The sequence below is a fragment of the Rattus norvegicus genome, chromosome 8 (genome assembly GCF_036323735.1).
Source record: "Rattus norvegicus strain BN/NHsdMcwi chromosome 8, GRCr8, whole genome shotgun sequence".
NCBI lineage: Eukaryota > Metazoa > Chordata > Mammalia > Rodentia > Muridae > Rattus > Rattus norvegicus.
In genome coordinates, this window is record NC_086026.1 from 1,754,959 (window position 1) to 1,827,047 (window position 72,089).

Sequence of the window (72,089 nt, forward strand, 5' to 3'; positions counted from 1 at the left end):
TGGGAAACTACTGAATTAACCATGATACTTAGATTCCGTTCCTTAAAATGTTGGTATATATTGAAAAGCACACTCAGACAAGCACATCATATTGGGAATTCATGGAATTCGCCTAGAAATTTTGATTCCATTCGTGAAAATTTTTCTATATCCCGACCAGTCCACTTATTACTACTGCGGCCTCTTTGGAACTAACCGAATTCACCAAGTTACTGAGATTCGGCTCAGGAAATTTTGATAAATCTTTAAAAGGACACATATCACAAGAGCCTGCTACTGGGAACTAATTGAATTCACAAAGAAACAAGGTTTTAGTTCGTTAAAACCTTGCTCTATATAGATTAACAAGCTTATTACATGTGAATCCTATTGGGAACCTACTGAATTCACCATGATACTTAGATTCCGTTTCTAAAATTGTTGCTATATACGGAAAAGCACACTCATACAAGCATGTCCCATTGGGAACTCACTGAATTCGCCTAGAAATTTTGATTCCATTCGTTGAAATTTTTCTATACCCCCAAACAGTCCACTTATTACGACTGCGGCCTATTTGGAACTAACCGAATTCCCCATGTTACTCAGGTTCGGCTCAACAAATTTTGATAAATCTTTAAAAATACACATTTTACAAGAGCCTTCTACTAACAACTAACTGAATTCACACAGAAACAGTGTTTCAGTTCGTTAAAACGTTGCTCTATCTTGAACAACATGCTTATTACATGCGAATCCTATTGGGAACCTACTGAATTCACCATGATACTTAGATTCCGTTCCTTCAAATGTTGCTATATATTGAAAAGCACACTCCTACAACCATGTCCCATTGGGAAGTCACTGAATTCTCCTAGAAATTTTGATTCCATTCGTGCAAATTTTTCTATATCCCGACAGTCCAATTATTACTACTGCGGCCTATTGGGAACTAATCGAATTCACCAAGTTACTGAGATTCGGCTCACCAAATTTTGATAAATCTTTAAAAGTACACATATTAAAAGAGCCTGCTACTGGGAACTAACTGAATTCACAAAGAAACAGTGTTTCAGTTCGTTAAAACTTTGCTCTATCTTGAATAACAAGCCTATTACATGCGAATCCTATTGGGGACCTACTGAATTCACCCTGACACTTAGATTCCGTTTTTTAAAATGTTGCTTTATATTGAAATGCACACTCATACAAGCATGTCCCATTGGGAACTCTCCGAAATCATCTAGAAATTTTGACTCCATTCGTGAAAATTTTTCTATATCCCGAACAGACCACTTATTAATTCTGTGGCCTACTGGGAACTAACCGAATTAAACAAGTTACTGAGATTCGGCACAACAAATTTTGATAAATCTTTAAAAGTACACATATTACAAGAGCCTGCTACTGGGAAATAACTGAATTCACAAAGAAACAGTGTTTCAGTTCGTTAAAACGTTGCTCTATCTTGAATAACAAGCTTATTACATGCGAATCCTATTGGGAACCTACTGAATTCACCATGATACTTAGATTCCGTTCCTTAAAATGTTGTTATATATTGAAAAGCACACTCATTCATGCACGTCCCATTGGGAACTGACTGAATTCGCCAAGAAATTTTGATTCCATTCGTGAAAATTTTTCTATACCCCGAACAGTCCAATTATTACTACTGCGGCCTATTTGGAACTAACCGAATTCACCATGTTACTGAGATTCTGCACAACAAATTTTGATAAATCTTTAAAAGTACACATATTACAAGAGCCTGCTACTGGGAACTCACTGAAGTCACAAAGAAACAGTGTTTCAGTCGTTAAAACTTTGCTCTATCTTGAACAAAATTCTTATTATATGCGAATCCATTGGGAACCTACCGAATTCACCATGATACTTAGATTCCGTTCCTTAAAATGTTGCTAATACGGAAAAGCACTCTCATACAAGCATGTCCCATGGGAACTCACTGAATTCGCCTAGAAATTTTGATTCCATTCGTTAAAATTTTTCTATATCCCGAACACTCCACTTATTACTACTGAGGCCTATTTGGAACAAACCGAATTCCCCATGTTACTCAGATACGGCTCATCAAATTTTGATAAATCTTTAAAAGTACACATATTACAAGAGCCTGCTACTAGCAACTAACTGAATTCACAAAGAAACAGCGTTTCAGTCCGTTAAAACGTTGCTCTATCTTAAATAACAAGCTTATTACATGTGAATCCTAATGCGAACCTACTGAATTCACCATGATACTTAGATTCTGAACCTAAAATTTTGATATATATTGAAAAGCTCACGCATACAATCATGTCCCATTGGGAACTCACTGAATTCGCCTTGAAATTTTGATTCCATTCGTGAAAATTTTTCTATATCCCGAACACTCCACTTAATACTACTGCGGCCTATTGGGACCTAACCGAATTCACCAATTTTCTGAGATTCGGTCACCAAATTTTGATAAATCTTTAAAAGTACACATATCACAAGAGCCTGCTATTGGGAACTAACTGAATTCACAAAGAAACAGTGTTTCAGTTCGTTAAAACGTTGCTCTATCTTGAAAAACAAGCTTATTACATGCGAATCCTATTGGGAACCTACTGAATCACCATGATACTTAGATTCCGTTCCTTAAAATGTTGCTAATACGGAGGAGCACTCTCATACAAGCATGTCCCATGGGAACTCACTGAATTCGCCTAGAAATTTTGATTCCATTCGTTAAAATTTTTCTATATCCCGAACACTCCACTTAATACTACTGCGGCCTATTGGGACCTAACCGAATTCACCAATTTTCTGAGATTCGGTCACCAAATTTTGATAAATCTTTAAAAGTACACATATCACAAGAGCCTGCTATTGGGAACTAACTGAATTCACAAAGAAACAGTGTTTCAGTTCGTTAAAACGTTGCTCTATCTTGAAAAACAAGCTTATTACATGCGAATCGTATTGGGAACCTACTGAATCACAATGATACTTAGATTCCGTTCCTTAAAATGTTGCTATATATTGAAAAGCACTCTTATGCAAGCATGACCCATTGTGAACTCACTGAATTCGCCTAGAAATTTTGATTCCATTCGTGAAAATTTTTCTATATCCCGAATAGTCTATTTATTACTTCTGCGGCCTATTGGAAACTAACCGAATTCTCCACGTTATTCAGATTCGGCTCACCAAATTTTGATAAATCTTTAAAAGTACACATATTACAAGATCCTGCTACTGGGAACTAAATGAATTCACAAGGATACAGTGTTTCAGTCGTTAAAATGTTGCACTATCTTGAATAACAAGCTTATTACATGCGAATCCTATTGGGAACCTACTGAATTCACAATGATACTTAGATTCCGTTCCTTAAAATGTTGCTATATATTGAAAAGCACACTCATACAAGCATGTCCCATTGGGAACTCACTGAATTCGCCTAGAAATTTTGATTCCATTCGTGACAATTTTTCTATACCCTGAACAGTCCACTTATTACTACTGCGGTCTATTGGGAACTAACTGAATTCACCAAGTTACTGAGATTTGGGTCACCAAATTTTGATGAATCTTAAAAAGTACACATATTACAAGAGCCTGCTACTGGGAACTAATTGAATAAACAAATTTACCGTGTTTCAGTTCGTTAAAACGTTGCTCAATATTGACAACAATCTTATTACATGTGAATCCTATTGGGTACCTACTGAATTCACCATGATACTTAGATTCCGTTCCTGAAAATGTTGCTATATATTGAAAAGCAAACTCATACTAGCATGTCCCATTGGGAACTCACAGAATTCGCCTAGAAATACTGATTCCATTCGTGAAAATTTTTCTATATCCCGAACAGTCCACTTATTACTACTGCGGCCTACTGGGAACTAACCCAATACACCAAGTTACTCAGATTCGGCTCAGGATATTTTGATAAATCTTTAAAAGTACACATATTACAAGAGCCTGCTACTGGGAACTAATTGAATTCACAAAGAAACAGTGTTTCAGTTCTTTAAAACGTTGCTCTATCTTGAATAACAAGCTTCTTACATGCGAATCCTATTGGGAACCTACTGAATTCACCATGATACTTAGATTCCATTCCTTAAAATGTTGATATATACTGAAAAGCACACTCCTACAAGCATGTCCCATCGGGAACTCAATGAATTCGCCTAGAAATTTTGATTCCATTCTCGAAAATTTTTCTATATCCCGAATACTCCACATATTACTTCTGTGGCCTATTGGGAACTAATTGAATTCAGCAAGTTACTGAAATTCGGCTCACCAAATTTTGGTAAATCTTTAAAAGTACACATATTACAAGAGCCTGCTACTGGGAACTAACTGAATTCACAAAGAAACACTGTTTCAGTTCGTTAAAACTTTGCTCTATCTTGAATAACAAGCTTAATACATGTGAATCCTATTTGGAACCTATCGAATTCACGATGATACTTAGATTCCCTTCATTAAAATGTTGCTATATATTGAAAAGCACACCCATACAAGCATGTCCCATTGGGAACTCACTGAATTCACCTAGAAATTTTGATTCCATTCGTGAAAATTTTTCTATATCCCGAAAAGTCCTCTTATTACTACTGCGGCCTATTGGGAACCTACCGAATTCACCAAGTTACTGAGAATCGGCTCACCAAATTTTGATAAATCTTTAAAAGTACACACATTACAAGAGCCTGCTACTGGGAACTAATTGAATTCACAAAGAAACCGTGTTTCACTTCGTTAAAACGTTGCTCTATCTTGAATAACAAGCTTATTACATGCAAATCCTCTTTGGAACCTATTGATTTCACAATGATACTTAGATTCCGTTCCTTAAAATGTTGCTATATATTGAAAGCACACTCATTCAAGCATGTCCCATTTGGAACTCACTGAATTGGGCTAGAAATTTTGATTCCATTCGTGACAATTTTTCTATATCCCGAACAGTCCACTTATTACTACGGCGGCGTATTGGGAACTAACCGAATTCACCAATTACTGAGATTGGCTCATCAAAATTTGATAAATCTTTAAAAGTACACGTATTACAAGAGCCTGCTACTGGGAACTAACTGAATTCACAAAGAAACAGTGTTCCAGTTCGTTAAAACGTTGCTCTATCTTGAAAAACAAGCTTAATACATGCGAATCCTATTTGGAATCTATCGAAATCACGATGATTCTTAGATTCCCTTCCTTAAAATGTTGCTATATATTGAAAAGCACACTCATACAAGCATGACCCATTGGGAACTCACTTAATTCGCCTAGAAATTTTGATTCCATTAGTGAAAAATTTTCTATATCCCGAACAGTCCACTTATTACTACTGCGGCCTATTGGGAACTAACCGAATTCACCAATTTTCTGAGATTCGGTCACCAAATTTTGATAAATCTTTAAAAGTACACATATCACAAGAGCCTGCTACTGGGAACTAACTGAATTCACAAAGAAACAGTGTTTCAGTTCGTTAAAACGTTGCTCTATCTTGAACAACAAGCTTATTACATGCGAATCCTATTGGGACCTACTGAATTCAACATGATACTTTGATTCCGTTTCTTAAAATGTTGCCATATATTGAAAAGCAAACTCATAAAAGCATGTCCCATTGGGAACTCACTGAATTCTCCTAGAAATTTTGATTCCATTCGTGATAATTTGTCTATATCCCGAACAGTCCACTTATTGCTACTGCGGCCTATTGGGAACTAATTGAATTCACCAAGTTACTGAGATTCGGCTGACCAAATTTTGATAAATATTTAAAAGTACACATATTATAAGTGCCTGCTACTGGGAACTAACTGAATTCACAAAGAAACAGTGTTTCAGTTCGTTAAAACGATGCTCTATCTTGAATAACAAGCTTATTACATGCGAATCCTATTGGGGACCTACTGAATTCACAGTGATACTTAGATTCCGTTCTTTAAAATGTTGCTATATATTGAATGCACACTCATACAAGCATGTCCCATTGGGAACTCTCTGAAATAATCTAGAAATTTTGACTCCATTCGTGAAAATTTTTCTATATCCGGAACAGTCCACTTATTACTTCTGTGGCCTATTGGGAACTAACCGAATTCAACAAGTTACTGAGATTCGGATCACCAAATTTTGATAAATCTTTAAAAGTACACATATTACAAGAGCCTTCTACTTGCAACTAACTGAATTCACAAAGAAACAGTGTTTCAGTTCATTAAAACTTTGCTCTATCTTGAAAAACGAGTTTATTACATGCGAATCCTATTGGGAAACTACTGAATTAACCATGATACTTAGATTCCGTTCCTTAAAATGTTGGTATATATTGAAAAGCACACTCAGACAAGCACATCATATTGGGAATTCATGGAATTCGCCTAGAAATTTTGATTCCATTCGTGAAAATTTTTCTATATCCCGACCAGTCCACTTATTACTACTGCGGCCTCTTGGGAACTAACCGAATTCACCAAGTTACTGAGATTCGGCTCAGGAAATTTTGATAAATCTTTAAAAGGACACATATCACAAGAGCCTGCTACTGGGAACTAATTGAATTCACAAAGAAACAAGGTTTTAGTTCGTTAAAACCTTGCTCTATATAGATTAACAAGCTTATTACATGTGAATCCTATTGGGAACCTACTGAATTCACCATGATACTTAGATTCCGTTTCTAAAATTGTTGCTATATACGGAAAAGCACACTCATACAAGCATGTCCCATTGGGAACTCACTGAATTCGCCTAGAAATTTTGATTCCATTCGTTGAAATTTTTCTATACCCCCAAACAGTCCACTTATTACGACTGCGGCCTATTTGGAACTAACCGAATTCCCCATGTTACTCAGGTTCGGCTCAACAAATTTTGATAAATCTTTAAAAATACACATTTTACAAGAGCCTTCTACTAACAACTAACTGAATTCACACAGAAACAGTGTTTCAGTTCGTTAAAACGTTGCTCTATCTTGAACAACATGCTTATTACATGCGAATCCTATTGGGAACCTACTGAATTCACCATGATACTTAGATTCCGTTCCTTCAAATGTTGCTATATATTGAAAAGCACACTCCTACAAGCATGTCCCATTGGGAAGTCACTGAATTCTCCTAGAAATTTTGATTCCATTCGTGCAAATTTTTCTATATCCCGACAGTCCAATTATTACTACTGCGGCCTATTGGGAACTAATCGAATTCACCAAGTTACTGAGATTCGGCTCACCAAATTTTGATAAATCTTTAAAAGTACACATATTAAAAGAGCCTGCTACTGGGAACTAACTGAATTCACAAAGAAACAGTGTTTCAGTTCGTTAAAACTTTGCTCTATCTTGAATAACAAGCTTATTACATGCGAATCCTATTGGGGACCTACTGAATTCACCCTGACACTTAGATTCCGTTTTTTAAAATGTTGCTTTATATTGAAATGCACACTCATACAAGCATGTCCCATTGGGAACTCTCCGAAATCATCTAGAAATTTTGACTCCATTCGTGAAAATTTTTCTATATCCCGAACAGACCACTTATTAATTCTGTGGCCTACTGGGAACTAACCGAATTAAACAAGTTACTGAGATTCGGCACAACAAATTTTGATAAATCTTTAAAAGTACACATATTACAAGAGCCTGCTACTGGGAAATAACTGAATTCACAAAGAAACAGTGTTTCAGTTCGTTAAAACGTTGCTCTATCTTGAATAACAAGCTTATTACATGCGAATCCTATTGGGAACCTACTGAATTCACCATGATACTTAGATTCCGTTCCTTAAAATGTTGTTATATATTGAAAAGCACACTCATTCATGCACGTCCCATTGGGAACTGACTGAATTCGCCAAGAAATTTTGATTCCATTCGTGAAAATTTTTCTATACCCCGAACAGTCCAATTATTACTACTGCGGCCTATTTGGAACTAACCGAATTCACCATGTTACTGAGATTCTGCACAACAAATTTTGATAAATCTTTAAAAGTACACATATTACAAGAGCCTGCTACTGGGAACTCACTGAAGTCACAAAGAAACAGTGTTTCAGTCGTTAAAACTTTGCTCTATCTTGAACAAAATTCTTATTATATGCGAATCCATTGGGAACCTACCGAATTCACCATGATACTTAGATTCCGTTCCTTAAAATGTTGCTAATACGGAAAAGCACTCTCATACAAGCATGTCCCATGGGAACTCACTGAATTCGCCTAGAAATTTTGATTCCATTCGTTAAAATTTTTCTATATCCCGAACACTCCACTTATTACTACTGAGGCCTATTTGGAACAAACCGAATTCACCATGTTACTCAGATACGGCTCATCAAATTTTGATAAATCTTTAAAAGTACACATATTACAAGAGCCTGCTACTAGCAACTAACTGAATTCACAAAGAAACAGCGTTTCAGTCCGTTAAAACGTTGCTCTATCTTAAATAACAAGCTTATTACATGTGAATCCTAATGCGAACCTACTGAATTCACCATGATACTTAGATTCTGAACCTAAAATTTTGATATATATTGAAAAGCTCACACATACAATCATGTCCCATTGGGAACTCACTGAATTCGCCTTGAAATTTTGATTCCATTCGTGAAATTTTTTCTATATCCCGAACACTCCACTTAATACTACTGCGGCCTATTGGGACCTAACCGAATTCACCAATTTTCTGAGATTCGGTCACCAAATTTTGATAAATCTTTAAAAGTACACATATCACAAGAGCCTGCTATTGGGAACTAACTGAATTCACAAAGAAACAGTGTTTCAGTTCGTTAAAACGTTGCTTTATCTTGAAAAACAAGCTTATTACATGCGAATCCTATTGGGAACCTACTGAATCACCATGATACTTAGATTCCGTTCCTTAAAATGTTGCTATATATTGAAAAGCAAACTCATAAAAGCATGTCCCATTGGGAACTCACTGAATTCTCCTAGAAATTTTGATTCCATTCGTGATAATTTGTCTATATCCCGAACAGTCCACTTATTGCTACTGCGGCCTATTGGAAACTAATTGAATTCACCAAGTTACTGAGATTCGGCTCACCAAATTTTGATAAATCTTTAAAAGTACACATATTATAAGTGCCTGCTACTGGGAACTAACTGAATTCACAAGGATACAGTGTTTCAGTCGTTAAAACGTTGCTCTATCTTGAATAACAAGCTTATTACATGCGAATCCTATTGGGAACCTACTGAATTCACAATAATACTTAGATTCCGTTCCTTAAAATGTTGCTATATATTGAAAAGCACACTCATACAAGCATGTCCCATTGGGAACTCACTGAATTCGCCTAGAAATTTTGATTCCATTCGTGACAATTTTTCTATACCCTGAACAGTCCACTTATTACTACTGCGGTCTATTGGGAACTAACTGAATTCACCAAGTAACTGAGATTTGGGTCACCAAATTTTGATAAATCTTAAAAAGTACACATATTACAAGAGCCTGCTACTGGGAACTAATTGAATTCACAAAGAAACCGTGTTTCAGTCCGTTAAAACGTTGCTCTATCTTGAATAACAAGCTTATTACATGCAAATCCTCTTTGGAACCTATTGATTTCACAATGATACTTAGATTCCGTTCCTTAAAATGTTGCTATATATTGAAAGCACACTCATTCAAGCATGTCCCATTTGGAACTCACTGAATTGGGCTAGAAATTTTGATTCCATTCGTGACAATTTTTCTATATCCCGAACAGTCCACTTATTACTACGGCGGCGTATTGGGAACTAACCGAATTCACCAATTACTGAGATTGGCTCATCAAAATTTGATAAATCTTTAAAAGTACACGTATTACAAGAGCCTGCTACTGGGAACTAACTGAATTCACAAAGAAACAGTGTTCCAGTTCGTTAAAACGTTGCTCTATCTTGAAAAACAAGCTTAATACATGCGAATCCTATTTGGAATCTATCGAAATCACGATGATTCTTAGATTCCCTTCCTTAAAATGTTGCTATATATTGAAAAGCACACTCATACAAGCATGACCCATTGGGAACTCACTTAATTCGCCTAGAAATTTTGATTCCATTAGTGAAAAATTTTCTATATCCCGAACAGTCCACTTATTACTACTGCGGCCTATTGGGAACTAACCGAATTCACCAATTTTCTGAGATTCGGTCACCAAATTTTGATAAATCTTTAAAAGTACACATATCACAAGAGCCTGCTACTGGGAACTAACTGAATTCACAAAGAAACAGTGTTTCAGTTCGTTAAAACGTTGCTCTATCTTGAACAACAAGCTTATTACATGCGAATCCTATTGGGACCTACTGAATTCAACATGATACTTTGATTCCGTTTCTTAAAATGTTGCCATATATTGAAAAGCAAACTCATAAAAGCATGTCCCATTGGGAACTCACTGAATTCTCCTAGAAATTTTGATTCCATTCGTGATAATTTGTCTATATCCCGAACAGTCCACTTATTGCTACTGCGGCCTATTGGGAACTAATTGAATTCACCAAGTTACTGAGATTCGGCTGAACAAATTTTGATAAATATTTAAAAGTACACATATTATAAGTGCCTGCTACTGGGAACTAACTGAATTCACAAAGAAACAGTGTTTCAGTTCGTTAAAACGATGCTCTATCTTGAATAACAAGCTTATTACATGCGAATCCTATTGGGGACCTACTGAATTCACAGTGATACTTAGATTCCGTTCTTTAAAATGTTGCTATATATTGAATGCACACTCATACAAGCATGTCCCATTGGGAACTCTCTGAAATAATCTAGAAATTTTGACTCCATTCGTGAAAATTTTTCTATATCCGGAACAGTCCACTTATTACTTCTGTGGCCTATTGGGAACTAACCGAATTCAACAAGTTACTGAGATTCGGATCACCAAATTTTGATAAATCTTTAAAAGTACACATATTACAAGAGCCTTCTACTTGCAACTAACTGAATTCACAAAGAAACAGTGTTTCAGTTCATTAAAACTTTGCTCTATCTTGAAAAACGAGTTTATTACATGCGAATCCTATTGGGAAACTACTGAATTAACCATGATACTTAGATTCCGTTCCTTAAAATGTTGGTATATATTGAAAAGCACACTCAGACAAGCACATCATATTGGGAATTCATGGAATTCGCCTAGAAATTTTGATTCCATTCGTGAAAATTTTTCTATATCCCGACCAGTCCACTTATTACTACTGCGGCCTCTTGGGAACTAACCGAATTCACCAAGTTACTGAGATTCGGCTCAGGAAATTTTGATAAATCTTTATAAGGACACATATCACAAGAGCCTGCTACTGGGAACTAATTGAATTCACAAAGAAACAAGGTTTTAGTTCGTTAAAACCTTGCTCTATATAGATTAACAAGCTTATTACATGTGAATCCTATTGGGAACCTACTGAATTCACCATGATACTTAGATTCCGTTTCTAAAATTGTTGCTATATACGGAAAAGCACACTCATACAAGCATGTCCCATTGGGAACTCACTGAATTCGCCTAGAAATTTTGATTCCATTCGTTGAAATTTTTCTATACCCCCAAACAGTCCACTTATTACGACTGCGGCCTATTTGGAACTAACCGAATTCCCCATGTTACTCAGGTTCGGCTCAACAAATTTTGATAAATCTTTAAAAATACACATTTTACAAGAGCCTTCTACTAACAACTAACTGAATTCACACAGAAACAGTGTTTCAGTTCGTTAAAACGTTGCTCTATCTTGAACAACATGCTTATTACATGCGAATCCTATTGGGAACCTACTGAATTCACCATGATACTTAGATTCCGTTCCTTCAAATGTTGCTATATATTGAAAAGCACACTCCTACAAGCATGTCCCATTGGGAAGTCACTGAATTCTCCTAGAAATTTTGATTCCATTCGTGCAAATTTTTCTATATCCCGACAGTCCAATTATTACTACTGCGGCCTATTGGGAACTAATCGAATTCACCAAGTTACTGAGATTCGGCTCACCAAATTTTGATAAATCTTTAAAAGTACACATATTAAAAGAGCCTGCTACTGGGAACTAACTGAATTCACAAAGAAACAGTGTTTCAGTTCGTTAAAACTTTGCTCTATCTTGAATAACAAGCTTATTACATGCGAATCCTATTGGGGACCTACTGAATTCACCCTGACACTTAGATTCCGTTTTTTAAAATGTTGCTTTATATTGAAATGCACACTCATACAAGCATGTCCCATTGGGAACTCTCCGAAATCATCTAGAAATTTTGACTCCATTCGTGAAAATTTTTCTATATCCCGAACAGACCACTTATTAATTCTGTGGCCTACTGGGAACTAACCGAATTAAACAAGTTACTGAGATTCGGCACAACAAATTTTGATAAATCTTTAAAAGTACACATATTACAAGAGCCTGCTACTGGGAAATAACTGAATTCACAAAGAAACAGTGTTTCAGTTCGTTAAAACGTTGCTCTATCTTGAATAACAAGCTTATTACATGCGAATCCTATTGGGAACCTACTGAATTCACCATGATACTTAGATTCCGTTCCTTAAAATGTTGTTATATATTGAAAAGCACACTCATTCATGCACGTCCCATTGGGAACTGACTGAATTCGCCAAGAAATTTTGATTCCATTCGTGAAAATTTTTCTATACCCCGAACAGTCCAATTATTACTACTGCGGCCTATTTGGAACTAACCGAATTCACCATGTTACTGAGATTCTGCACAACAAATTTTGATAAATCTTTAAAAGTACACATATTACAAGAGCCTGCTACTGGGAACTCACTGAAGTCACAAAGAAACAGTGTTTCAGTCGTTAAAACTTTGCTCTATCTTGAACAAAATTCTTATTATATGCGAATCCATTGGGAACCTACCGAATTCACCATGATACTTAGATTCCGTTCCTTAAAATGTTGCTAATACGGAAAAGCACTCTCATACAAGCATGTCCCATGGGAACTCACTGAATTCGCCTAGAAATTTTGATTCCATTCGTTAAAATTTTTCTATATCCCGAACACTCCACTTATTACTACTGAGGCCTATTTGGAACAAACCGAATTCACCATGTTACTCAGATACGGCTCATCAAATTTTGATAAATCTTTAAAAGTACACATATTACAAGAGCCTGCTACTAGCAACTAACTGAATTCACAAAGAAACAGCGTTTCAGTCCGTTAAAACGTTGCTCTATCTTAAATAACAAGCTTATTACATGTGAATCCTAATGCGAACCTACTGAATTCACCATGATACTTAGATTCTGAACCTAAAATTTTGATATATATTGAAAAGCTCACACATACAATCATGTCCCATTGGGAACTCACTGAATTCGCCTTGAAATTTTGATTCCATTCGTGAAATTTTTTCTATATCCCGAACACTCCACTTAATACTACTGCGGCCTATTGGGACCTAACCGAATTCACCAATTTTCTGAGATTCGGTCACCAAATTTTGATAAATCTTTAAAAGTACACATATCACAAGAGCCTGCTATTGGGAACTAACTGAATTCACAAAGAAACAGTGTTTCAGTTCGTTAAAACGTTGCTTTATCTTGAAAAACAAGCTTATTACATGCGAATCCTATTGGGAACCTACTGAATCTCCATGATACTTAGATTCCGTTCCTTAAAATGTTGCTATATATTGAAAAGCAAACTCATAAAAGCATGTCCCATTGGGAACTCACTGAATTCTCCTAGAAATTTTGATTCCATTCGTGATAATTTGTCTATATCCCGAACAGTCCACTTATTGCTACTGCGGCCTATTGGAAACTAATTGAATTCACCAAGTTACTGAGATTCGGCTCACCAAATTTTGATAAATCTTTAAAAGTACACATATTATAAGTGCCTGCTACTGGGAACTAACTGAATTCACAAGGATACAGTGTTTCAGTCGTTAAAACGTTGCTCTATCTTGAATAACAAGCTTATTACATGCGAATCCTATTGGGAACCTACTGAATTCACAATAATACTTAGATTCCGTTCCTTAAAATGTTGCTATATATTGAAAAGCACACTCATACAAGCATGTCCCATTGGGAACTCACTGAATTCGCCTAGAAATTTTGATTCCATTCGTGACAATTTTTCTATACCCTGAACAGTCCACTTATTACTACTGCGGTCTATTGGGAACTAACTGAATTCACCAAGTAACTGAGATTTGGGTCACCAAATTTTGATAAATCTTAAAAAGTACACATATTACAAGAGCCTGCTACTGGGAACTAATTGAATTCACAAAGAAACCGTGTTTCAGTCCGTTAAAACGTTGCTCTATCTTAAATAACAATCTTATTACATGTGAATCCTATTGGGTACCTACTGAATTCACCATGATACTTAGATTCCGTTCCTGAAAATGTTGCTATATATTGAAAAGCTGACTCATACTAGCATGTCCCATTGGGAACTCACAGAATTCGCCTAGAAATACTGATTCCATTCGTGAAAATTTTTCTATATCCCGAACAGTCCACTTATTACTAATTCGGCCTACTGGGAACTAACCGAATACACCAAGTTACTCAGATTCGGCTCAGGATATTTTGATAAATCTTTAAAAGTACACATATCACAAGAGCCTGCTACTGGGAACTAATTGAATTCACAAAGAAACAGTGTTTCAGTTCGTTAAAACGTTGCTCTATCTTGAATAACAAGCTTCTTACATGCGAATCCTATTGGGAACCTACTGAATTCACCATGATACTTAGATTCCATTCCTTAAAATGTTGATATATACTGAAAAGCACACTCCTACAATCATGTCCCATCGGGACCTCCATGAATTCGCCTAGAAATTTTGATTCCATTCTCGAAAATTTTTCTATATCCCGAATACTCCACATATTACTTCTGTGGCCTACTGGGAACTAATTGAATTCAGCAAGTTACTGAAATTCGGCTCACCAAATTTTGGTAAATCTTTAAAAGTACACATATTACAAGAGCCTGCTACTGGGAACTAACTGAATTCACAAAGAAACACTGTTTCAGTTCGTTAAAACTTTGCTCTATCTTGAATAACAAGCTTAATACATGTGAATCCTATTTGGAACCTATCGAATTCACGATGATACTTAGATTCCCTTCATTAAAATGTTGCTATATATTGAAAAGCACACCCATACAAGCATGTCCCATTGGGAACTCACTGAATTCACCTAGAAATTTTGATTCCATTCGTGAAAATTTTTCTATATCCCGAAAAGTCATCTTATTACTACTGCGGCCTATTGGGAACCTACCGAATTCACCAAGTTACTGAGATTCGGCTCACCAAATTTTGATAAATCTTTAAAAGTACACACATTACAAGAGCCTGCTACTGGGAACTAATTGAATTCACAAAGAAACCGTGTTTCACTTCGTTAAAACGTTGCTCTATCTTGAATAACAAGCTTATTACATGCAAATCCTCTTTGGAACCTATTGATTTCACAATGATAATTAGATTCCGTTCCTTAAAATGTTGCTATATATTGAAAGCACACTCATTCAAGCATGTCCCATTTGGAACTCACTGAATTGGGCTAGAAATTTTGATTCCATTCGTGACAATTTTTCTATATCCCGAACAGTCCACTTATTACTACGGCGGCGTATTGGGAACTAACCGAATTCACCAATTACTGAGATTGGCTCATCAAAATTTGATAAATCTTTAAAAGTACACATATTACAAGAGCCTGCTACTGGGAACTAACTGAATTCACAAAGAAACAGTGTTCCAGTTCGTTAAAACGTTGCTCTATCTTGAAAAACAAGCTTAATACATGCGAATCCTATTTGGAACCTATCGAAATCACGATGATTCTTAGATTCCCTTCCTTAAAATGTTGCTATATATTGAAAAGCACACTCATACAAGCATGACCCATTGGGAATTCATTTAATTCGCCTAGAAATTTTGATTCCATTAGTGAAAAATTTTCTATATCCCGAACAGTCCACTTATTACTACTGCGGCCTATTGGGAACTAACCGAATTCACCAATTTTCTGAGATTCGGTCACCAAATTTTGATAAATCTTTAAAAGTACACATATCACAAGAGCCTGCTACTGAGAACTAACTGAATTCACAAAGAAACAGTGTTTCAGTTCGTTAAAACGTTGCTCTATCTTGAACAACAAGCTTATTACATGCGAATCCTATTGGGATCTACTGAATTCAACATGATACTTTGATTCCGTTTCTTAAAATGTTGCTATATATTGAAAAGCAAACTCATAAAAGCATGTCCCATTGGGAACTCACTGAATTCTCCTAGAAATTTTGATTCCATTCGTGATAATTTGTCTATATCCCGAACAGTCCACTTATTGCTACTGCGGCCTATTGGGAACTAATTGAATTCACCAAGTTACTGAGATTCGGCTGACCAAATTTTGATAAATCTTAAAAAGTACACATATTACAAGAGCCTGCTACTGGGAACTAATTGAATTCACAAAGAAACCGTGTTTCAGTTCGTTAAAACGTTGCTCAATATTGACAACAATCTTATTACATGTGAATCCTATTGGGTACCTACTGAATTCACCATGATACTTAGATTCCGTTCCTGAAAATGTTGCTATATATTGAAAAGCTGACTCATACTAGCATGTCCCATTGGGAACTCACAGAATTCGCCTAGAAATACTGATTCCATTCGTGAAAATTTTTCTATATCCCGAACAGTCCACTTATTACTACTTCGGCCTACTGGGAACTAACCGAATACACCAAGTTACTCAGATTCGGCTCAGGATATTTTGATAAATCTTTAAAAGTACACATATCACAAGAGCCTGCTACTGGGAACTAATTGAATTCACAAAGAAACAGTGTTTCAGTTCGTTAAAACGTTGCTCTATCTTGAATAACAAGCTCCTTACATGCGAATCCTATTGGGAACCTACTGAATTCACCATGATACTTAGATTCCATTCCTTAAAATGTTGATATATACTGAAAAGCACACTCCTACAAGCATGTCCCATCGGGACCTCCATGAATTCGCCTAGAAATTTTGATTCCATTCTCGAAAATTTTTCTATATCCCGAATACTCCACATATTACTTCTGTGGCCTACTGGGAACTAATTGAATTCAGCAAGTTACTGAAATTCGGCTCACCAAATTTTGATAAATCTTTAAAAGTACACATATTACAAGAGCCTGCTACTGGGAACTAACTGAATTCACAAAGAAACACTGTTTCAGTTCGTTAAAACTTTGCTCTATCTTGAATAACAAGCTTAATACATGTGAATCCTATTTGGAACCTATCGAATTCACGATGATACTTAGATTCCCTTCATTAAAATGTTGCTATATATTGAAAAGCACACCCATACAAGCATGTCCCATTGGGAACTCACTGAATTCACCTAGAAATTTTGATTCCATTCGTGAAAATTTTTCTATATCCCGAAAAGTCCTCTTATTACTACTGCGGCCTATTGGGAACCTACCGAATTCACCAAGTTACTGAGATTCGGCTCACCAAATTTTGATAAATCTTTAAAAGTACACACATTACAAGAGCCTGCTACTGGGAACTAATTGAATTCACAAAGAAACCGTGTTTCACTTCGTTAAAACGTTGCTCTATCTTGAATAACAAGCTTATTACATGCAAATCCTCTTTGGAACCTATTGATTTCACAATGATACTTAGATTCCGTTCCTTAAAATGTTGCTATATATTGAAAGCACACTCATTCAAGCATGTCCCATTTGGAACTCACTGAATTGGGCTAGAAATTTTGATTCCACTCGTGACAATTTTTCTATATCCCGAACAGTCCACTTATTACTACGGCGGCGTATTGGGAACTAACCGAATTCACCAATTACTGAGATTGGCTCATCAAAATTTGATAAATCTTTAAAAGTACACGTATTACAAGAGCCTGCTACTGGGAACTAACTGAATTCACAAAGAAACAGTGTTCCAGTTCGTTAAAACGTTGCTCTATCTTGAAAAACAAGCTTAATACATGCGAATCCTATTTGGAACCTATCGAAATCACGATGATTCTTAGATTCCCTTCCTTAAAATGTTGCTATATATTGAAAAGCACACTCATACAAGCATGACCCATTGGGAACTCATTTAATTCGCCTAGAAATTTTGATTCCATTAGTGAAAAATTTTCTATATCCCGAACAGTCCACTTATTACTACTGCGGCCTATTGGGAACTAACCGAATTCACCAATTTTCTGAGATTCGGTCACCAAATTTTGATAAATCTTTAAAAGTACACATATCACAAGAGCCTGCTACTGGGAACTAACTGAATTCACAAAGAAACAGTGTTTCAGTTCGTTAAAACGTTGCTCTATCTTGAACAACAAGCTTATTACATGCGAATCCTATTGGGACCTACTGAATTCAACATGATACTTTGATTCCGTTTCTTAAAATGTTGCTATATATTGAAAAGCAAACTCATAAAAGCATGTCCCATTGGGAACTCACTGAATTCTCCTAGCAATTTTGATTCCATTCGTGATAATTTGTCTATATCCCGAACAGTCCACTTATTGCTACTGCGGCCTATTGGGAACTAATTGAATTCACCAAGTTACTGAGATTCGGCTCACCAAATTTTGATAAATATTTAAAAGTACACATATTATAAGTGCCTGCTACTGGGAACTAACTGAATTCACAAAGAAACAGTGTGTCAGTTCGTTAAAACGATGCTCTATCTTGAATAACAAGCTTATTACATGCGAATCCTATTGGGGACCTACTGAATTCACAGTGATACTTAGATTCCGTTCTTCAAAATGTTGCTATATATTGAATGCACACTCATACAAGCATGTCCCATTGGGAACTCTCTGAAATAATCTAGAAATTTTGACTCCATTCGTGAAAATTTTTCTATATCCGGAACAGTCCACTTATTACTTCTGTGGCCTATTGGGAACTAACCGAATTCAACAAGTTACTGAGATTCGGATCACCAAATTTTGATAAATCTTTAAAAGTACACATATTACAAGAGCCTTCTACTTGCAACTAACTGAATTCACAAAGAAACAGTGTTTCAGTTCATTAAAACTTTGCTCTATCTTGAAAAACGAGTTTATTACATGCGAATCCTATTGGGAAACTACTGAATTAACCATGATACTTAGATTCCGTTCCTTAAAATGTTGGTATATATTGAAAAGCACACTCAGACAAGCACATCATATTGGGAATTCATGGAATTCGCCTAGAAATTTTGATTCCATTCGTGAAAATTTTTCTATATCCCGACCAGTCCACTTATTACTACTGCGGCCTCTTGGGAACTAACCGAATTCACCAAGTTACTGAGATTCGGCTCAGGAAATTTTGATAAATCTTTAAAAGGACACATATCACAAGAGCCTGCTACTGGGAACTAATTGAATTCACAAAGAAACAAGGTTTCAGTTCGTTAAAACCTTGCTCTATATAGATTAACAAGCTTATTACATGCGAATCCTATTGGGAACCTACTGAATTCACCATGATACTTAGATTCCGTTTCTAAAATTGTTGCTATATACGGAAAAGCACACTCATACAAGCATGTCCCATTGGGAACTCACTGAATTCGCCTAGAAATTTTGATTCCATTCGTTGAAATTTTTCTATACCCCAAACAGTCCACTTATTACGACTGCGGCCTATTTGGAACTAACCGAATTCCCCATGTTACTCAGGTTCGGCTCAACAAATTTTGATAAATCTTTAAAAATACACATTTTACAAGAGCCTTCTACTAACAACTAACTGAATTCACACAGAAACAGTGTTTCAGTTCGTTAAAACGTTGCTCTATCTTGAACAACATGCTTATTACAGGCGAATCCTATTGGGAACCTACTGAATTCACCATGATACTTAGATTCCGTTCCTTCAAATGTTGCTATATATTGAAAAGCACACTCCTACAAGCATGTCCCATTGGGAAGTCACTGAATTCTCCTAGAAATTTTGATTCCATTCGTGCAAATTTTTCTATATCCGGACAGTCCACTTATTACTACTGCGGCCTATTGGGAACTAATCGAATTCACCAAGTTACTGAGATTCGGCTCACCAAATTTTGATAAATCTTTAAAAGTACACATATTAAAAGAGCCTGCTACTGGGAACTAACTGAATTCACAAAGAAACAGTGTTTCAGTTCGTTAAAACTTTGCTCTATCTTGAATAACAAGCTTATTACATGCGAATCCTATTGGGGACCTACTGAATTCACCCTGACACTTAGATTCCGTTTTTTAAAATGTTGCTTTATATTGAAATGCACACTCATACAAGCATGTCCCATTGGGAACTCTCCGAAATCATCTAGAAATTTTGACTCCATTCGTGAAAATTTTTCTATATCCCGAACAGACCACTTATTAATTCTGTGGCCTACTGGGAACTAACCGAATTCAACAAGTTACTGAGATTCGGCACACCAAATTTTGATAAATCTTTAAAAGTACACATATTACAAGAGCCTGCTACTGGGAAATAACTGAATTCACAAAGAAACAGTGTTTCAGTTCGTTAAAACGTTGCTCTATCTTGAATAACAAGCTTATTACATGCGAATCCTATTGGGAACCTACTGAATTCACCATGATACTTAGATTCCGTTCCTTAAAATGTTGTTATATATTGAAAAGCACACTCATTCAAGCACGTCCCATTGGGAACTGACTGAATTCGCCAAGAAATTTTGATTCCATTCGTGAAAATTTTTCTATACCCCGAACAGTCCAATTATTACTACTGCGGCCTATTTGGAACTAACCGAATTCACCATGTTACTGAGATTCTGCACAACAAATTTTGATAAATCTTTAAAAGTACACATATTACAAGAGCCTGCTACTGGGAACTCACTGAAGTCACAAAGAAACAGTGTTTCAGTCGTTAAAACTTTGCTCTATCTTGAACAAAATTCTTATTATATGCGAATCCATTGGGAACCTACCGAATTCACCATGATACTTAGATTCCGTTCCTTAAAATGTTGCTAATACGGAAAAGCACTCTCATACAAGCATGTCCCATGGGAACTCACTGAATTCGCCTAGAAATTTTGATTCCATTCGTTAAAATTTTTCTATATCCCGAACACTCCACTTATTACTACTGAGGCCTATTTGGAACAAACCGAATTCCCCATGTTACTCAGATACGGCTCATCAAATTTTGATAAATCTTTAAAAGTACACATATTACAAGAGCCTGCTACTAGCAACTAACTGAATTCACAAAGAAACAGCGTTTCAGTCCGTTAAAACGTTGCTCTATCTTAAATAACAAGCTTATTACATGTGAATCCTAATGCGAACCTACTGAATTCACCATGATACTTAGATTCTGAACCTAAAATTTTGATATATATTGAAAAGCTCACGCATACAATCATGTCCCATTGGGAACTCACTGAATTCGCCTTGAAATTTTGATTCCATTCGTGAAAATTTTTCTATATCCCGAACACTCCACTTAATACTACTGCGGCCTATTGGGACCTAACCGAATTCACCAATTTTCTGAGATTCGGTCACCAAATTTTGATAAATCTTTAAAAGTACACATATCACAAGAGCCTGCTATTGGGAACTAACTGAATTCACAAAGAAACAGTGTTTCAGTTCGTTAAAACGTTGCTCTATCTTGAAAAACAAGCTTATTACATGCGAATCCTATTGGGAACCTACTGAATCACCATGATACTTAGATTCCGTTCCTTAAAATGTTGCTAATACGGAGGAGCACTCTCATACAAGCATGTCCCATGGGAACTCACTGAATTCGCCTAGAAATTTTGATTCCATTCGTTAAAATTTTTCTATATCCCGAACACTCCACTTAATACTACTGCGGCCTATTGGGACCTAACCGAATTCACCAATTTTCTGAGATTCGGTCACCAAATTTTGATAAATCTTTAAAAGTACACATATCACAAGAGCCTGCTATTGGGAACTAACTGAATTCACAAAGAAACAGTGTTTCAGTTCGTTAAAACGTTGCTCTATCTTGAAAAACAAGCTTATTACATGCGAATCGTATTGGGAACCTACTGAATCACAATGATACTTAGATTCCGTTCCTTAAAATGTTGCTATATATTGAAAAGCACTCTTATGCAAGCATGACCCATTGTGAACTCACTGAATTCGCCTAGAAATTTTGATTCCATTCGTGAAAATTTTTCTATATCCCGAATAGTCTATTTATTACTTCTGCGGCCTATTGGAAACTAACCGAATTCTCCACGTTATTCAGATTCGGCTCACCAAATTTTGATAAATCTTTAAAAGTACACATATTACAAGATCCTGCTACTGGGAACTAAATGAATTCACAAGGATACAGTGTTTCAGTCGTTAAAATGTTGCACTATCTTGAATAACAAGCTTATTACATGCGAATCCTATTGGGAACCTACTGAATTCACAATGATACTTAGATTCCGTTCCTTAAAATGTTGCTATATATTGAAAAGCACACTCATACAAGCATGTCCCATTGGGAACTCACTGAATTCGCCTAGAAATTTTGATTCCATTCGTGACAATTTTTCTATACCCTGAACAGTCCACTTATTACTACTGCGGTCTATTGGGAACTAACTGAATTCACCAAGTTACTGAGATTTGGGTCACCAAATTTTGATGAATCTTAAAAAGTACACATATTACAAGAGCCTGCTACTGGGAACTAATTGAATAAACAAATTTACCGTGTTTCAGTTCGTTAAAACGTTGCTCAATATTGACAACAATCTTATTACATGTGAATCCTATTGGGTACCTACTGAATTCACCATGATACTTAGATTCCGTTCCTGAAAATGTTGCTATATATTGAAAAGCAAACTCATACTAGCATGTCCCATTGGGAACTCACAGAATTCGCCTAGAAATACTGATTCCATTCGTGAAAATTTTTCTATATCCCGAACAGTCCACTTATTACTACTGCGGCCTACTGGGAACTAACCCAATACACCAAGTTACTCAGATTCGGCTCAGGATATTTTGATAAATCTTTAAAAGTACACATATTACAAGAGCCTGCTACTGGGAACTAATTGAATTCACAAAGAAACAGTGTTTCAGTTCTTTAAAACGTTGCTCTATCTTGAATAACAAGCTTCTTACATGCGAATCCTATTGGGAACCTACTGAATTCACCATGATACTTAGATTCCATTCCTTAAAATGTTGATATATACTGAAAAGCACACTCCTACAAGCATGTCCCATCGGGAACTCAATGAATTCGCCTAGAAATTTTGATTCCATTCTCGAAAATTTTTCTATATCCCGAATACTCCACATATTACTTCTGTGGCCTATTGGGAACTAATTGAATTCAGCAAGTTACTGAAATTCGGCTCACCAAATTTTGGTAAATCTTTAAAAGTACACATATTACAAGAGCCTGCTACTGGGAACTAACTGAATTCACAAAGAAACACTGTTTCAGTTCGTTAAAACTTTGCTCTATCTTGAATAACAAGCTTAATACATGTGAATCCTATTTGGAACCTATCGAATTCACGATGATACTTAGATTCCCTTCATTAAAATGTTGCTATATATTGAAAAGCACACCCATACAAGCATGTCCCATTGGGAACTCACTGAATTCACCTAGAAATTTTGATTCCATTCGTGAAAATTTTTCTATATCCCGAAAAGTCCTCTTATTACTACTGCGGCCTATTGGGAACCTACCGAATTCACCAAGTTACTGAGAATCGGCTCACCAAATTTTGATAAATCTTTAAAAGTACACACATTACAAGAGCCTGCTACTGGGAACTAATTGAATTCACAAAGAAACCGTGTTTCACTTCGTTAAAACGTTGCTCTATCTTGAATAACAAGCTTATTACATGCAAATCCTCTTTGGAACCTATTGATTTCACAATGATACTTAGATTCCGTTCCTTAAAATGTTGCTATATATTGAAAGCACACTCATTCAAGCATGTCCCATTTGGAACTCACTGAATTGGGCTAGAAATTTTGATTCCATTCGTGACAATTTTTCTATATCCCGAACAGTCCACTTATTACTACGGCGGCGTATTGGGAACTAACCGAATTCACCAATTACTGAGATTGGCTCATCAAAATTTGATAAATCTTTAAAAGTACACGTATTACAAGAGCCTGCTACTGGGAACTAACTGAATTCACAAAGAAACAGTGTTCCAGTTCGTTAAAACGTTGCTCTATCTTGAAAAACAAGCTTAATACATGCGAATCCTATTTGGAATCTATCGAAATCACGATGATTCTTAGATTCCCTTCCTTAAAATGTTGCTATATATTGAAAAGCACACTCATACAAGCATGACCCATTGGGAACTCACTTAATTCGCCTAGAAATTTTGATTCCATTAGTGAAAAATTTTCTATATCCCGAACAGTCCACTTATTACTACTGCGGCCTATTGGGAACTAACCGAATTCACCAATTTTCTGAGATTCGGTCACCAAATTTTGATAAATCTTTAAAAGTACACATATCACAAGAGCCTGCTACTGGGAACTAACTGAATTCACAAAGAAACAGTGTTTCAGTTCGTTAAAACGTTGCTCTATCTTGAACAACAAGCTTATTACATGCGAATCCTATTGGGACCTACTGAATTCAACATGATACTTTGATTCCGTTTCTTAAAATGTTGCCATATATTGAAAAGCAAACTCATAAAAGCATGTCCCATTGGGAACTCACTGAATTCTCCTAGAAATTTTGATTCCATTCGTGATAATTTGTCTATATCCCGAACAGTCCACTTATTGCTACTGCGGCCTATTGGGAACTAATTGAATTCACCAAGTTACTGAGATTCGGCTGAACAAATTTTGATAAATATTTAAAAGTACACATATTATAAGTGCCTGCTACTGGGAACTAACTGAATTCACAAAGAAACAGTGTTTCAGTTCGTTAAAACGATGCTCTATCTTGAATAACAAGCTTATTACATGCGAATCCTATTGGGGACCTACTGAATTCACAGTGATACTTAGATTCCGTTCTTTAAAATGTTGCTATATATTGAATGCACACTCATACAAGCATGTCCCATTGGGAACTCTCTGAAATAATCTAGAAATTTTGACTCCATTCGTGAAAATTTTTCTATATCCGGAACAGTCCACTTATTACTTCTGTGGCCTATTGGGAACTAACCGAATTCAACAAGTTACTGAGATTCGGATCACCAAATTTTGATAAATCTTTAAAAGTACACATATTACAAGAGCCTTCTACTTGCAACTAACTGAATTCACAAAGAAACAGTGTTTCAGTTCATTAAAACTTTGCTCTATCTTGAAAAACGAGTTTATTACATGCGAATCCTATTGGGAAACTACTGAATTAACCATGATACTTAGATTCCGTTCCTTAAAATGTTGGTATATATTGAAAAGCACACTCAGACAAGCACATCATATTGGGAATTCATGGAATTCGCCTAGAAATTTTGATTCCATTCGTGAAAATTTTTCTATATCCCGACCAGTCCACTTATTACTACTGCGGCCTCTTGGGAACTAACCGAATTCACCAAGTTACTGAGATTCGGCTCAGGAAATTTTGATAAATCTTTAAAAGGACACATATCACAAGAGCCTGCTACTGGGAACTAATTGAATTCACAAAGAAACAAGGTTTTAGTTCGTTAAAACCTTTCTCTATATAGATTAACAAGCTTATTACATGTGAATCCTATTGGGAACCTACTGAATTCACCATGATACTTAGATTCCGTTTCTAAAATTGTTGCTATATACGGAAAAGCACACTCATACAAGCATGTCCCATTGGGAACTCACTGAATTCGCCTAGAAATTTTGATTCCATTCGTTGAAATTTTTCTATACCCCCAAACAGTCCACTTATTACGACTGCGGCCTATTTGGAACTAACCGAATTCCCCATGTTACTCAGGTTCGGCTCAACAAATTTTGATAAATCTTTAAAAATACACATTTTACAAGAGCCTTCTACTAACAACTAACTGAATTCACACAGAAACAGTGTTTCAGTTCGTTAAAACGTTGCTCTATCTTGAACAACATGCTTATTACATGCGAATCCTATTGGGAACCTACTGAATTCACCATGATACTTAGATTCCGTTCCTTCAAATGTTGCTATATATTGAAAAGCACACTCCTACAAGCATGTCCCATTGGGAAGTCACTGAATTCTCCTAGAAATTTTGATTCCATTCGTGCAAATTTTTCTATATCCCGACAGTCCAATTATTACTACTGCGGCCTATTGGGAACTAATCGAATTCACCAAGTTACTGAGATTCGGCTCACCAAATTTTGATAAATCTTTAAAAGTACACATATTAAAAGAGCCTGCTACTGGGAACTAACTGAATTCACAAAGAAACAGTGTTTCAGTTCGTTAAAACTTTGCTCTATCTTGAATAACAAGCTTATTACATGCGAATCCTATTGGGGACCTACTGAATTCACCCTGACACTTAGATTCCGTTTTTTAAAATGTTGCTTTATATTGAAATGCACACTCATACAAGCATGTCCCATTGGGAACTCTCCGAAATCATCTAGAAATTTTGACTCCATTCGTGAAAATTTTTCTATATCCCGAACAGACCACTTATTAATTCTGTGGCCTACTGGGAACTAACCGAATTAAACAAGTTACTGAGATTCGGCACAACAAATTTTGATAAATCTTTAAAAGTACACATATTACAAGAGCCTGCTACTGGGAAATAACTGAATTCACAAAGAAACAGTGTTTCAGTTCGTTAAAACGTTGCTCTATCTTGAATAACAAGCTTATTACATGCGAATCCTATTGGGAACCTACTGAATTCACCATGATACTTAGATTCCGTTCCTTAAAATGTTGTTATATATTGAAAAGCACACTCATTCATGCACGTCCCATTGGGAACTGACTGAATTCGCCAAGAAATTTTGATTCCATTCGTGAAAATTTTTCTATACCCCGAACAGTCCAATTATTACTACTGCGGCCTATTTGGAACTAACCGAATTCACCATGTTACTGAGATTCTGCACAACAAATTTTGATAAATCTTTAAAAGTACACATATTACAAGAGCCTGCTACTGGGAACTCACTGAAGTCACAAAGAAACAGTGTTTCAGTCGTTAAAACTTTGCTCTATCTTGAACAAAATTCTTATTATATGCGAATCCATTGGGAACCTACCGAATTCACCATGATACTTAGATTCCGTTCCTTAAAATGTTGCTAATACGGAAAAGCACTCTCATACAAGCATGTCCCATGGGAACTCACTGAATTCGCCTAGAAATTTTGATTCCATTCGTTAAAATTTTTCTATATCCCGAACACTCCACTTATTACTACTGAGGCCTATTTGGAACAAACCGAATTCACCATGTTACTCAGATACGGCTCATCAAATTTTGATAAATCTTTAAAAGTACACATATTACAAGAGCCTGCTACTAGCAACTAACTGAATTCACAAAGAAACAGCGTTTCAGTCCGTTAAAACGTTGCTCTATCTTAAATAACAAGCTTATTACATGTGAATCCTAATGCGAACCTACTGAATTCACCATGATACTTAGATTCTGAACCTAAAATTTTGATATATATTGAAAAGCTCACACATACAATCATGTCCCATTGGGAACTCACTGAATTCGCCGTGAAATTTTGATTCCATTCGTGAAATTTTTTCTATATCCCGAACACTCCACTTAATACTACTGCGGCCTATTGGGACCTAACCGAATTCACCAATTTTCTGAGATTCGGTCACCAAATTTTGATAAATCTTTAAAAGTACACATATCACAAGAGCCTGCTATTGGGAACTAACTGAATTCACAAAGAAACAGTGTTTCAGTTCGTTAAAACGTTGCTTTATCTTGAAAAACAAGCTTATTACATGCGAATCCTATTGGGAACCTACTGAATCACCATGATACTTAGATTCCGTTCCTTAAAATGTTGCTATATATTGAAAAGCAAACTCATAAAAGCATGTCCCATTGGGAACTCACTGAATTCTCCTAGAAATTTTGATTCCATTCGTGATAATTTGTCTATATCCCGAACAGTCCACTTATTGCTACTGCGGCCTATTGGAAACTAATTGAATTCACCAAGTTACTGAGATTCGGCTCACCAAATTTTGATAAATCTTTAAAAGTACACATATTATAAGTGCCTGCTACTGGGAACTAACTGAATTCACAAGGATACAGTGTTTCAGTCGTTAAAACGTTGCTCTATCTTGAATAACAAGCTTATTACATGCGAATCCTATTGGGAACCTACTGAATTCACAATAATACTTAGATTCCGTTCCTTAAAATGTTGCTATATATTGAAAAGCACACTCATACAAGCATGTCCCATTGGGAACTCACTGAATTCGCCTAGAAATTTTGATTCCATTCGTGACAATTTTTCTATACCCTGAACAGTCCACTTATTACTACTGCGGTCTATTGGGAACTAACTGAATTCACCAAGTAACTGAGATTTGGGTCACCAAATTTTGATAAATCTTAAAAAGTACACATATTACAAGAGCCTGCTACTGGGAACTAATTGAATTCACAAAGAAACCGTGTTTCAGTCCGTTAAAACGTTGCTCTATCTTAAATAACAATCTTATTACATGTGAATCCTATTGGGTACCTACTGAATTCACCATGATACTTAGATTCCGTTCCTGAAAATGTTGCTATATATTGAAAAGCTGACTCATACTAGCATGTCCCATTGGGAACTCACAGAATTCGCCTAGAAATACTGATTCCATTCGTGAAAATTTTTCTATATCCCGAACAGTCCACTTATTACTAATTCGGCCTACTGGGAACTAACCGAATACACCAAGTTACTCAGATTCGGCTCAGGATATTTTGATAAATCTTTAAAAGTACACATATCGCAAGAGCCTGCTACTGGGAACTAATTGAATTCACAAAGAAACAGTGTTTCAGTTCGTTAAAACGTTGCTCTATCTTGAATAACAAGCTTCTTACATGCGAATCCTATTGGGAACCTACTGAATTCACCATGATACTTAGATTCCATTCCTTAAAATGTTGATGTATACTGAAAAGCACACTCCTACAAGCATGTCCCATCGGGACCTCCATGAATTCGCCTAGAAATTTTGATTCCATTCTCGAAAATTTTTCTATATCCCGAATACTCCACATATTACTTCTGTGGCCTACTGGGAACTAATTGAATTCAGCAAGTTACTGAAATTCGGCTCACCAAATTTTGGTAAATCTTTAAAAGTACACATATTACAAGAGCCTGCTACTGGGAACTAACTGAATTCACAAAGAAACACTGTTTCAGTTCGTTAAAACTTTGCTCTATCTTGAATAACAAGCTTAATACATGTGAATCCTATTTGGAACCTATCGAATTCACGATGATACTTAGATTCCCTTCATTAAAATGTTGCTATATATTGAAAAGCACACCCATACAAGCATGTCCCATTGGGAACTCACTGAATTCACCTAGAAATTTTGATTCCATTCGTGAAAATTTTTCTATATCCCGAAAAGTCCTCTTATTACTACTGCGGCCTATTGGGAACCTACCGAATTCACCAAGTTACTGAGATTCGGCTCACCAAATTTTGATAAATCTTTAAAAGTACACACATTACAAGAGCCTGCTACTGGGAACTAATTGAATTCACAAAGAAACCGTGTTTCACTTTGTTAAAACGTTGCTCTATCTTGAATAACAAGCTTATTACATGCAAATCCTCTTTGGAACCTATTGATTTCACAATGATAATTAGATTCCGTTCCTTAAAATGTTGCTATATATTGAAAGCACACTCATTCAAGCATGTCCCATTTGGAACTCACTGAATTGGGCTAGAAATTTTGATTCCATTCGTTACAATTTTTCTATATCCCGAACAGTCCACTTATTACTACGGCGGCGTATTGGGAACTAACCGAATTCACCAATTACTGAGATTGGCTCATCAAAATTTGATAAATCTTTAAAAGTACACATATTACAAGAGCCTGCTACTGGGAACTAACTGAATTCACAAAGAAACAGTGTTCCAGTTCGTTAAAACGTTGCTCTATCTTGAAAAACAAGCTTAATACATGCGAATCCTATTTGGAACCTATCGAAATCACGATGATTCTTAGATTCCCTTCCTTAAAATGTTGCTATATATTGAAAAGCACACTCATACAAGCATGACCCATTGGGAATTCATTTAATTCGCCTAGAAATTTTGATTCCATTAGTGAAAAATTTTCTATATCCCGAACAGTCCACTTATTACTACTGCGGCCTATTGGGAACTAACCGAATTCACCAATTTTCTGAGATTCGGTCACCAAATTTTGATAAATCTTTAAAAGTACACATATCACAAGAGCCTGCTACTGAGAACTAACTGAATTCACAAAGAAACAGTGTTTCAGTTCGTTAAAACGTTGCTCTATCTTGAACAACAAGCTTATTACATGCGAATCCTATTGGGATCTACTGAATTCAACATGATACTTTGATTCCGTTTCTTAAAATGTTGCTATATATTGAAAAGCAAACTCATAAAAGCATGTCCCATTGGGAACTCACTGAATTCTCCTAGAAATTTTGATTCCATTCGTGATAATTTGTCTATATACCGAACAGTCCACTTATTGCTACGGCGGCCTATTGGGAACTAATTGAATTCACCAAGTTACTGAGATTCGGCTGACCAAATTTTGATAAATATTTAAAAGTACACATATTATAAGTGCGTGCTACTGGGAACTAACTGAATTCACAAAGAAACAGTGTTTCAGTTCGTTAAAACGTTGCTCTATCTTGAATAACAAGCTTATTACATGCGAATCCTATTGGGAACCTACTGAATTCACCATGATACTTAGATTCCGTTCCTTAAAATGTTGTTATATATTGAAAAGCACACTCATTCAAGCACGTCCCATTGGGAACTGACTGAATTCGCCAAGAAATTTTGATTCCATTCGTGAAAATTTTTCTATACCCCGAACAGTCCAATTATTACTACTGCGGCCTATTTGGAACTAACCGAATTCACCATGTTACTGAGATTCTGCACAACAAATTTTGATAAATCTTTAAAAGTATACATATTACAAGAGCCAGCTACTGGGAACTCACTGAAGTCACGAAGAAACAGTGTTTCAGTCGTTAAAACGTTGCTCTATCTTGACCAAAATTCTTATTATATGCGAATCCATTGGGAACCTACCGAATTCACCATGATACTTAGATTCCGTTCCTTAAAATGTTGCTAATACGGAAAAGCAATCTCATACAAGCATGTCCCATGGGAACTCACTGAATTCGCCGAGAAATTTTGATTCCATTCGTTAAAATTTTTCTATATCCCGAACACTCCACTTATTACTACTGAGGCCTATTTGGAACAAACCGAATTCACCACGTTACTCAGATACAGCTCTTCAAATTTTGATAAATCTTTAAAAGTACACATATTACAAGAGCCTGCTACTAGGAACTAACTGAATTCACAAAGAAACAGTGTTTCAGTCCGTTAAAACGTTGCTCTATCTTGAATAACAAGCTTATTACATGTGAATCCTAATGCGAACCTACTGAATTCACCATGATACTTAGATTCTGAACCTAAAATTTTGATATATATTGAAAAGCTCACGCATACAATCATGTCCCATTGGGAACTCACTGAATTCGCCTAGAAATTTTGATTCCATTCGTGAAAAGTTTACTATATCCCGAACACTCCACTTAATACTACTGCGGCCTATTGGGACCTAACCGAATTCACCAATTTTCTGAGATTCGGTCACCAAATTTTGATAAATCTTTAAAAGTACACATATCACAAGAGCCTGCTATTGGGAACTAACTGAATTCACAAAGAAACAGTGTTTCAGTTCATTAAAACGTTGCTCTATCTTGAACAAAATTCTTATTATATGCGAATCCATTGGGAACCTACCGAATTCACCATGATACTTAGATTCCGTTCCTTAAAATGTTGCTAATACGGAAAAGCACTCTCATACAAGCATGTCCCATGGGAACTCACTGAATTCGCCTAGAAATTTTGATTCCATTCGTTAAAATTTTTCTATATCCCGAACACTCCACTTAATACTACTGCGGCCTATTGGGACCTAACCGAATTCACCAATTTTCTGAGATTCGGTCACCAAATTTTGATAAATCTTTAAAAGTACACATATCACAAGAGCCTGCTATTGGGAACTAACTGAATTCACAAAGAAACAGTGTTTCAGTTCGTTAAAACGTTGCTCTATCTTGAAAAACAAGCTTATTACATGCGAATCCTATTGGGACCTACTGAATTCAACATGATACTTTGATTCCGTTTCTTAAAATGTTGCTATATATTGAAAAGCAAACTCATAAAAGCATGTCCCATTGGGAACTCACTGAATTCTCCTAGAAATTTTGATTCCATTCGTGATAATTTGTCTATATCCCGAACAGTCCACTTATTGCTACTGCGGCCTATTGGGAACTAATTGAATTCACCAAGTTACTGAGATTCGGCTGACCAAATTTTGATAAATATTTAAAAGTACACATATTATAAGTGCCTGCTACTGGGAACTAACTGAATTCACAAAGAAACAGTGTTTCAGTTCGTTAAAACGATGCTCTATCTTGAATAACAAGCTTATTGCATGCGAATCCTATTGGGGACCTACTGAATTCACAGTGATACTTAGATTCCGTTCTTTAAAATGTTGCTATATATTGAATGCACACTCATACAAGCATGTCCCATTGGGAACTCTCTGAAATGATCTAGAAATTTTGACTCCATTCGTGAAAATTTTTCTATATCCGGAACAGTCCACTTATTACTTCTGTGGCCTATTGGGAACTAACCGAATTCAACAAGTTACTGAGATTCGGATCACCAAATTTTGATAAATCTTTAAAAGTACACATATTACAAGAGCCTTCTACTTGCAACTAACTGAATTCACAAAGAAACAGTGTTTCAGTTCATTAAAACTTTGCTCTATCTTGAAAAACGAGTTTATTACATGCGAATCCTATTGGGAAACTACTGAATTAACCATGATACTTAGATTCCGTTCCTTAAAATGTTGGTATATATTGAAAAGCACACTCAGACAAGCACATCATATTGGGAATTCATGGAATTCGCCTAGAAATTTTGATTCCATTCGTGAAAATTTTTCTATATCCCGACCAGTCCACTTATTACTACTGCGGCCTCTTGGGAACTAACCGAATTCACCAAGTTACTGAGATTCGGCTCAGGAAATTTTGATAAATCTTTAAAAGGACACATATCACAAGAGCCTGCTACTGGGAACTAATTGAATTCACAAAGAAACAAGGTTTCAGTTCGTTAAAACCTTGCTCTATATAGATTAACAAGCTTATTACATGCGAATCCTATTGGGAACCTACTGAATTCACCATGATACTTAGATTCCGTTTCTAAAATTGTTGCTATATACGGAAAAGCACACTCATACAAGCATGTCCCATTGGGAACTCACTGAATTCGCCTAGAAATTTTGATTCCATTCGTTGAAATTTTTCTATACCCCAAACAGTCCACTTATTACGACTGCGGCCTATTTGGAACTAACCGAATTCCCCATGTTACTCAGGTTCGGCTCAACAAATTTTGATAAATCTTTAAAAATACACATTTTACAAGAGCCTTCTACTAACAACTAACTGAATTCACACAGAAACAGTGTTTCAGTTCGTTAAAACGTTGCTCTATCTTGAACAACATGCTTATTACATGCGAATCCTATTGGGAACCTACTGAATTCACCATGATACTTAGATTCCGTTCCTTCAAATGTTGCTATATATTGAGAAGCACACTCCTACAAGCATGTCCCATTGGGAAGTCACTGAATTCTCCTAGAAATTTTGATTCCATTCGTGCAAATTTTTCTATATCCGGACAGTCCACTTATTACTACTGCGGCCTATTGGGAACTAATCGAATTCACCAAGTTACTGAGATTCGGCTCACCAAATTTTGATAAATCTTTAAAAGTACACATATTAAAAGAGCCTGCTACTGGGAACTAACTGAATTCACAAAGAAACAGTGTTTCAGTTCGTTAAAACTTTGCTCTATCTTGAATAACAAGCTTATTACATGCGAATCCTATTGGGGACCTACTGAATTCACCCTGACACTTAGATTCCGTTTTTTAAAATGTTGCTTTATATTGAAATGCACACTCATACAAGCATGTCCCATTGGGAACTCTCCGAAATCATCTAGAAATTTTGACTCCATTCGTGAAAATTTTTCTATATCCCGAACAGACCACTTATTAATTCTGTGGCCTACTGGGAACTAACCGAATTCAACAAGTTACTGAGATTCGGCACACCGAATTTTGATAAATCTTTAAAAGTACACATCGTACAAGAGCCTGCTACTGGGAAATAACTGAATTCACAAAGAAACAGTGTTTCAGTTCGTTAAAACGTTGCTCTATCTTGAATAACAAGCTTATTACATGCGAATCCTATTGGGAACCTACTGAATTCACCATGATACTTAGATTCCGTTCCTTAAAATGTTGTTATATATTGAAAAGCACACTCATTCAAGCACGTCCCATTGGGAACTGACTGAATTCGCCAAGAAATTTTGATTCCATTCGTGAAAATTTTTCTATACCCCGAACAGTCCAATTATTACTACTGCGGCCTATTTGGAACTAACCGAATTCACCATGTTACTGAGATTCTGCACAACAAATTTTGATAAATCTTTAAAAGTACACATATTCCAAGAGCCTGCTACTGGGAACTCACTGAATTCACAAAGAAACACTGTTTCAGTCGTTAAAACTTTGCTCTATCTTGAACAAAATTCTTATTATATGCGAATCCATTGGGAACCTACCGAATTCACCATGATACTTAGATTCCGTTCCTTAAAATGTTGCTAATACGGAAAAGCACTCTCATACAAGCATGTCCCATGGGAACTCACTGAATTCGCCTAGAAATTTTGATTCCATTCGTTAAAATTTTTCTATATCCCGAACACTCCACTTATTACTACTGAGGCCTATTTGGAACAAACCGAATTCCCCATGTTACTCAGATACGGCTCATCAAATTTTGATAAATCTTTAAAAGTACACATATTACAAGAGCCTGCTACTAGCAACTAACTGAATTCACAAAGAAACAGCGTTTCAGTCCGTTAAAACGTTGCTCTATCTTAAATAACAAGCTTATTACATGTGAATCCTAATGCGAACCTACTGAATTCACCATGATACTTAGATTCTGAACCTAAAATTTTGATATATATTGAAAAGCTCACGCATACAATCATGTCCCATTGGGAACTCACTGAATTCGCCTTGAAATTTTGATTCCATTCATGAAAATTTTTCTATATCCCGAACACTCCACTTAATACTACTGCGGCCTATTGGGACCTAACCGAATTCACCAATTTACTGAGATTCGGTCACCTAATTTTGATAAATCTTTAAAAGTACACATATCACAAGAGCCTGCTATTGGGAACTAACTGAATTCACAAAGAAACAGTGTTTCAGTTCGTTGAAACGTTGCTCTATCTTGAAAAACAAGCTTATTACATGAGAATCCTATTGGGAACCTACTGAATCACCATGATACTTAGATTCCGTTCCTTAAAATGTTGCTATATATTGAAAAGCAAACTCATAAAAGCATGTCCCATTGGGAACTCACTGAATTCTCCTAGAAATTTTGATTCCATTCGTGATAATTTGTCTATATCCCGAACAGTCCACTTATTGCTACTGCCGCCTTTTTGGGAACTAATTGAATTCACCAAGTTACTGAGATTCGGCTCACCAAATTTTGATAAATCTTTAAAAGTACACATATTATAAGTGCCTGCTACTGGGAACTAACTGAATTCACAAGGATACAGTGTTTCAGTCGTTAAAACGTTGCTCTATCTTGAATAACAAGCTTATTACATGCGAATCCTATTGGGAACCTACTGAATTCACAATGATACTTAGATTCCGTTCCTTAAAATGTTGCTATATATTGAAAAGCACACTCATACAAGCATGTCCCATTGGGAACTCACTGAATTCGCCTAGAAATTTTGATTCCATTCGTGACAATTTTTCTATACCCTGAACAGTCCACTTATTACTACTGCGGTCTGTTGGGAACTAACTGAATTCACCAAGTTACTGAGATTTGGGTCACCAAATTTTGATAAATCTTAAAAAGTACACATATTACAAGAGCCTGCTACTGGGAACTAATTGAATTCACAAAGAAACCGTGTTTCAGTTCGTTAAAACGTTGCTCAATATTGACAACAATCTTATTACATGTGAATCCTCTTGGGTACCTACTGAATTCACCATGATACTTAGATTCCGTTCCTGAAAATGTTGCTATATATTGAAAAGCTGACTCATACTAGCATGACCCATTGGGAACTCACAGAATTCGCCTAGAAATACTGATTCCATTCGTGAAAATTTTTCTATATCCTGAACAGTCCACTTATTATTACTTTGGCCTACTGGGAACTAACCGAATACACCAAGTTACTCAGATTCGGCTCAGGATATTTTGATAAATCTTTAAAAGTACACATATCACAAGAGCCTGCTACTGGGAACTAATTGAATTCACAAAGAAACAGTGTTTCAGTTCGTTAAAACGTTGCTCTATCTTGAATAACAAGCTTCTTACATGCGAATCCTATTGGGAACCTACTGAATTCACCATGATACTTAGATTCCATTCCTTAAAATGTTGATATATACTGAAAAGCACACTCCTACAAGCATGTCCCATCGGGACCTCCATGAATTCGCCTAGAAATTTTGATTCCATTCTCGAAAATTTTTCTATATCCCGAATACTCCACATATTACTTCTGTGGCCTACTGGGAACTAATTGAATTCAGCAAGTTACTGAAATTCGGCTCACCAAATTTTGGTAAATCTTTAAAAGTACACATATTACAAGAGCCTGCTACTGGGAACTAACTGAATTCACAAAGAAACACTGTTTCAGTTCGTTAAAACTTTGCTCTATCTTGAATAACAAGCTTAATACATGTGAATCCTATTTGGAACCTATCGAATTCACGATGATACTTAGATTCCCTTCATTAAAATGTTGCTATATATTGAAAAGCACACCCATACAAGCATGTCCCATTGGGAACTCATTGAATTCACCTAGAAATTTTGATTCCATTCGTGAAAATTTTTCTATATCCCGAAAAGTCCTCTTATTACTACTGCGGCCTATTGGGAACCTACCGAATTCACCAAGTTACTGAGATTCGGCTCACCAAATTTTGATAAATCTTTAAAAGTACACACATTACAAGAGCCTGCTACTGGGAACTAATTGAATTCACAAAGAAACCGTGTTTCACTTCGTTAAAACGTTGCTCTATCTTGAATAACAAGCTAATACATGCAAATCCTCTTTGGAACCTATTGATTTCACAATGATAATTAGATTCCGTTCCTTAAAATGTTGCTATATATTGAAAGCACACTCATTCAAGCATGTCCCGTTTGGAACTCACTGAATTGGGCTAGAAATTTTGATTCCATTCGTGACAATTTTTCTATATCCCGAACAGTCCACTTATTACTACGGCGGCGTATTGGGAACTAACCGAATTCACCAATTACTGAGATTGGCTCATCAAAATTTGATAAATCTTTAAAAGTACACATATTACAAGAGCCTGCTACTGGGAACTAACTGAATTCACAAAGAAACAGTGTTCCAGTTCGTTAAAACGTTGCTCTATCTTGAAAAACAAGCTTAATACATGCGAATCCTATTTGGAACCTATCGAAATCACGATGATTCTTAGATTCCCTTCCTTAAAATGTTGCTATATATTGAAAAGCACACTCATACAAGCATGACCCATTGGGAATTCATTTAATTCGCCTAGAAATTTTGATTCCATTAGTGAAAAATTTTCTATATCCCGAACATTCCACTTATTACTACTGCGGCCTATTGGGAACTAACCGAATTCACCAATTTTCTGAGATTCGGTCACCAAATTTTGATAAATCTTTAAAAGTACACATATCACAAGAGCCTGCTACTGAGAACTAACTGAATTCACAAAGAAACAGTGTTTCAGTTCGTTAAAACGTTGCTCTATCTTGAACAACAAGCTTATTACATGCGAATCCTATTGGGACCTACTGAATTCAACATGATACTTTGATTCCGTTTCTTAAAATGTTGCTATATATTGAAAAGCAAACTCATAAAAGCATGTCCCATTGGGAACTCACTGAATTCTCCTAGAAATTTTGATTCCATTCGTGATAATTTGTCTATATCCCGAACAGTCCACTTATTGCTACTGCGGCCTATTGGGAACTAATTGAATTCACCAAGTTACTGAGATTCGGCTGACCAAATTTTGATAAATATTTAAAAGTACACATATTATAAGTGCCTGCTACTGTGAACTAACTGAATTCACAAAGAAACAGTGTTTCAGTTAGTTAAAACGATGCTCTATCGTGAATAACAAGCTTATTACATGCGAATCCTATTGGGGACCTACTGAATTCACAGTGATACTTAGATTCCGTTCTTTAAAATGTTGCTATATATTGAATGCACACTCATACAAGCATGTCCCATTGGGAACTCTCTGAAATAATCTAGAAATTTTGACTCCATTCGTGAAAATTTCTATATCCGGAACAGTCCACTTATTACTACTGCGGCCTATTGGGAACCTCCAGAATTCACCAAGCTACTGAGATTCGGCTCACCAAATTTTGATAAATCTTTAAAAGTACACTTATTACAAGAGCCTGCTACTGGGAACTAACTGAATTCACAAAGAAACAGTGTTTAACTTCGTTAAAACGTTGCTCTATCTTGAATAACAAGCTTATTACATGCAAATCCTATTTGGAACCTATTGAATTCACAATGGTACTTAGATTCCGTTCCTTAAAATGTTGCTTTATATTTAAAATCACACTCATACAAGCATGTCACATTGGAAACTCACTGGTATTGCCTAGAAATTTTTATTCCATTCGTGAAAATTTTTCTATATCCCGAACAGTCCACTTATTACAACTGCGGCCTATTGGGAACTAACCGAAACCACCAAGTTACTGAGATTCGGCTCAACAAATTTTGATAAATCTTTAAAAGTACACCCATTACTGGTGCTTGCTACTGGGAACTAACTGAATTCACATGGAATAGTGTTTCAGTTCGTTAGAACGTTGCTCTATCTTGATTAAGAAGCTTATTACATGCGAATCCTATGGGGACCTACAGATTTCACCATGATACTTAGATTCCGTTCCTTAAATAGTTGCTATATATTGAAAAGCACACTCATACAAGCATGTCCCATTGGGAACTCACTGAATTCCCCTAGATATTTTGATTCCATTCATGAAAATTTTTCTATATCCCGAGGTGTCCAGTTATTACTACTGCGGCCTATTGGAACTAACCGAATTCACCAAGTTACTGAGTTTCGGCTAACCAAATTTTGATAAATCTTTAAAAGTACACATATTACAAGAGCTTGCTACTGGGAACCAACTGAATTCACAAAGATACAGTGTTTCAGTTCATTAAAACGTTGCTCATTCTTGAATAACAAGATTATTACATGCGAATCATATTGAAACCTACTGAATTCACAATGATACTTAGATTCCTTTCCTTAAAATGTTGCTATATATTGAAAAGCACACTCATACAAGCATGTCACATTGGAAACTCACTGTTATTGCCTAGAAATTTTTATTCCATTCGTGAAAATTTTTCTATATCCCGAACAGTCCACTTATTACTACTGCGGCCTATTGGGAACTAACCGAATTCAACAAGTTACTCAGATTCGGCTCACAAAATTTTGATAAATCTTTAAAAGTACACATATTACAAGAGCCTGCTACTGGGAACTCACTGAATTCACAACGAAACAGTGTTTCAGTTCGTTAAAACGTTGCTCTATCTTGAACAAAATGCTTATTACATGCGAATCCTATTGGGAACATAGTGAATTCACTATGATACTTAGATTCCATTCCTTAAAATATTGCTATACATTGAAATGCACACCCATACAAGCACATTCTATTGGAACTCACTGAATTCGCCTAGAAATTTTTATTCCATTCGTGAAAATTTTTCTATATCCCGAACAGTCCACTTACTACTGCGGCCTATTGGGAACTAACCGAATAATCTTTAAAAGTACACATATTACCAGAACCCGCTACTGGGAATTCACTGAATTCACAAAGAAACAGTGTTTCAGTTCGTTAAAACGTTGCTCTATCTTGAACAACATGCTTATTACATGCGAATCCTATTGGGAACCTACTGAATTCACGATGTTACTTAGATTCCGTTCCTTAAAATGTTGCTATATACGGAAAAGCACACTCATACAAGCATGTCACATTGGGAACTCACTGAATTCGCCTAGAAATTTTGATTCCATTCTTTAAATTTTTTTTATACCCCGAACAGTCCACTTATTACTACTGCGGCCTATTGGGAACTAACCGAATTCACCATGTTACTCAATTCGGCTCACCAAATTTTGATAAATCTTTAAAAGTACACATAGTACAAGAGCCTGCTACTAGCAACTAACGGAATTCACGAAGAAACAGTGTTTCAGTTCGTTAAAACTTTGCTCTATCTTGAATAACAAGCTTATTACATGCGAATCCTATTTGAAACCTACTGAATTCACCATGATACTTAGATTCCGTTCCTAAAATGTTGCTATATATTGAAAGCTCACTCATACAATAATGTCCCATTGGGAACTCACTGAATTCGCCTAGAAATTTTGATTCCATTCGTCTAAATTTTTCAATACCCGAACACTCCACTTATTACTACTGCGGCCTACTGGGAACTAAACGAATTCACAAATTTACTGAGATTCGGCTCAGCAAATTTTGATAAATCTTTAAAAGTACACATATCACAAGAGCCTGCTACTGGTTCTCACTTAATTCACAAAGAAACAGGGTTTAGTTCGTTAAAACTTTGCTCTATCTTGAACAACAAGCTTATTACATGCGAATCCTATTGGGAACCTACTGAATTCACCATGATACATAGATTCTGTTCCTAAATGTTGCTATATATGGAAAAGCTCACTCATACAATCATGTCCCATTGGGAACTCACTGAATTCCCCTAGAAATTTTGATTCCATTCGTGAAAATTTTTCTATATCCCGAAGAGTCCACTTATTACTACTGCGGCCTATTGGGACCTAACCGTATTCACCAAGTTCCTGAGATTCGGCTCACCAAATTTTGATAAATCTTCAAATGTACACATATTACAAGAGCCTGCCTCTGGGAACTAACTGAATCACAAAGAAACAGTGTTTCAGTTTTTTAAAACGTTGCTCTATCTTGAATAACAAGCTTATTACATGCGAATTATATTGGGAACCTTCTGAATTCACCATGATACTTAGATTCTCTTCCTTAAAAGGTTGCTAAATATTGAAAAGCACACGCATACAAGCATGTCCCATTGGGAACTCACTGAATTCGCCTAGAAATTTTGATTCCATTCGTGTAAAATTTTCTATAATCCGAAAAGTCCACTTATTACTACTGCCCCCTATTGGAACTAATCGAATTCACCAAGCTACTGTGATTCGGCTCAACAAATTTTGATAAATCTTTAAAAGTACACATATTAAATGAGCCTGGTACTGGGAACTAACTGAATTCACAAAGAAACAGTGTTTCAGTTCGTTAAAACTTTGCTCTATCTTGAATAACAAGCTTATTACATGCGAATCCTATTGGGAACCTACAAGTTCACCATGATAGTTAGATTCCGTTCCTTAAATGTTGCTATATATTGAGAAGCACACTCATACAAGCATGTCCCATTGGGAAATCACTGATTCGCTTAGAAATTTTGATTCCATTCGTGAAAATTTTTCTATATCCCGAACAGTCCACTTATTAGTACTGCGGCCTATTGGAACTAACCGAATTCAAAAAGTTACTGAGATTCGGCTCACCAAATTTTGATAAATCTTTAAAAGTACACATATTACAAGAGCTTGCTACTGGGAACTAACTGAATTCACAAAGAAACAGTGTTTCAGTTCGTTAAATCGTTGCTCTATCTTGAATAACAAGCTTATTACATGCGAATCCTATTGGGGACCTACTGAATTCACCATGACATTTAGATTCCGTTCCTTAAAATGTTGCTATATATTGAAAAGCACACTCATACAAGCATGTCACATTGGAAACTCACTGACTTTGCCTAGAAATTTTTATTCCATTCGTGAAAATTTTTCTATATCCCGAACAGTCCACTTATTACAACTGCGGCCTATTGGGAACTAACCGAAACCACCAAGTTACTGAGATTCGGCTCAACAAATTTTGATAAATCTTTAAAAGTAAACCCATTACTGGTGCTTGCTACTGGTAACTAACTGAATTCACATGGAATAGTGTTTCAGTTCGTTAGAACGTTGCTCTATCTTGATTAAGAAGCTTATTACAGGAGAATCCTATGGGAACCTACTGAATTCACCATGACACTTAGATTCTGTTCCTTAAAATGTTGCTATATATTGAAAAGCACACTCATACAAGCATGACCCATTGGGAACTCACTTAATTCGCCTAGAAATTTTGATTCCATTAGTGTAAAATTTTCTATATCCCGAACAGTCCACTTATTACTACTGCGGCCTATTGGGAACCTCCAGAATTCACCAAGCTACTGAGATTCGGCTCACCAAATTTTGATAAATCTTTAAAAGTACACTTATTACAAGAGCCTGCTAATGGGAACTAACTGAATTCACAAAGAAACAGTGTTTCAGTTCGTTAAAACTTTGCTCTATCTTGAATAACAAGCTTATTACATGCAAATCCTATTTGGAACCTATTGAATTCACAATGGTACTTAGATTCCGTTCCTTAAAATGTTGCTTTATATTTGAAATCACACTCATACAAGCATGTCTCATTGGGAACTCACTGAATTCGCCTAGAAATTTTGATTCCATTCGTGAAAATTTTTCTATATCCCGAACAGTCCACTTATTACTACTGTGGCTTATTGGGAACTAACCAAATTCAACAATTACTGAGATTCGGATCACTAAATTTTGATTAATCTTTAAAAGTACACATATTACAAGAGCCTGCTACTGGGAACTAACGGAATTCACAAAGAAACAGTGTTTCAGTTGGTTAAAACATTGCTCTATCTTGAATAACAAGTATAATACATGCGAATAGTATTGGGAACCTACTGAATTCACCAAGATACTTAGATTCCGTTCCTTAAAATGTTGCTATATATTGAAAAGCACACTCATACAAGCATGCCCCATTGGGAACTCACTGAATTCGCCTAGAAATTCTGATTCCATTCGTGAAAATTTTTCTATATCCCGAACAGTCCACTTATTACTACTGCGGCCTATTGGGAACTAACCGAATAATCTTTAAAAGTACACATATTACAAGAGCCTGGTACTGGGAACTCACTGAATTCACAAAGAAACAGTGTTTCAGTTCGTTAAAACGTTGCTCTATCTTGAACAAAATGCTTATTACATGCGAATCCTATTGGGAACCTAGTGAATTCACTATGATACTTAGATTCCATTCCTTAAAATATTGCTATATATTGAAATCACACCCATACAAGCACATTCTATTGGAACTCACTGAATTCGCCTAGAAATTTTGATTCCATTCGTGAAATTTTTTCTATATCCCGAACAGTACACTTATTACTACAGCGGCCTATTGGGAACTAACCGAATAATCTTTAAAAGTACACATATTACAAGAGCCTGCTACTGGGAATTCACTGAATTCACAAAGAAACAGTGTTTCAGTTCGTTAAAACGTTGCTCTATCTTGAACAACATGCTTATTACTTGCGAATCCTATTGGAGATCTACTGAATTCACCATGATACTTAGATTCCGTTACTTAAAATGTTGCTATATATTGAAAAGCACACTCATACAAGCATGTCCCATTGGGAACTCCCTGAATTCGCCTAGAAATTTTGATTCCATTCCTGAAAATTTTTCTATATCCCGAAGAGTCCACTTTTTACTACTGCGGCCTATTGGAACTAAGTGAATTCACAAAGTTACTGATATTCGGCTCAACAAATTTTGATAAATCTTTTAAAGTACACATATTACAAGAGCTTGCTACTGGGAACTAACTGAATTCACAAAGAAACAGTGTTTCAGTTCGTTAAATCGTTGCTCTATCTTGAATAACAAGCTTATTACATGCGAATCCTATTGGGGACCTACTGAATTCACCATGTTACTTAGATTCCGTTCCTTAAAATGTTGCTATATATTGAAAAGCACACTCATACAAGCATGTCACATTGGAAACTCACTGACTTTGCCTAGAAATTTTTATTCCATTCGTGAAAATTTTTCTATATCCCGAACAGTCCACTTATTACAACTGCGGCCTATTGGGAACTAACCGAAACAACCAAGTTACTGAGATTCGGCTCAACAAATTTTGATAAATCTTTAAAAGTACACCCATTACTGGTGCTTGCTACTGGGAACTAACTGAATTCACATGGAATAGTGTTTCAGTTCGTTAGAACGTTGCTCTATCTTGATTAAGAAGCTTATTACATGCGAATCCTATGGGAACCTACTGAATTCACTATGACACTTAGATTCTGTTCCTTAAAATGTTGCTATATATTGAAAAGCTCACTCATACAATCATGTCCCATTGGGAACTCACTGAATTCCCCTAGAAATTTTGATTCCATTCGTGAAAATTTTTCTATATCCCGTGGTGTACAGTTATTACTACTGCGGCCTATTGGAACTAACCGAATTCACCAAGTTACTGAGATTCGGCTCACCAAATTTTGATAAATCTTTAAAAGTACACATATTACAAGAGCCTGCTACTGGGAACTAACTGAATTCACAAAGAAATAGTGTTTCAGTTCATTAAAACGTTGCTCATTCTTGAATAACAAGATTATTACATGCGAATCTTATTGAAACCTACTGAATTCACCATGATACTTAGATTCCGTTCCTTAAAATGTTGCTATATATTGAAAAGCACACTCATACAAGCATGTCATATTGGAAACTCACTGTCTTTGCCTAGAAATTTTTATTCCATTCGTGAAAATTTTTCTATATCCCGAACAGTCCACTTATTACTACAGCGGCTTATTGGGAACTAACCGAATTCAACAAGTTACTCAGATTCGGCTCACCAAATTTTGATAAATCTTTAAAAGTACATATATTACAAGAGCCTGCTACTGGGAACTCACTGAATTCACAAAGAAACAGTGTTTCAGTTCGTTAAAACGTTGCTCTATCGTGAACAAAATGCTTATTACATGCGAATCCTATTGGGAACATAGAGAATTCACTAAGATACTTAGATTCCATTCCTTAAAATATTGCTATATATTGAAATGCACACCCACACAAGCACATTCTATTGGAACTCACTGAATTCGCCTAGAAATTTTGATTCCATTCGTGAAAATTTTTCTATATCCCGAACAGTCAACTTATTACTACTGCGGCCTATTGGGAACTAACCGAATAATCTTTAAAAGTACACATATTACAAGAGCCTGCTACTGGGAATTCACTGAATTCACAAAGAAACAGTGTTTCAGTTCGTTAAAACGTTGCTCTATCTTGAAGAACATGCTTATTACATGCGAATCCTATTGGGAACCTACTGAATTCACCATGATACTTAGATTCCGTTCCTTAAAATGTTGGTATATACGGAAAAGTACACTCATACAATCATGTCACATTGGGAACTCACTGAATTCGCCTAGAAATTCTGATTCCATTCTTTAAATTTTTTTTATACCCCGAACAGTCCACTTATTACTACTGCGGCCTATTGGGAACTAACCGAATTCACCATGTTACTCAATTCGGCTCACCAAATTTTGATAAATCTTTAAAAGTACACATAGTACAAGAGCCTGCTACTAGCAACTAACGGAATTCACGAAGAAACAGTGTTTCAGTTCGTTAAAACTTTGCTCTATCTTGAATAACAAGCTTATTACATGCGAATCCTATTTGGAACCTACTGAATTCACCATGATACTTAGATTCCGTTCCTAAAATGTTGCTATATATTGAAAGCTCACTCATACAATCATGTCCCATTGGGAACTCACTGAATTCGCCTAGAAATTTTGATTCCATTCGTCTAAATTTTTCAATACCCGAACACTCCACTTATTACTACTGCGGCCTACTGGGAACTAAACGAATTCACAAATTTACTGAGATTCGGCTCAGCAAATTTTGATAAATCTTTAAAAGTACACATATCACAAGAGCCTGCTACTGGGATCTCACTTAATTCACAAAGAAACAGGGTTTAGTTCGTTAAAACTTTGCTCTATCTTGAACAACAAGCTTATTACATGCGAATCCTATTGGGAAACTACTGAATTCACCATGATACATAGATTCTGTTCCTAAATGTTGCTATATATGGAAAAGCTCACTCATACAATCATGTCCCATTGGGAACTCACTGAATTCCCCTAGAAATTTTGATTCCATTCGTGAAAATTTTTCTATATCCCGAAGAGTCCACTTATTACTACTGCGGCCTATTGGGACCTAACCGTATTCACCAAGTTCCTGAGATTCGGCTCACCAAATTTTGATAAATCTTCAAATGTACACATATTACAAGAGCCTGCCTCTGGGAACTAACTGAATCACAAAGAAACAGTGTTTCAGTTTTTTAAAACGTTGCTCTATCTTGAATAACAAGCTTATTACATGCGAATTATATTGGGAACCTACTGAATTCACCATGATACTTAGATTCTCTTCCTTAAAATGTTGCTAAATATTGAAAAGCACACGCATACAAGCATGTCCCATTGGGAACTCACTGAATTCGCCTAGAAATTTTGATTCCATTCGTGTAAAATTTTCTATAATCCGAAAAGTCCACTTATTACTACTGCCCCCTATTGGAACTAATCGAATTCACCAAGCTACTGTGATTCGGCTCAACAAATTTTGATAAATCTTTAAAAGTACACATATTAAATGAGCCTGGTACTGGGAACTAACTGAATTCACAAAGAAACAGTGTTTCAGTTCGTTAAAACTTTGCTCTATCTTGAATAACAAGCTTATTACATGCGAATCCTATTGGGAACCTACAAGTTCACCATGATAGTTAGATTCCGTTCCTTAAATGTTGCTATATATTGAGAAGCACACTCATACAAGCATGTCCCATTGGGAAATCACTGATTCGCTTAGAAATTTTGATTCCATTCGTGAAAATTTTTCTATATCCCGAACAGTCCACTTATTAGTACTGCGGCCTATTGGAACTAACCGAATTCAAAAAGTTACTGAGATTCGGCTCACCAAATTTTGATAAATCTTTAAAAGTACACATATTACAAGAGCTTGCTACTGGGAACTAACTGAATTCACAAAGAAACAGTGTTTCAGTTCGTTAAATTGTTGCTCTATCTTGAATAACAAGCTTATTACATGCGAATCCTATTGGGGACCTACTGAATTCACCATGACATTTAGATTCCGTTCCTTAAAATGTTGCTATATATTGAAAAGCACACTCATACAAGCATGTCACATTGGAAACTCACTGACTTTGCCTAGAAATTTTTATTCCATTCGTGAAAATTTTTCTATATCCCGAACAGTCCACTTATTACAACTGCGGCCTATTGGGAACTAACCGAAACCACCAAGTTACTGAGATTCGGCTCAACAAATTTTGATAAATCTTTAAAAGTACACCCATTACTGGTGCTTGCTACTGGGAACTAACTGAATTCACATGGAATAGTGTTTCAGTTCGTTAGAACGTTGCTCTATCTTGATTAAGAAGCTTATTACAGGAGAATCCTATGGGAACCTACTGAATTCACCATGACACTTAGATTCTGTTCCTTAAAATGTTGCTATATATTGAAAAGCACACTCATACAAGCATGACCCATTGGGAACTCACTTAATTCGCCTAGAAATTTTGATTCCATTAGTGTAAAATTTTCTATATCCCGAACAGTCCACTTATTACTACTGCGGCCTATTGGGAACCTCCAGAATTCACCAAGCTACTGAGATTCGGCTCACCAAATTTTGATAAATCTTTAAAAGTACACTTATTACAAGAGCCTGCTAATGGGAACTAACTGAATTCACAAAGAAACAGTGTTTCAGTTCGTTAAAACTTTGCTCTATCTTGAATAACAAGCTTATTACATGCAAATCCTATTTGGAACCTATTGAATTCACAATGGTACTTAGATTCCGTTCCTTAAAATGTTGCTTTATATTTGAAATCACACTCATACAAGCATGTCTCATTGGGAACTCACTGAATTCGCCTAGAAATTTTGATTCCATTCGTGAAAATTTTTCTATATCCCGAACAGTCCACTTATTACTACTGTGGCTTATTGGGAACTAACCAAATTCAACAATTACTGAGATTCGGATCACCAAATTTTGATTAATCTTTAAAAGTACACATATTACAAGAGCCTGCTACTGGGAACTAACGGAATTCACAAAGAAACAGTGTTTCAGTTGGTTAAAACATTGCTCTATCTTGAATAACAAGTATAATACATGCGAATAGTATTGGGAACCTACTGAATTCACCAAGATACTTAGATTCCGTTCCTTAAAATGTTGCTATATATTGAAAAGCACACTCATACAAGCATGCCCCATTGGGAACTCACTGAATTCGCCTAGAAATTCTGATTCCACTCGTGAAAATTTTTCTATATCCCGAACAGTCCACTTATTACTACTGCGGCCTATTGGGAACTAACCGAATAATCTTTAAAAGTACACATATTACAAGAGCCTGCTACTGGGAACTCACTGAATTCACAAAGAAACAGTGTTTCAGTTCGTTAAAACGTTGCTCTATCTTGAACAAAATGCTTATTACATGCGAATCCTATTGGGAACCTAGTGAATTCACTATGATACTTAGATTCCATTCCTTAAAATATTGCTATATATTGAAATCACACCCATACAAGCACATTCTATTGGAACTCACTGAATTCGCCTAGAAATTTTGATTCCATTCGTGAAATTTTTTCTATATCCCGAACAGTACACTTATTACTACTGCGGCCTATTGGGAACTAACCGAATAATCTTTAAAAGTACACATATTACAAGAGCCTGCTACTGGGAATTCACTGAATTCACAAAGAAACAGTGTTTCAGTTCGTTAAAACGTTGCTCTATCTTGAACAACATGCTTATTACTTGCAAATCCTATTGGAGATCTACTGAATTCACCATGATACTTAGATTCCGTTACTTAAAATGTTGCTATATATTGAAAAGCACACTCATACAAGCATGTCCCATTGGGAACTCCCTGAATTCGCCTAGAAATTTTGATTCCATTCCTGAAAATTTTTCTATATCCCGAAGAGTCCACTTTTTACTACTGCGGCCTATTGGAACTAAGTGAATTCACAAAGTTACTGATATTCGGCTCAACAAATTTTGATAAATCTTTTAAAGTACACATATTACAAGAGCTTGCTACTGGGAACTAACTGAATTCACAAAGAAACAGTGTTTCAGTTCGTTAAATCGTTGCTCTATCTTGAATAACAAGCTTATTACATGCGAATCCTATTGGGGACCTACTGAATTCACCATGTTACTTAGATTCCGTTCCTTAAAATGTTGCTATATATTGAAAAGCACACTCATACAAGCATGTCACATTGGAAACTCACTGACTTTGCCTAGAAATTTTTATTCCATTCGTGAAAATTTTTCTATATCCCGAACAGTCCACTTATTACAACTGCGGCCTATTGGGAACTAACCGAAACAACCAAGTTACTGAGATTCGGCTCAACAAATTTTGATAAATCTTTAAAAGTACACCCATTACTGGTGCTTGCTACTGGGAACTAACTGAATTCACATGGAATAGTGTTTCAGTTCGTTAGAACGTTGCTCTATCTTGATTAAGAAGCTTATTACATGCGAATCCTATGGGAACCTACTGAATTCACTATGACACTTAGATTCTGTTCCTTAAAATGTTGCTATATATTGAAAAGCTCACTCATACAATCATGTCCCATTGGGAACTCACTGAATTCCCCTAGAAATTTTGATTCCATTCGTGAAAATTTTTCTATATCCCGTGGTGTACAGTTATTACTACTGCGGCCTATTGGAACTAACCGAATTCACCAAGTTACTGAGATTCGGCTCACCAAATTTTGATAAATCTTTAAAAGTACACATATTACAAGAGCCTGCTACTGGGAACTAACTGAATTCACAAAGAAATAGTGTTTCAGTTCATTAAAACGTTGCTCATTCTTGAATAACAAGATTATTACATGCGAATCATATTGAAACCTACTGAATTCACCATGATACTTAGATTCCGTTCCTTAAAATGTTGCTATATATTGAAAAGCACACTCATACAAGCATGTCATATTGGAAACTCACTGTCTTTGCCTAGAAATTTTTATTCCATTCGTGAAAATTTTTCTATATCCCGAACAGTCCACTTATTACTACAGCGGCTTATTGGGAACTAACCGAATTCAACAAGTTACTCAGATTCGGCTCACCAAATTTTGATAAATCTTTAAAAGTACATATATTACAAGAGCCTGCTACTGGGAACTCACTGAATTCACAAAGAAACAGTGTTTCAGTTCGTTAAAACGTTGCTCTATCGTGAACAAAATGCTTATTACATGCGAATCCTATTGGGAACATAGAGAATTCACTAAGATACTTAGATTCCATTCCTTAAAATATTGCTATATATTGAAATGCAAACCCACACAAGCACATTCTATTGGAACTCACTGAATTCGCCTAGAAATTTTGATTCCATTCGTGAAAATTTTTCTATATCCCGAACAGTCAACTTATTACTACTGCGGCCTATTGGGAACTAACCGAATAATCTTTAAAAGTACACATATTACAAGAGCCTGCTACTGGGAATTCACTGAATTCACAAAGAAACAGTGTTTCAGTTCGTTAAAACGTTGCTCTATCTTGAAGAACATGCTTATTACATGCGAATCCTATTGGGAACCTACTGAATTCACCATGATACTTAGATTCCGTTCCTTAAAATGTTGGTATATACGGAAAAGTACACTCATACAATCATGTCACATTGGGAACTCACTGAATTCGCCTAGAAATTCTGATTCCATTCTTTAAATTTTTTTTATACCCCGAACAGTCCACTTATTACTACTGCGGCCTATTGGGAACTAACCGAATTCACCATGTTACTCAATTCGGCTCACCAAATTTTGATAAATCTTTAAAAGTACACATAGTACAAGAGCCTGCTACTAGCAACTAACGGAATTCACGAAGAAACAGTGTTTCAGTTCGTTAAAACTTTGCTCTATCTTGAATAACAAGCTTATTACATGCGAATCCTATTTGGAACCTACTGAATTCACCATGATACTTAGATTCCGTTCCTAAAATGTTGCTATATATTGAAAGCTCACTCATACAATCATGTCCCATTGGGAACTCACTGAATTCGCCTAGAAATTTTGATTCCATTCGTCTAAATTTTTCAATACCCGAACACTCCACTTATTACTACTGCGGCCTACTGGGAACTAAACGAATTCACAAATTTACTGAGATTCGGCTCAGCAAATTTTGATAAATCTTTAAAAGTACACATATCACAAGAGCCTGCTACTGGGATCTCACTTAATTCACAAAGAAACAGGGTTTAGTTCGTTAAAACTTTGCTCTATCTTGAACAACAAGCTTATTACATGCGAATCCTATTGGGAAACTACTGAATTCACCATGATACATAGATTCTGTTCCTAAATGTTGCTATATATGGAAAAGCTCACTCATACAATCATGTCCCATTGGGAACTCACTGAATTCCCCTAGAAATTTTGATTCCATTCGTGAAAATTTTTCTATATCCCGAAGAGTCCACTTATTACTACTGCGGCCTATTGGGACCTAACCGTATTCACCAAGTTCCTGAGATTCGGCTCACCAAATTTTGATAAATCTTCAAATGTACACATATTACAAGAGCCTGCCTCTGGGAACTAACTGAATCACAAAGAAACAGTGTTTCAGTTTTTTAAAACGTTGCTCTATCTTGAATAACAAGCTTATTACATGCGAATTATATTGGGAACCTACTGAATTCACCATGATACTTAGATTCTCTTCCTTAAAATGTTGCTAAATATTGAAAAGCACACGCATACAAGCATGTCCCATTGGGAACTCACTGAATTCGCCTAGAAATTTTGATTCCATTCGTGTAAAATTTTCTATAATCCGAAAAGTCCACTTATTACTACTGCCCCCTATTGGAACTAATCGAATTCACCAAGCTACTGTGATTCGGCTCAACAAATTTTGATAAATCTTTAAAAGTACACATATTAAATGAGCCTGGTACTGGGAACTAACTGAATTCACAAAGAAACAGTGTTTCAGTTCGTTAAAACTTTGCTCTATCTTGAATAACAAGCTTATTACATGCGAATCCTATTGGGAACCTACAAGTTCACCATGATAGTTAGATTCCGTTCCTTAAATGTTGCTATATATTGAGAAGCACACTCATACAAGCATGTCCCATTGGGAAATCACTGATTCGCTTAGAAATTTTGATTCCATTCGTGAAAATTTTTCTATATCCCGAACAGTCCACTTATTAGTACTGCGGCCTATTGGAACTAACCGAATTCAAAAAGTTACTGAGATTCGGCTCACCAAATTTTGATAAATCTTTAAAAGTACACATATTACAAGAGCTTGCTACTGGGAACTAACTGAATTCACAAAGAAACAGTGTTTCAGTTCGTTAAATCGTTGCTCTATCTTGAATAACAAGCTTATTACATGCGAATCCTATTGGGGACCTACTGAATTCACCATGACATTTAGATTCCGTTCCTTAAAATGTTGCTATATATTGAAAAGCACACTCATACAAGCATGTCACATTGGAAACTCACTGACTTTGCCTAGAAATTTTTATTCCATTCGTGAAAATTTTTCTATATCCCGAACAGTCCACTTATTACAACTGCGGCCTATTGGGAACTAACCGAAACCACCAAGTTACTGAGATTCGGCTCAACAAATTTTGATAAATCTTTAAAAGTACACCCATTACTGGTGCTTGCTACTGGGAACTAACTGAATTCACATGGAATAGTGTTTCAGTTCGTTAGAACGTTGCTCTATCTTGATTAAGAAGCTTATTACAGGAGAATCCTATGGGAACCTACTGAATTCACCATGACACTTAGATTCTGTTCCTTAAAATGTTGCTATATATTGAAAAGCACACTCATACAAGCATGACCCATTGGGAACTCACTTAATTCGCCTAGAAATTTTGATTCCATTAGTGTAAAATTTTCTATATCCCGAACAGTCCACTTATTACTACTGCGGCCTATTGGGAACCTCCAGAATTCACCAAGCTACTGAGATTCGGCTCACCAAATTTTGATAAATCTTTAAAAGTACACTTATTACAAGAGCCTGCTAATGGGAACTAACTGAATTCACAAAGAAACAGTGTTTCAGTTCGTTAAAACTTTGCTCTATCTTGAATAACAAGCTTATTACATGCAAATCCTATTTGGAACCTATTGAATTCACAATGGTACTTAGATTCCGTTCCTTAAAATGTTGCTTTATATTTGAAATCACACTCATACAAGCATGTCTCATTGGGAACTCACTGAATTCGCCTAGAAATTTTGATTCCATTCGTGAAAATTTTTCTATATCCCGAACAGTCCACTTATTACTACTGTGGCTTATTGGGAACTAACCAAATTCAACAATTACTGAGATTCGGATCACCAAATTTTGATTAATCTTTAAAAGTACACATATTACAAGAGCCTGCTACTGGGAACTAACGGAATTCACAAAGAAACAGTGTTTCAGTTGGTTAAAACATTGCTCTATCTTGAATAACAAGTATAATACATGCGAATAGTATTGGGAACCTACTGAATTCACCAAGATACTTAGATTCCGTTCCTTAAAATGTTGCTATATATTGAAAAGCACACTCATACAAGCATGCCCCATTGGGAACTCACTGAATTCGCCTAGAAATTCTGATTCCACTCGTGAAAATTTTTCTATATCCCGAACAGTCCACTTATTACTACTGCGGCCTAATGGGAACTAACCGAATAATCTTTAAAAGTACACATATTACAAGAGCCTGCTACTGGGAACTCACTGAATTCACAAAGAAACAGTGTTTCAGTTCGTTAAAACGTTGCTCTATCTTGAACAAAATGCTTATTACATGCGAATCCTATTGGGAACCTAGTGAATTCACTATGATACTTAGATTCCATTCCTTAAAATATTGCTATATATTGAAATCACACCCATACAAGCACATTCTATTGGAACTCACTGAATTCGCCTAGAAATTTTGATTCCATTCGTGAAATTTTTTCTATATCCCGAACAGTACACTTATTACTACTGCGGCCTATTGGGAACTAACCGAATAATCTTTAAAAGTACACATATTACAAGAGCCTGCTACTGGGAATTCACTGAATTCACAAAGAAACAGTGTTTCAGTTCGTTAAAACGTTGCTCTATCTTGAACAACATGCTTATTACTTGCGAATCCTATTGGAGATCTACTGAATTCACCATGATACTTAGATTCCGTTACTTAAAATGTTGCTATATATTGAAAAGCACACTCATACAAGCATGTCCCATTGGGAACTCCCTGAATTCGCCTAGAAATTTTGATTCCATTCCTGAAAATTTTTCTATATCCCGAAGAGTCCACTTTTTACTACTGCGGCCTATTGGAACTAAGTGAATTCACAAAGTTACTGATATTCGGCTCAACAAATTTTGATAAATCTTTTAAAGTACACATATTACAAGAGCTTGCTACTGGGAACTAACTGAATTCACAAAGAAACAGTGTTTCAGTTCGTTAAATCGTTGCTCTATCTTGAATAACAAGCTTATTACATGCGAATCCTATTGGGGACCTACTGAATTCACCATGTTACTTAGATTCCGTTCCTTAAAATGTTGCTATATATTGAAAAGCACACTCATACAAGCATGTCACATTGGAAACTCACTGACTTTGCCTAGAAATTTTTATTCCATTCGTGAAAATTTTTCTATATCCCGAACAGTCCACTTATTACAACTGCGGCCTATTGGGAACTAACCGAAACAACCAAGTTACTGAGATTCGGCTCAACAAATTTTGATAAATCTTTAAAAGTACACCCATTACTGGTGCTTGCTACTGGGAACTAACTGAATTCACATGGAATAGTGTTTCAGTTCGTTAGAACGTTGCTCTATCTTGATTAAGAAGCTTATTACATGCGAATCCTATGGGAACCTACTGAATTCACTATGACACTTAGATTCTGTTCCTTAAAATGTTGCTATATATTGAAAAGCTCACTCATACAATCATGTCCCATTGGGAACTCACTGAATTCCCCTAGAAATTTTGATTCCATTCGTGAAAATTTTTCTATATCCCGTGGTGTACAGTTATTACTACTGCGGCCTATTGGAACTAACCGAATTCACCAAGTTACTGAGATTCGGCTCACCAAATTTTGATAAATCTTTAAAAGTACACATATTACAAGAGCCTGCTACTGGGAACTAACTGAATTCACAAAGAAATAGTGTTTCAGTTCATTAAAACGTTGCTCATTCTTGAATAACAAGATTATTACATGCGAATCATATTGAAACCTACTGAATTCACCATGATACTTAGATTCCGTTCCTTAAAATGTTGCTATATATTGAAAAGCACACTCATACAAGCATGTCATATTGGAAACTCACTGTCTTTGCCTAGAAATTTTTATTCCATTCGTGAAAATTTTTCTATATCCCGAACAGTCCACTTATTACTACAGCGGCTTATTGGGAACTAACCGAATTCAACAAGTTACTCAGATTCGGCTCACCAAATTTTGATAAATCTTTAAAAGTACATATATTACAAGAGCCTGCTACTGGGAACTCACTGAATTCACAAAGAAACAGTGTTTCAGTTCGTTAAAACGTTGCTCTATCGTGAACAAAATGCTTATTACATGCGAATCCTATTGGGAACCTAGAGAATTCACTAAGATACTTAGATTCCATTCCTTAAAATATTGCTATATATTGAAATGCACACCCACACAAGCACATTCTATTGGAACTCACTGAATTCGCCTAGAAATTTTGATTCCATTCGTGAAAATTTTTCTATATCCCGAACAGTCAACTTATTACTACTGCGGCCTATTGGGAACTAACCGAATAATCTTTAAAAGTACACATATTACAAGAGCCTGCTACTGGGAATTCACTGAATTCACAAAGAAACAGTGTTTCAGTTCGTTAAAACGTTGCTCTATCTTGAAGAACATGCTTATTACATGCGAATCCTATTGGGAACCTACTGAATTCACCATGATACTTAGATTCCGTTCCTTAAAATGTTGGTATATACGGAAAAGTACACTCATACAATCATGTCACATTGGGAACTCACTGAATTCGCCTAGAAATTCTGATTCCATTCGTTAAATTTTTTTTTATACCCCGAACAGTCCACTTATTACTGCTGCGGCCTATTGGGAACTAACCGAATTCACCATGTTACTCAGATTCGGCTCACCAAATTTTGATAAATCTTTAAAAGTACACATATTACAAGAGCCTGCTACTAGCAACTAACTGAATTCACGAAGAAACAGTGTTTCTGTTCGTTAAAACGTTGCTCTATCTTGAATAACAAGCTTATTACATGCGCATCCTATTGGGAACCTACTGAATTCACCATGATACTTAAATTCCGTTCCTAAAATGTTGCTATATATTGAAAAGCTCACTCATACAATCATGTCCCATTGGGAACGCACTGAATTCGCCTAGAAATTTTGATTCCATTCGTCTAAATTTTTCAATACCCGAACACTCCACTTATTACTACTGCGGCCTATTGGGAACTAACCGAATTCACAAATTTACTGAGATTCGGCTCACCAAATTTTGATAAATCTTTAAAAGTACACCCATTACTGGTGCTTGCTACTGGGAACTAACTGAATTCACATGGAATAGTGTTTCAGTTCGTTAGAACGTTGCTCTATCTTGATTAAGAAGCTTATTACATGCGAATCCTATGGGAACCTACTGAATTCACCATGACACTTAGATTCTGTTCCTTAAAATGTTGCTATATATTGAAAAGCACACTCATACAAGCATGACCCATTGGTAACTCACTTAATTCGCCTAGAAATTTTGATTCCATTCGTGAAAATTTTTCTATATCCCGAACAGTCCACTTATTACTACTGCGGCCTATTGGGAACCTCCAGAATTCACCAAGCTACAGAGATTCGGCTCACCAAATTTTGATAAATCTTTAAAAGTACACTTATTACAAGAGCCTGCTACTGGGTACTAACTGAATTCACAAAGAAACAGTGTTTAACTTCGTTAAAACGTTGCTCTATCTTGAATAACAAGCTTATTACATGCAAATCCTATTTGGAACCTATTGAATTCACAATGGTACTTAGATTCCGTTCCTTAAAATGTTGCTTTATATTTAAAATCACACTCATACAAGCATGTCTCATTGGGAACTCACTGAATTCGCCTAGAAATTTTGATTCCATTCGTGAAAATTTTTCTATATCCCGAACAGTCCACTTATTACTACTGTGGCTTATTGGGAACTAACCAAATTCAACAATTACTGAGATTCGGATCACCAAATTTTGATTAATCTTTAAAAGTACACATATTACAAGAGCCTGCTACTGGGAACTAACGGAATTCACAAAGAAACAGTGTTTCAGTTGGTTAAAACATTGCTCTATCTTGAAAACAAGTATAATACATGCGAATACTATTGGGAACCTACTGAATTCACCAAGATACTTAGATTCCGTTCCTTAAAATGTTGCTATATATTGAAAAGCACACTCATACAAGCATGCCCCATTGGGAACTCACTGAATTCGCCTAGAAATTCTGATTCCATTCGTGAAAATTTTTCTATATCCCGAAAAGTCCACTTATTACTACTGCGGCCTATTGGGAACTAACCGAAACCATCAAGTTACTGAGATTCGGCTCAACAAATTTTGATAAATCTTTAAAAGTACACCCATTACTGGTGCTTGCTACTGGGAACTAACTGAATTCACATGGAATAGTGTTTCAGTTCGTTAGAACGTTGCTCTATCTTGATTAAGAAGCTTATTACATGCGAATCCTATGGGGACCTACAGAATTCACCATGATACTTAGATTCCGTTCCTTAAAATGTTGCTATATATTGAAAAGCACACTCATACAAGCATGTCCCATTGGGAACTCACTGAATTCCCCTAGAAATTTTGATTCCATTCGTGAAAATTTTTCTATATCCCGAGGTGTCCACTATTACTACTGCGGCCTATTGGAACTAACGAATTCACCAAGTTACTGAGATTCGGCTCAGCAAATTTTGATAAATCTTTAAAAGTACACATATTACAAGAGCCTGCTACTGGGAACCAACTGAATTCACAAAGATACAGTGTTTCAGTTCATTAAAAGGTTGCTCATTCTTGAATAACAAGATTATTACATGCGAATCATATTGAAACCTACTGAATTCACCATGATACTTAGATTCCGTTCCTTAAAATGTTGCTATATATTGAAAAGCACACTCATACAAGCATGTCACATTGGAAACTCACTGTCTTTGCCTAGAAATTTTTATTCCATTCGTGAAAATTTTTCTATATCCCGAACAGTCCACTTATTACTACTGCGGCATATTGGGAACTAACCGAATTCAACAAGTTACTCAGAATCGGCTCACAAAATTTTGATAAATCTTTAAAAGTACACATATTACAAGAGCCTGCTACTGGGAACTCACTGAATTCACAAAGAAACAGTGTTTCAGTTCGTTAAAACGTTGCTCTATCTTGAACAAAATGCTTATTACATGCGAATCCTATTGGGAACCTAGTGAATTCACTATGATACTTAGATTCCATTCCTTAAAATATTGCTATATATTGAAATCACACCCATACAAGCACATTCTATTGGAACTCACTGAATTCGCCTAGAAATTTTGATTCCATTCGTGAAAATTTTTCTATATCCCGAACAGTCCACTTATTACTACTGCGGCCTATTGGGAACTAACCGAATAATCTTTAAAAGTACACATATTACAAGAGCCTGCTACTGGGAATTCACTGAATTCACAAAGAAACAGTGTTTCAGTTCGTTAAAACGTTGCTCTATCTTGAACAACATGCTTATTACAAGCGAATCCTAATGGGAACCTGCTGAATTCACGATGTTACTTAGATTCCGTTCCTTAAAATGTTGGTATATACGGAAAAGCAAACTCATACAAGCATGTCACATTGGGAACTCACTCAATTCGCCTAGAAATTTTGATTCCATTCTTTAAATTTTTTTTATACCCCGAACAGTCCACTTATTACTACTGCGGCCTATTGGGAACTAACCGAATTCACCATGTTACTCAGATTCGGCTCACCAAATTTTGATAAATCTTTAAAAGTACACATATTACAAGAGCCTGCTACTAGCAACTAACTGAATTCACGAAGAAACAGTGTTTCAGTTCGTTAAAACGTTGCTCTATCTTGAATAACAAGCTTATTACATGCGAATCCTATTTGGAACCTACTGAATTCACCATGATACTTAGATTCCGTTCCTAAAATATTGCTATATATTGAAAAGCTCACTCATACAATCATGTCCCATTGGGAACTCACTGAATTCGCCTAGAAATTTTGATTCCATTCGTCTAAATTTTTCAATACCCGAACATTCCACTTATTACTACTGCGGCCTACTGGGAACTAAACGAATTCACAAATTTACTGAGATTCGGCTCAGCAAATTTTGATAAATCTTTAAAAGTACACATATCACAAGAGCCTGCTACTGGGATCTCACTGAATTCACAAAGAAACAGGGTTTAGTTCGTTAAAACTTTGCTCTATCTTGAACAACAAGCTTATTACATGCGAATCCTATTGGGAACCTACTGAATTCACCATGATACTTAGATTCTGTTCCTAAATGTTGCTATATATTGAAAAGCTCACTCATACAATCATGTCCCATTGGGAACTCACTGAATTCCCCTAGAAATTTTGATTCCATTCGTGAAAATTTTTCTATATCCCGACGAGTCCACTTATTACTACTGCGGCCTATTGGGAACTAACCGTATTCACCAAGTTCCTGAGATTCGGCTCAACAAATTTTGATAAATCTTCAAATGTACACATATTACAAGAGCCTGCCTCTGGGAACTAACTGAATTCACAAAGAAACAGTGTTTCAGTTTTTTAAAACGTTGCTCTATCTTGAATAACAAGCTTATTACATGCGAATTATATTGGGAACCTACTGAATTCACCATGATACTTAGATTCTGTTCCTTAAAATGTTGCTATATATTGAAAAGCACACGCATACAAGCATGTCCCATTGGGAACTCACTGAATTCGCCTAGAAATTTTGATTCCATTCGTGAAAAATTTTCTATATCCCGAACAGTCCACTTATTACTACTGCGGCCTATTGGGAACTAACCGAATAATCTTTAAAAGTACACATATTACAAGAGCCTGCTACTGGGAATTCACTGAATTCACAAAGAAACAGTATTTCAGTTCTTTAAAACGTTGCTCTATCTTGAACAACATGCTTATTACAAGCGAATCCTATTGGGAACCTACTGAATTCACGATGTTACTTAGATTCCGTTCCTTAAAATGTTGCTATATATTGAAAAGCACACTCATACAAGCATGTCACATTGGAAACTCACTGACTTTGCCTAGAAATTTTTATTCCATTCGTGAAAATTTTTCTATATCCCGAACAGTCCACTTATTACAACTGCGGCCTATTGGGAACTACCCGAAACCACCAAGTTACTGAGATTCGGCTCAACAAATTTTGATAAATCTTTAAAAGTACACCCATTACTGGTGCTTGCTACTGGGAACTAACTGAATTCACATGGAATAGTGTTTCAGTTCGTTTGAACGTTGCTCTATCTTGATTAAGAAGCTTATTACATGCGAATCCTATGGGAACCTACTGAATTCACCATGACACTTAGATTCTGTTCCTTAAAATGTTGCTATATAATGAAAAGCACACTCATACAAGCATGTCCCATTGGGAACTCACTGAATTCCCCTAGAAATTTTGATTCCATTCGTGAAAATTTTTCTATATCCCGAGGTGTACAGTTATTACTACTGCGGCCTATTGGAACTAACCGAATTCACCAAGTTACTGAGATTCGGCTCACCAAATTTTGATAAATCTTTAAAAGTACACATATTACAAGAGCCTGCTACTGGGAACTAACTGAATTCACAAAGAAACAGTGTTTCAGTTCATTAAAACGTTGCTCATTCTTGAATAACAAGATTATTACATGCGAATCATATTGAAACCTACTGAATTCACCATGATACTTGGATTCCGTTCCTTAAAATGTTGCTATATATTGAAAAGCAACTCATACAAGCATGTCATATTGGAAACTCACTGTCTTTGCCTAGAAATTTTTATTCCATTCGTGAAAATTTTTCTATATCCCGAACAGTCCACTTATTACTACAGCGGCTTATTGGGAACTAACCGAATTCAACAAGTTACTCAGATTCGGCTCACAAAATTTCGATAAATCTTTAAAAGTACACATATTACAAGAGCCTGCTACTGGGAACTCACTGAATTCACAAAGAAACAGTGTTTCAGTTCGTTAAAACGTTGCTCTATCGTGAACAAAATGCTTATTACATGCGAATCCTATTGGGAACCTAATGAATTCACTAGGATACTTAGATTCCATAACTTAAAATATTGCTATATATTGAAATGCACACCCACACAAGCAAATTCTATTGGAACTCACTGAATTCGCCTAGAAATTTTGATTCCATTCGTGAAAATTTTTCTATATCCCGAACAGTCCACTTATTACTACTGCGGCCTATTGGGAACTAACCGAATAATCTTTAAAAGTACACATATTACAAGAGCCTGCTACTGGGAATTCACTGAATTCACAAAGAAACAGTGTTTCAGTTCGTTAAAACGTTGCTCTATCTTGAACAACATGCTTATTACATGCGAATCCTATTGGGAACCTACTGAATTCACCATGATACTTAGATTCCGTTCCTTAAAATGTTGGTATATACGGAAAAGTACACTCATACAAGCATGTCACATTGGGAACTCACTGAATTCGCCTAGAAATTCTGATTCCATTCGTTAAAATTTTTTTTATATCCCGAACAGTCCACTTATTACTACTGCTGCCTATTGGGAACTAACCGAATTCACCATGTTACTCAGATTCGGCTCACCAAATTTTGATAGTCTTTAAAAGTACACATATTACAAGAGCCTGCTACTAGCAACTAACTGAATTCACGAAGAAACAGTGTTTCTGTTCGTTAAAACGTTGCTCTATCTTGAATAACAAGCTTATTACATGCGAATCCTATTGGGAACCTACTGAGTTCACCATGATACTTAGATTCCGTTCCTTAAATGTTGCTATATATTGAAAAGCACACTCATACAAGCATGTCCCATTGGGAACTCACTGAATTCGCCTAGAAATTTTGATTCCAATCGTGAAAATTTTTCTATATCCCGAACAGTCCACTTATTACTACTGCGGCCTATTGGGAACTAACCAAATTCAACAATTACTGAGATTCGGTTCACCAAATTTTGATTAATCTTTAAAAGTACACTTATTACAAGAGCCTGCTACTGGGAACTAACGGAATTCACAAAGAAACAGTGTTTCAGTTCCTTAAAACATTGCTCTATCTTGAATAACATGTATAATACATGCGAATCCTACTGGAAACCTACTGATTTCACCAATATACTCAGATTCCGTTCCTTAAAATGTTGCTATATATTGAAAAGCACACTCATACAAGCATGTCCCATTGGGAACTCACTGAATTCGCCTAGAAATTCTGATTCCATTCATGAAAATTTTCTATATTCCGAAAAGTCCACTTATTACTACTGCCGCCTATTGGGAACTAACCGAATTCACAAAGTTACTCAGATGCGGCTCTCCAAATTTTGATAAGCCTTTAAAAGTACACATATTACAAGAGCCTGCTACTGGCAACTAACTGAATTCACAAAGAAACAGTGTGTCAGTTCGTTAAAACGTTGCTCTATCTTGAAAAACAAGCTTATTACATGCAAATCCTATTGGGAACCTACTGAATCACCATGATACTTAGATTCCGTTCCTTAAAATGTTGCTATATATTGAAAAGCACTCTTATGCAAGCATGTCCCATTGGGAACTCACTGAATTCGCCTAGAAATTTTGATTCCACTCGTGAAAATTTTTCTATATCCCGAATAGTCTATTTATTACTTCTGCGGCCTATTGGGAACTAACCGAATTCTCCACGTTATTCAGATTCGGCTCACCAAATTTTGATAAATCTTTAAAAGTACACATATCACAAGAGCCTGCTACTGGGAACTCACTGAATTCACAAAGAAACAGGGTTTAGTTCGTTAAAACTTTGCTCTATCTTGAACAACAAGCTTATTACATGCGAATCCTATTGGGAACCTACTGAATTCACCATGATACTTAGATTCTGTTCCTAAATGTTGCTATATATTGAAAAGCTCACTCATACAATCATTTCCCATTGGGATCTCATTGAATTCCCCTAGAAATTTTGTTTCCATTCTTGAAAATTTTTCTATATCCCGAAGAGTCCACTTATTACTACTGCGGCCTATTGGGAACTAACCATATTCACCAAGTTCCTGAGATTCGGCTCACCAAATTTTGATAAATCTTCAAATGTACACATATTACAAGAGCCTGCTACTGGGAAATAACTGAATTCACAAAGAAACAGTGTTTCACTTTTTTAAAACATTGCTCTATCTTGAATAACAAGCTTATTACCTGCGAATCCTATTGGGAATCTACTGAATTCACCATGATACTTAGATTCTATTCCTTAAAATGTTGCTATATATTGAAAAGCACACTCATACAAGCATGTCCCATTGGGAACTCACTGAATTCGCTTAAAAATTTTGATTCCATTCGTGAAAAATTTTCTAGATCCCGAACAGTCCACTTATTACTACTGCCCCCTATTGGAACTAATCGAATTCACAAAGCTACTGTGATTCGGCTCAACAAATTTTGATAAATCTTTAAAAGCAAACAATTAAAAGAGCCTGCTCTGGGAACTAAAGGAATACACAAAGAAACAGTGTTTCAGTTCGTTAAAACGTTACTCTATCTTGAATAACAAGCTTATTACATGCGAATCATATTGGGAACCTACTGAGTTCACAATGATACTTAGATTCCGCTCCTTAAAATGTTTCTATATATTGAAAAGCACACTCATACAAGCATGTCCCCTTGGGAAATCACTGAATTCGCCTAGAAATTTTGATTCTATTCGTTAAAATTTTTCTATATCCCAAAGAGTCCACTTATTACTACTGCAGCCTATTGGGAACTAACCGAATTCACAATGTTACTCAGATTCGTCTCACAAAATTTTGATAAATCTTTAAAAGTACACATATTACAAGAGCCTTCTACTGGGAACTCACTGAATTCCCAAAGAAACAGTGTTTCAGTTCGTTAAAACGTTGCTCTATCTTGAATAACAAGCTTATTACATGCGAATCCTATTGGGAACCTACTGAGTTCACCATGATACTTAGATTTCCTTCCTTAAAATGTTGCTATATATTGAAAAGCACACTCATAGAAGCATGTCCCATTGGGAACTCACTGAATTCGCCTTAAAATTTTGATTCCATTCGTGAAAATTTTTCTATATCCCGAACAGTCCACTTATTACTACTGCGGCCTATTGGGAACTAACCAAATTCAACAATTACTGAGATTCGGTTCACCAAATTTTGATTAATCTTTAAAAGTACACTTATTACAAGAGCCTGCTACTGGGAACTAACGGAATTCACAAAGAAACAGTGTTTCAGTTCGTTAAAACATTGCACTATCTTGAATAACAAGTATAATACATGCGAATCCTACTGGGAACCTACTGAATTCACCAAGCTACTTAGATTCCGTTCCTTAAAATGTTGCTATATATTGAAATGCACACTCATACAAGCATGTCCCATTGGGAACTCACTGAATTCCCCTAGAAATTTTGATTCCATTCGTGAAAATTTTTCTATATCCCGAACAGTCCACTTATTACTACTGTGGCCTATTGGGAACTAACCGAATTCACTAAGTTACTGAGATTCGGTTCACCAAATTTTGATAAATCTTTAAAAGTACACATATTACAAGAGCCTGCTAATGGGAACTAACTGAATTCACAAAGAAACACTGTTTCAGTTCGTTAAAACGTTGCTCTATCTTGAATAACAAGCTTAATACATGCGAATCCTATTTGGAACCTATCGAGTTCACGATGATACTTAGATTTCCTTCCTTAAAATGTTGCTATATATTGAAAAGCACACTCATAGAAGCATGTCCCATTGGGAACTCACTGAATTCGCCTAGAAATTTTGATTCCATTCGTGAAAATTTTTCTATATCCCGAACAATCCACTTATTACTACTTCGGCCTATTGGGAACTAACCAAATTCAACAATTACGGAGATTCGGTTCACCAAATTTTGATAAATCTTTAAAAGTACACTTATTACAAGAGCCTGCTACTGGGAACTAACGGAATTCACAAAGAATCAGTGTTTCAGTTCGTTAAAACATTGCTCTATCTTGAATAACAAGTATAATACATGCGAATCCTACTGGGAACCTACTGAATTCACAAAGATACTTAGATTCCGTTCCTTAAAATGTTGCTATATATTGAAAAGCACACTCATACAAGCATGTCCCATTGGGACCTCACTGAATTCGCCTAGAAATTCTGATTCCATTCATGAAAATTTTCTATATCCCGAAAAGTCCACTTATTACTACTGCCGCCTATTGGGAACTAACCGAATTCACAAAGTTACTCAGATGCGGCTCACCAAATTTTGATAAATCTTTAAAAGTACACATATCACAAGAGCCTGCTACTGGGAACTCACTGAATTCACAAAGAAACAGGGTTTACATCGTTAAAACTTTGCTCTATCTTGAACAACAACCTTATTACATGCGAATCCTATTTGGAACCTACTGAATTCACCATGATACTTAGATTCCGTTCCTGAAAATGTTGCTATATATTGAAAAGCAGAGTCATACTAGCATGTCCCATTGGGAACTCACTGAATTCGGCTAGAAATACTGATTCCATTCGTGAAAATTTTTCTATATCCCGAACAGTCCACTTATTACTACTGCGGCCTACTGGGAACTAACCGAATACACCAAGTTACTCAGATTCGGCTCAGGATATTTTGATAAATCTTTAAAAGTACACATATTACAAGAGCCTGCTACTGGGAACTAATTGAATTCACAAAGAAACAGTGTTTCAGTTCGTTAAAACGTTGCTCTATCTTGAATAACAAGCTTCTTACAAGCGAATTCTATTTGGAACCTACTGAATTCACCATGATACTTAGATTCCATTCCTTAAAATGTTGATATATACTGAAAAGCACACTCCTACAAGCATGTCCCATCGGGAACTCAATGAATTCGCCTAGAAATTTTGATTCCATTCTCGAAAATTTTTCTATATCCCGAATACTCCACATATTACTTCTGTGGCCTATTGGGAACTAATTGAATTCAGCAAGTTACTGAAATTCGGCTCACCAAATTTTGGTAAATCTTTAAAAGTACACATATTACAAGAGCCTGCTACTGGGAACTAACTGAATTCACAAAGAAACACTGTTTCCGTTCGTTAAAACTTTGCTCTATCTTGAATAACAAGCTTAATACATGTGAATCCTATTTGGAACCTATCGAATTCACGATGATACTTAGATTCCCTTCATTAAAATGTTGCTATATATTGAAAAGCACACTCATACAAGCATGTCCCATTGGGAACTCACTGAATTCACCTAGAAATTTTGATTCCATTCGTGAAAATTTTTCTATATCCCGAACAGTCCTCTTATTACTACTGCGGCCTATTGGGAACCTACCGAATTCACCAAGTTACTGAGATTCGGCTCACCAAATTTTGATAAATCTTTAAAAGTACACACATTACAAGAGCCTGCTACTGGGAACTAATTGAATTCACAAAGAAACCGTGTTTCACTTCGTTAAAACGTTGCTCTATCTTGAATAACAAGCTTATTACATGCAAATCCTCTTTGGAACCTATTGATTTCACAATGATACTTAGATTCCGTTCCTTAAAATGTTGCTATATATTGAAAGCACACTCATTCAAGCATGTCCCATTTGGAACTCACTGAATTGGGCTAGAAATTTTGATTCCATTCGTGACAATTTTTCTATATCCCGAACAGTCCACTTATTACTACGGCGGCGTATTGGGAACTAACCGAATTCACCAATTACTGAGATTGGCTCATCAAAATTTGATAAATCTTTAAAAGTACACATATTACAAGAGCCTGCTACTGGGAACTAACTGAATTCACAAAGAAACAGTGTTCCAGTTCGTTAAAACGTTGCTCTATCTTGAATAACAAGCTTATTACATGCAAATCCTCTTTGGAACCTATTCATTTCACAATGATACTTAGATTCCGTTCCTTAAAATGTTGCTATATATTGAAAAGCACACTCATACAAGCATGACCCATTGGGAACTCACTTAATTCGCCTAGAAATTTTGATTCCATTAGTGAAAAATTTTCTATATCCCGAACAGTCCACTTATTACTACTGCGGCCTATTGGGAACCTCCAGAATTCACCAAGCTACTGAGATTCGGCTCACCAAATTTTGATAAATCTTTAAAAGTACACTTATTACAAGAGCCTGCTACTGGGAACTAAATGAATTCACAAAGAAACAGTGTTTAACTTCGTTAAAACGTTGCTCTATCTTGAATAACAAGCTTATTACATGCAAATCCTATTTGGAACCTATTGAATTCACAATGGTACTTAGATTCCGTTCCTTAAAATGTTGCTTTATATTTAAAATCACACTCATACAAGCATGTCTCATTGGGAACTCACTGAATTCGCCTAGAAATTTTGATTCCATTCGTGAAAATTTTTCTATATCCCGAACAGTCCACTTATTACTACTGCGGCTTACTGGGAACTAACCAAATTCAACAATTACTGAGATTCGGATCACCAAATTTTGATTAATCTTTAAAAGTACACATATTACAAGAGCCTGCTACTGGGAACTAACGGAATTCACAAAGAAACAGTGTTTCAGTTGGTTAAAACATTGCCTTATCTTGAATAACAAGTATAATACATGCGAATACTATTGGGAACCTACTGAATTCACCAAGATACTTAGATTCCGTTCCTTAAAATGTTGCTATATATTGAAAAGCACACTCATACAAGCATGTCCCATTGGGAACTCACTGAATTCGCCTGGAAATTCTGATTCCATTCGTGAAAATTTGTCTATATCCCGATAAGTCCACTTATTACTACTGCGGCCTATTGGGAACTTACCGAAACCACCAAGTTACTGAGATTCGGCTCAACAAATTTTGATAAATCTTTAAAGTACACCCATTACTGGTGCTTGCTACGGGGAACTAACTGAATTCACATGGAATAGTGTTTCAGTTCGTTAGAACGTTGCTCTATCTTGATTAAGAAGCTTATTACATGCGAATCCTATGGGGACCTACAGAATTCACCATGATACTTAGATTCCGTTCCTTAAAATGTTGCTATATATTGAAAAGCACACTCATACAAGCATGTCCCATTGGGAACTCACTGAATTCCCCTAGAAATTTTGATTCCATTCATGAAAATTTTTCTATATCCCGAGGTGTCCAGTAATTACTACTGCGGCCTATTGGAACTAACCGAATTCACCAAGTTACTGAGATTCGGCTCACCAAATTTTGATAAATCTTTAAAAGTACACATATTACAAGAGCCTGCTACTGGGAACCAACTGAATTCACAAAGAAACAGTGTTTCAGTTCGTTAAAATGTTGCTCTATCTTGAACAAAATGCTTATTACATGCGAATCCTATTGGGAATCTAGTGAATTCACTATGATACTTAGATTCCATTCCTTAAAATATTGCTATATATTGAAATCACAGCCATTCAAGCACATTCTATTGGAACTCACTGAATTCGCCTAGAAATTTTGATTCCATTCGTGAAAATTTTTCTATATCCCGAACAGTCCACTTATTACTACTGCGGCCTATTGGGAACAAACCGAATAATCTTTAAAAGTACACATGTTGCAAGAGCTTGCTACTGGGAACTAACTGAATTCACAAAGAAACAGTATTTCAGTTCGTTAAATCGACGCTCTATCTTGAATAACAAGCTTATTACATGCGAATCCTATTGGGGACCTACTGAATTCACCATGTTACTTAGATTTCGTTCCTTAAAATGTTGCTATATATTGAAAAGCACACTCATACAAGCATGTCACATTGGAAACTCACTGACTTTGCCTAGAAATTTTTATTCCATTCGTGAAAATTTTTCTATATCCCGAACAGTCCACTTATTACAACTGCGGCCTATTGGGAACTAACCGAAACCACCAAGTTACTGAGATTCGGCTCAACAAATTTTGATAAATCTTTAAAAGTACACCCATTACTGGTGCTTGCTACTGGGAACTAACTGAATTCACATGGAATAGTGTTTCAGTTCGGTAGAACGTTGCTCTATCTTGATTAAGAAGCTTATTACATGCGAATCGTATGGGAACCTACTGAATTCACCATGACACTTAGATTCTGTTCTTAAAATGTTGCTATATATTGAAAAGCACACTCATACAAGCATGTCCCATTGGGAACTCCCTGAATTCCCCTAGAAATTTTGATTCCATTCGTGAAAATTTTTCTATATCCCGAGGTGTACAGTTATTACTACTGCGGCCTATTGGAACTAACCGAATTCACCAAGTTACTGAGATTCGGCTCACCAAATTTTGATAAATCTTTAAAAGTACACATATTACAAGAGCCTGCTACTGGGAACTAACTGAATTCACAAAGAAACAGTGTTTCAGTTGGTTAAAACATTGCCTTATCTTGAATAACAAGTATAATACATGCGAATACTATTGGGAACCTACTGAATTCACCAAGATACTTAGATTCCGTTCCTTAAAATGTTGCTATATATTGAAATGCACACTCATACAAGCATGTCCCATTGGGAACTCACTGAATTCCCCTAGAAATTTTGATTCCATTCGTGAAAATTTTTCTATATCCCGAACAGTCCACTTATTACTACTGTGGCCTATTGGGAACTAACCGAATTCACTAAGTTACTGAGATTCGGTTCACCAAATTTTGATAAATCTTTAAAAGTACACATATTACAAGAGCCTGCTACTGGGAACTAACTGAATTCACAAAGAAACACTGTTTCAGTTCGTTAAAACGTTGCTCTATCTTGAATAACAAGCTTAATACATGCGAATCCTATTTGGAACCTATCGAGTTCACGATGATACGTAGATTTCCTTCCTTAAAATGTTGCTATATATTGAAAAGCACACTCATAGAAGCATGTCCCATTGGGAACTCACTGAATTCGCCTAGAAATTTTGATTCCATTCGTGAAAATTTTTCTATATCCCGAACAGTCCACTTATTACTACTGCGGCCTATTGGGAACTAACCAAATTCAACAATTACTGAGATTCGGTTCACCAAATTTTGATTAATCTTTAAAAGTACACTTATTACAAGAGCCTGCTACTGGGAACTAACGGAATTCACAAAGAAACAGTGTTTCAGTTCGTTAAAACATTGCACTATCTTGAATAACAAGTATAATACATGCGAATCCTACTGGGAACCTACTGAATTCACCAAGATACTTAGATTCCGTTCCTTAAAATGTTGCTATATATTGAAATGCACACTCATACAAGCATGTCCCATTGGGAACTCACTGAATTCCCCTAGAAATTTTGATTCCATTCGTGAAAATTTTTCTATATCCCGAACAGTCCACTTATTACTACTGTGGCCTATTGGGAACTAACCGAATTCACTAAGTTACTGAGATTCGGTTCACCAAATTTTGATAAATCTTTAAAAGTACACATATTACAAGAGCCTGCTAATGGGAACTAACTGAATTCACAAAGAAACACTGTTTCAGTTCGTTAAAACGTTGCACTATCTTGAATAACAAGCTTAATACATGCGAATCCTATTTGGAACCTATCGAGTTCACGATGATACTTAGATTTCCTTCCTTAAAATGTTGCTATATATTGAAAAGCACACTCATAGAAGCATGTCCCATTGGGAACTCACTGAATTCGCCTAGAAATTTTGATTCCATTCGTGAAAATTTTTCTATATCCCGAACAATCCACTTATTACTACTGCGGCCTATTGGGAACTAACCAAATTCAACAATTACGGAGATTCGGTTCACCAAATTTTGATAAATCTTTAAAAGTACACTTATTACAAGATCCTGCTACTGGGAACTAACGGAATTCACAAAGAAACAGTGTTTCAGTTGGTTAAAACATTGCTCTATCTTGAATAACAAGTATAATACATGCGAATC